The sequence below is a fragment of the Phragmites australis genome, chromosome 10 (genome assembly GCF_958298935.1).
Source record: "Phragmites australis chromosome 10, lpPhrAust1.1, whole genome shotgun sequence".
Classification (NCBI taxonomy): domain Eukaryota; kingdom Viridiplantae; phylum Streptophyta; class Magnoliopsida; order Poales; family Poaceae; genus Phragmites; species Phragmites australis.
In genome coordinates this window covers 30389004-30460467 of record NC_084930.1, presented here as the reverse complement: position 1 = coordinate 30460467, position 71464 = coordinate 30389004, and the positions used below count along the sequence as shown (strand labels likewise).

Genomic DNA, 71464 nt, shown 5'->3' with positions numbered 1-71464 from the left:
ACGCCAGCTCCTGCCGATCGATTAGCCATGTCACATGTTTGGGTTGTTATTCCAGGTACGCAATGCATGCATGAAGCTGCCTAATGATTGGTGACCAAAAGAAATCGGCGATTATTTAGCTCGTTAACTACGAAAAGGAGTGCATAATCACGAACTGATTAATGATGTGCTGAAAGCGCTGAGACCAATCATCCAAAGAAAGCTCCATGGAGTGACGGAGATCCCCAGCTTTGCCGTCTCCTAAAGCGGCATCCATGGCACTTGACACAAGCCTCCAAGATGCCAACCTTTTCCAAGCCATGTCCTGCGCCACTCCATTCCCTCCTCATCGCCGCTTGGTCGGTGCCACGCGTGGCGCGACCATTGGTGGCGCGTCAGCGTCGCTGTGAACGAATCCCCTCATCCCCAAGTAAAGCCATTGGCCCATCGCTAGCTTCCTTCTGCGAAGGCCTATATATATATATGTAGACACCTTTCATCTCCATGAACACAGAAGCAGGTCAGTTTGGATTCAGAAAAGAAGCTCCCTGCTGCTACTCCAGTCTCCAGTTCAGTTCTTGCATGAACATGGCGAGCAGCGGCTACTACTCTCCGTACTACCAGCCGGCGCCCTACTACTACAACTACTCGCAGCAGCAGCAGCAGCGAGCCCGAGGCGGCGGCGGGGGGCAGTCGTCGGTGTACGTCTTCATCTTCCTCGCGACGGTCTCCCTCCTCGCGGCCACCACGCTGTACGCGTGGTGCGAGTCGGCGGTGGAGAGCCTGGTCGACCAGCTCAGGCGCTTCCTCATCCTGTCCCCGCTGCTGCTCATCCTCGCCGTGCAGCTCTGGGTGGCCACCGGCGGCGAGCGCCGGGCGGGCGGCGGAGGGGGTGGCATCATGTGCCTCCTCGCGGAGCTAGTGATGGGGGACCAGAGAGGGCAGTACGGGTACCGCGCCGGTGGGTCGTCGCCGTGGGGCGTGGCGCTGGCGCTGGTGCTGGTGCTGTTCTTGATCTCGTACCAGTCGTCGCTCCAGGAGAGGTGGTTCCCGCGGCTTGGCCGGTGAAAGCTGCAGCCTTACTGTCTGATAAAGCTACGACCCAAAGGACGCGAAAGCTATTAGGTCCGGTTTGGAATGCTAGAGATTTTTCCAGATTCTTATGGAAATCAAATTGTTCACCGGGGAAGTCCGGTACAGGGATTAAAATTTCATCGAAATTTCGTGAATTTTAGAAATTTCAGAGCGGAATGAAATATCTAATTATGAAAATTTCTTTCGCTGATACGTGAGATTCACATAACAGAGGACGAAAAATGATCGAAATTTCAATAAAATGTTACGGATTTTGATCTTCTCACCGGTGAAAAAAATTGTAAAAAAAAAATTTAAAATCCTTGGTCTGGTAGATTTTTTTTTCTTTTCAAATTCCTATGTTCCAACAAATAGGGCCTAAGCCTTAACATTGGGATAAAGGAATGGCAAGCAAAGTACCGTATAAATGTGTTTTTAGTGGTGGAGTTATGAGTTCTAATGAGTGTTTAGCCTAGGTTCAAAGCTTCGCGTCAAGGCGCGTAAAAAACATTGTTAAGTTTAGTTAAAAAAACGCTGTTCAAAGACATGATCAAGTGGCTCTGTTTAAGGAGCTCAACGAGTCACAAGTTTGGAAATTTCTACGGTATTATCACTGCACGCACGCACAAACACACAAAAATCATAAATGGACTCTAAGATACGTGCATCATTATAAGGAAGCGGAAGTGATGGTTATTGAGTTTTTCATCAAGAATGGATGACGAATTAGTAGCATGCTATGTGTTAGATGATTTTTTTCTACATATGGTTTGTTGCTTATTTATTACAAATGATCAGCCCAGTGCTGATATAATGTAATAAGAACAAAAGGCTATATATGCATCAACAATTCAAAGGTTGGAATGACTTTCTTTTTAAAAGAAAAGCTACAGGCACCATTAATGTCCATTTAAACACTTGTTGCAATACCAGTTTTGTGCAAAAATCATCTTTCATCCGATTCAACATTAATTTGGAAAGTTGGATGTACATTCCTATGAACAGTATGATATATGAAAGCATCCATCGAACCTATTTGGATGGCAGACCTCCATGCTTCTGACCTCTACATGCAGCGGCCATATGAGGCTTCTCACATTTAACCCTACATTCAAATCTGCATCTCTCTGTAAATCCCATTCCGTCCCTCAAATTTTATCAAATACACTGCACATATTATCCTATATCGGCACATGGAACACCTTTTTTTGTTTCAAAACTGTTGGTTGAAACCTCACCAAAACATATTATTTCTTCGAACTTAAAATTTGCTTTGAATCTGTAAAATCGCGTGGAACTTTGTTACTTCTTTTGAACAACTTGCTTTAAACTTGATTGAACCATTAAGCTTTTTTAAAGTTGCTTTATATTTCAAGCTTGCAAATGTGAAGCTTGCTCAAAACATGCTTCAAACACAAATCGTTAATCTTGATCTGGATGAATGCTTGAAACGTGAGGACGAACATGTAAAACATGGTTTGGAATAGGGACAGGTAGATCCTCCATATGGCAATTCCTTGAATTTATAACGGCTTGTCAATTTGCTTATGTATGGTTGTCCTTTATTTGTCCTAGCATATCATATTTAGTATGATGCCGATCTGTGCCTATCTCTCTCCCCGTTCAATTTAGATATGACTTTTTTCTTTTAGATTGCAATTTAGTACGACTTGGGTAATAAACATGTCCACGCAAAATGTGATAAACGCATTCACGTACTTTTGTTACTCATGTTCCTGACTTGAGTACATACTCTGGCTGCCCATGCCTAACATTTGTTATTTGCGCTGGCGATTTGTGCCCGAGCCTGAACTTGTGTGAATGTAAAAGACGTACTCCATAACTGATAGTTGATGTAGTTGTTCACCACATATACAGGAAATTTAGGATCAATTCCTCATTTTACTTATTGAATAAATAGGAATAATAGAAGAGTTCTAAGGGGTGCTACAGAACAGCGATAGAATAAGGGACCAGAGAATGTTCTAGATCAAAATTCCTTTCTTTGCATGCATTATCAGGAATCTCTGCATCGCAAGAGATATACAGAATCTTCTCTATCTCTGCGTTTGGACCTCCCATGCACGTTATCCTTTCCTACTGCTCAAATCTAAAAGTAGAGTCTGCATATGCCGGTTGCATTTAGTCTATATCTGCAGGACCCAGAAAGAAGAGCAGAGAAGGCGAGTAGGAGCCTCACTAATTTTTTAATGGTCTATTCTCATTTTAAAATAAAACAGCAGAAACTAAAAATCAAGAGACATAACACACATCCAACATTTTGTCAAAAACCATTACTCCAATGGACAGATCTAAACTCTAGGTTCCATATAAGACCAATCAAGTGTCATGCTTATCAAGAACTCACAAAAAAGATGAGGAAACATTTAGATCCACTGATTTAGACACCGGTGAAAAAACTCTTCAAGTTGATGGATCTAGAGGTGATGGATGGTTGGGGATCAATTCATATAAGAATCTTATCCCTCTAGCAATAAGAAGAACAACTCTAACACGATGAAAAATTGCAGCTCTTCAACAAAAACAAAAAAAAAAAATCATAAAAACCGAAAAACTTGCAAACTACAAGGGAACCAGGAGAGAAAAATTAGAAGGAGATGAACATAAGTATAAAAGTAAACATAAATTTTATTGCTTATAGATGAATACCTAATTTTTACGGATTATAAAGTATTTTATATACAAAAGCTCTCACCTAACACATAGGCTAAGCATTCATCACTTTCACTTCTAAACCTGAGCACACAACTCTCAAATGGCTAGCTCAAGAGGCTAGCACAGTCTCTTCCCTCTATTTATAGGCCTTAGGAGCTTCCTTAGCTCATAAGTTTTCTTGTTCTTTTCTTGCCTCTCTTTTTCAATACACTTCTATCTACTACCGATGGTATTTTCGTCTAACTTTTTTCTTGTCCATTGAACGGTCATGGCGCCTTCATGTCTTAGCTTCGTCTCGGCATAAGCTTTGCGATGATGCCATGTCCACTCTCCCTTCCTACGATTTTGAGAGCAAATCACGAAACCGTCTTACACGCTTCTCAAAGTGTGACTCACCGTCACTTTCTTACACCTTAAGTAAGCAATCCGATGTTAACGCGTCTCAAAGTGTGACTCACCGTCACTTGCTTACACCTTAAGTAAGCAATCCGATGTTGACGCGTGTACTCCGTCTTGCGATTTTAACTGTCGGCAAGTCTCTCCCGCTCCCGATCCATCAGACCATCTTGTCACTTGCACCAATATCCCTTTCACTTAACTTTGTCAACACGTCATCTTCATCCGTCTTCTCACGCTTTACTTAATCTCCATGTGTACAGCTAGGATCACCCTTAACTCTACCTGACCTTCTTGATCGTCCAGCACCAAACACTCTGCTTAGCCCAAATCATCCCATCGTCGACCGCCAAATTGCATCCATTACCTGCACATTATAAGAAAAACACACACGTTTCTCCAATTTCATTTCCAATTAGTCAAACCCAAAAGTCTCTATAAAAAGCTTATCACACAAAAAACATGAACACCAGATGATCCGGTGTTGCCAACTCTTCATCACCGGATCATCCGGTATATAAATTATTTTCTCCTTTGAACTCTTTCTTAAAAAAAAGCTCTGGTGAAGCCTTCAGTGTTCACACCTTCAATTAACGGATCATCCGGTGTATATAATCACACCAGACAAGCCATTTTGCACCATCTCCTGAAAGATGCTCCTGTGAAGCATCCGGTGCGCACACTGCACATCACCAGACCATTCGATGTCTACTACCACCAGAAACACTATTTCAACTTCTCCTGAAAAATAGTCTGGTGTACTCCGCACTCAAACACTGGATCATCCAATGAACACTTCAAATTTTTCCTCTGAATTGAAATGCTCCGGCGTGAACTTCATCTGAACACCGACCATCCGGTATGGTCAAAATCTCAAGCATCAAATCATCCGGCGAGTGTATTTTTCTTAGCTCAAAGACAAACACTCTAACTCCAATATCTTCGGTTAGTCTCAAACATAGACAAGCACAGCTATACTTATGCAATAACGAAACTCATCAAACCAAATCAACAACTTTTTCAATCACTTATTGCATAAAAATCAAGACATATATCAACTTGGTTTCTCAACATCTTTGTTTTGCCCACGCTACTTGCAGAGAAAGAGGGATCAAGACTTATATATTGTTTGACAGAGCTTCAGCTCTCAGTTTCATATCAGATCTTATATTTTTAGGCTAAGAATATAATAGTTTAAGTCTCTAGTTTTAAACTAAAATAAAAATAAAATAACTCACTCAAATATTCTTAGTGTGTCTATAGCTCCAGCTCTACGAATTTCTAAGCTAGAAATACCTAGTTTAAAAAAATGTTAAAACTAGAGCTCCACCAAATAAACCTTTATTATCAAATACTAAATAGGATTGAGAACCACGTGTAAATTAGGTCACCGTCGAGCGTACCAGCATGCCCGTGTTCAAGCCCTGCTCGATGATAAAAGGTGCTCACCTCCCTCTCTTACATGACTGGGCAGTACTCCTACCATAAAATCAGTGGCGGAGGCTAGTGGGGGACTAAAGTGGGCCATGACCCTCCTTAATCTTGAAAAATTATTGAAGAATCACCTAATTTTATTACTAAGTGTCAACAAATTGCTAAACTACCTTCATAATCTGAGTTCATGCTAGATTGGCCTCCCTCCTTTTTTATTCAACTCCGCCACCGCATAAAACTAAAAAAAAAAAAGCACCCCTTGGCCTACAAAATCTCTTTAAGTACAAAGACTAAAAAGCTTTCTTTTTTAATTAGCTGGAGAAAAGTTCAGACCCGAATCAGCTTCAGAGCAATTGACTTTTGCCCATGTCCAGCGGAGCATTCCTCACGTTCTTTAGGATATGACCAATTGAGCCGAGTATAACCAAACATGGGAGAGAGTACATGCGAAGGGTAATGGCGAGATCGATGAAAGGAAAAATCTTGGTCACCTTTTGTCAGGTAAGGATCCGGTGCCGTCCCTCTTCTCTTTCGGCTCAGCCTCATGGATGGCTGAGGCCTGAGGATAAAGCAGCTTTCTGCGCTGATCATTCATGTGGGGCTCCGGCTCTCACCAACAAATCCACATGCCTCTGATCCGTATGAAAAAATCCGGAATATTCGATACACGTACGTACATCTACCACGAGAGATCATAATGATCGCATCATCATGGCTGGGCGCTTCTAGCTTTCTTGGCAGTCTTGGCGAGCCTTAGTATTCCTAGTAGCGTTGCACGATGCAGAGAGCAACGGCCATTTAGTGGCCGGCCGGCCGCGCGCGGCGGCATGACGAGACGGCCGCGGCTAGCTCTAGCGCAGTGCGTCCGGAATTTTTTTAAAAAATAATATTATTTTATTAGAAAGTTGTAAAAATAATAATTAAATTTGTAAAATTGTAAGAATAGTTATCTATTTGCACTCGGAGTACCGACGAGGGACTTGTCGGTACCCCGTATGCCGATAACTTACGTGATTTTAAAAACTAGATATAAAACTTTTAACCACTTTTTAGACACCTAAACAGATTTAAATGAAAAAGTATTCAACTAAAAAGGTATAAACCTTGTTGATAGCTATAATTTTCATATAAAGATCATCTTCATATACAATCATATGAAAAAGTTATAAATTTTTCTTTAAATATCCTTCACGAGACATAGTACATGTCGGCACACGGAATACCAACAGGTCCCCGTACACACTATCGGCGTGCCTACAGACCCCCTAACCCACCACGTAGGCTGTCGGTATACGGAGTACCGACAAATCCCTTATCTTTACTCCGAGTGCCGACAGTTACATATTATTGTAATTTTATGAATCTAGTTATTATTTTTATAATTTTCTAATAAGATAATATTATTTAAAAAAACTCGGCGAGTCCGCATGCGCTCAGCGGACAGGTGGGCATGGCTTGGGTGCGACCACAACCATCACAATGGTTGCATGCATCTAGCAACATCTTTTTCAGCGAGTCTAATATAATTATGTCGTCCTTCCAATTGACGACAGCAAAGACGTCACTTATTGGTTAGGCGACACGTTAACATGAACGTTATATCGGTCAACATATTTAATTTCTGACCTATTATGCTATAAGGCTCGTTAAATGAATGATACTCGTTATCACCCTTATAACAGACGATGATAGCCTATATATACAATATTTTAAAATAATTTTGTATTTTTACAAATATTAAAAACTAAAAATTTATATATAAATAAAATTCATTTCGCGGCGCGGGCTTGCGGTTGGTTTCCTTCTCGTTTCGGGCCGAGTGGATATGGGCGGGTGGGTGGACCGCGACCAGTTGCGTGTTATGCCCCGTGCGCGGCCTGCGCATTTGCATGTATTTGTGCTATATCTCTTTTTTATAGCATAAGAATCTTTATCTTAAAAGAAATAATATTGGGCTCTCTTATCGTAAAACAACTTCTATTAGCATTATTGGAAGTTTACATGATCCTGAAGGTGGGAGGGTATGTGATATCTTTTAGATCTAGCTTTACGTGGATAGGTTTCTAAGTCAAAATAAGTTCCCTAATAACATCTAGGGAATGGTTCTTTTTTAATCATAATTAAAGAACCGTACCCAGCACCATAGCCCGGATGAAATCCCTGTGCCCCTGCGTAGTACCCGGCATATCCATTGTTGAAGCCATATGCTCCGTTTCCGTGGCCGCACCACGATCCCCCGCTTGACCCCTGCCTTCATTGCCACGCCCAGTTCCCATCCCCTGACTCCCCTCCTGTTCCATCGCCCTCTTGGCCACCACAACGTACGACGGTCGCAGATGAACGGTGGGAGACGTCGCCGGGGCCGGGGTAGATGAGGACGGCGCCGAACCAGAGGGTAGAGATGAGAGTCCGCTAGGATTTGCTGATGGTATCCTGTCCTTGTGAATGTTTTTTTTTTTTTTTGGACGGAACATTTCGCTCTACTAGACATGGTGCTACCAGATGCAGAACGGAAGCTGGAAAGTAGTGCACCCACACACGGCCATCTTGATAGCTATGACACCGTACTTTGCGCACTCGTGTGCAACTTTGTTACATTCGCGATGACAAAAAGAAAAGTCGAAAGAAATGAACGACGATAGACATAGGCTATTCGCCTCTTTGATAATGACTCTCATCGTTGCCCCTGTCAAGTGAATCTCTCCTTAATGCGTAGATAAGGTTTGTACAATCTAATTTGAATATGACATGATCGATACCTAGGATAATTGCCTCACGAATGGACGCCTCCGCTTCTGCATGGAATGCATCCAACAAATTTGTGAGCTTTCCCGCACTACAGGCCAAACAATCTCCATGCACATCGTGAGCTATAAAGCCTCATGCACCAACACCTGTGTTCGGAATGTAAGATCCATCAAAATTGAACTTGATCACACCAGGATCCGGCCTCTTCCATTTATCTCCATTTGGCTATTTGTGTCTGTTAGGTGGTCTCTCCAGTTCATTGAAATCCAAGAGGTAACATGTAACTGATTGACAAATCTCCGTAGCGCTTTTCACCCTCTCTCTTGCATTGCTTTTATTCCTTGCTTGCCACAAACACCACAGCAAAGTCAAAGCTTTTAGCTGCACATTGGACTCCAGTTTCCATATATCCTCTAACATTTCCTTCGGTGAGTAGCATGACAGCAAGTTTCCTCGAACCTCTTCCAAGTCCAAAGCTCGCCAACACTCTATTGTCTTCTTACATTTTAGCAGGCAGTGTCCACCGTCTTGGTCAAGATGGCATCTTGTATCTAGCTGTACTCCTTGGCGCTCTATGCTCTTCCTCCATGGGAGACTATTGTGAGCTACCCGCCACAAAAATTGCTTCATCTTATTTGGGGCTCTTAGCTGCTATATCTTCTGCCAGTCGAAGCTAGCAAACCTATTCTCCTAAGCCGCAGAAGAGCTCCCATCTCTACCTGCCTCTCTGTCCCTTGTATCAATACTAGGGATGGCAATCCTACCCACGGGTTTGGGTACCCATGGGTACTGCGCCCGATGGGCATGAGTATGGGCATGCTTTTTCACCCACGGGTATAGCAAGTTGGGTACCCGCGAGAGAATGGGTTGGGCACTGGTCTGTATCTTCGCCCGCGGATGCCCACAGGCAAACCCGAAATGCCATCTACGGGTATCCCGACCTTATTTTCCCCTCTAGTCCTTTGTGTGTGTTGTCTCTCTATCTCCACCTTTTTTCTCACTCTTTTGTCATGCCGCTTAGGCCGATTTGCGGTGGCTGGCCACCATGTGCTCTTGCCACCCTCTTGATCTCCGTCGCGGTGGCCCTGACGGTAGCTCCGCGCTGAGGGCGTCTCGCGGGGCGTGTCTCCATCTGCGCGAAGGAGGGCGCATCTCTGTCCGACCTCGATGGGGATGCTCCCAGAACAGCGAATCTTCGTGTTGTGCCCTCCCTGTGACCCTGTCTGCTCAATCCGCTACCGCCAACGAGGGCCAAGGCCGCAAGACGGTGCCTCTGTCCACCCGTTCCCATGCACGTGATTCTACTCTCCTCCCCTCCGATGAGCTGCTACTTCTTTGACCTCTCCTCGACTTGCTTTCTCGCCGACATCCTCATGAGCACGACCTTTGTACTCATCTGGTGGCAGTGTGGATTCATGCACACCAACCACGACTGGATCTATGGACAGTGGATGTTGGGCCTGCTGCTCCCTACCGCTTGTCGTGACACCATCCAGGGCGCCACCCCCAGCCAGCTAGCGGGCCAGGCGACCACCCTCATCCGACTCCAGCCACCGCCTCCACCATGCCGCCATCTGCTCGTCCACAGCCGACCCCTGCCCCTGTCCTAATCTCCCTGGATGCCACCCCAGGCCCCAGTTGTCGCTCCACGAGGGCCTACAATGTTGTTGTTGCCAAAAACTCATGGGCGACCCGTGAGTTTTGGGTACCCGATAGGAACGGGCACGAGCAATGTTTTCTACCCGTTACTCTTCGCGGGCATGGGTCAGGTAACCCGATTCAGGTCGCGAGTCAGGTATGGATTTGGTTCGCCCGCACCCGACCCAACTTGTTGCCATCCCTAATCAATACCCACGCAATAGGTTGACTTCACCGAGAAGATCCCCTTATGATCATAGTGCCATGCAACAGTATCTTCCATATGCTCTCTCAATGGAATGGACAATATAGTGTCCGCGTCCTTGGTCCAGAACAGATCATGTACAAGTTCCTCATCCCAAGTGCCAGACATAGGATCGATAAGTTCATCCACAGTTGTAACAATAATATATCCTCTTGGTGTACAAGGTTTGCGAGTTACACCATTAGGTAACCAGGGATCATCCCAGATGCGGATGTTTCTACCATTTTCCACCCTCCAGACCACTCCTTTCCTCAACAGTTGCACACCCTTGAGGATACTTATCTAAGTATATGACATGCCCGCCTTTGAATTTGCTCGTAGAATGTTTTGGTTTGGGTAGTATTTAGCTTTCATCACCAGTGCACACAAAGTATTTGGGTACGTGAGCAAACACCAACCTTGCCTTACAAGCATAGCCAGGTTAAAAATATATAAATCCCGAAAACCTAAGCCTCCTTTTGCCTTGGATCTGGTGAGTTTTTCCCAGCTAATCCAGTGAATTTTATAATCATCATCCTAATGGTTCCATCAAAAGCGACCCACAATCGTTCCTAGTTGATCGCATAGAGTTTTTGTGATGTTGAAATAAGACATAGCATTGGTAGGAATTGCTTGTGCTACTGCCTTGATTAGGATTTCCTTACCCACCTTTTACAAGAGTTTTTCCTTCCATCCCTAGATCCTGTGCCATACCTTATCCTTTAGGTACTCAAATGCCTTGGTCTTAGATTTACCCAAATACACTGGAAGACCAAGATACTTATCATTCATAGCTTTTGTGTGTCCTTCCATCATATCCATTATTTCGGCTTTCATTGCTACATCTATACATTTGCTGAATTTTACCGAGGACTTATCCTTATTGACAACTTGGTCGGAGCAAGCCTCATAAAGCTAGAATCGATTGCAAACATTGGGCACCACTGTTGTTTTCTTTCATAAATATTAGCAAGTCATCCGCAAAAAACAAATGGTTGATTGCCGGTGCACCGTGGCATATCTTGATTCCCTTAATGCTACCTTCCTCATTTGCCCTTTGTAACAATGCTGAAAAAGCTTCAGCACATAGAATAAAGAGATAGGGTGATAGAGGGTCGCCTTGACGTAGCCCTCTTTCTGGTACAAAGACATCTGAGTATTGTCTATTCACTTTTACCCAGTAGGAGACCATCGATACACACTTCATAATCAATTGCACTAGCTACCGAGCGAAGCCCATTTTATCATCATGTTCTCTAGGAATCTCCACTCTATCTGGTCATAAGCTTTACTCATGTCAAGTTTAATTGCAGCCATGCCCGTACCACCTCTTCTTTTGTTTTGCATGTAGTGGGTCAGTTCATATGCAAGTAACACATTATCTGCTATCATTCTACCAGGAACAAAAGCACTCTGGCTTGGTGAGATCACATCCGGAAGCACTCCTCTCAGTCTATTTGCCACAACTTTAGATACCAGCTTATAAACAACATTACATAAACTAATAGGACAGGGATCTTTAAGCGTGTCTAGATTCTTTACCTTTGGGATCAGAACAATAACTGTTTCATTCTAGCCACACAGAATTGGCTCACCATTCAGAGCATAGAGCACTTTAGCTTGGACATGATCCCCAACTGTACCCCAAAATCACCTGTAGAAAGCCGCTGGCATACCATCCGGCCCTGGGCCTTAAGATCACCAATACTTTTGAGCGCTTCTATAACTTTGGCATCAATGTATGATCTTGTGAGTATCTCATTCATATCTTCCATTACCACTCAGAGGACAGCTTCCCAAATCTCATCATGGTTATGCCCTGCATGAGAAGTGAACAAACTTTTGTAGTAATTAGCTATAAACAGTTTCAGCCCTCCTCCCCCTCCACAACACCTCACTCTTTATTTGTTAACCTTCTAATAGAATTCACCCTTCTCTGTTCTAACGCATAAGCATGGAAAAAAACTAGTGTTATGGTCTCCCTTGTGCAACCAATCAGTATGAGCTCGCTGCTTCCAATATAGATTAAGTTGGTCTTGCAAGTGCCCTAGCTTATACCGAATAAGATGTTCCCGTGACACCCTAGCTTGTGATATTGGGCTCCTCCTACACCTATCCAACTCCTTCTTCAATTTTTTACTCTCCCATTTAGCTCTCCTAACACCTCCCTATCCCACTGCCAAAGTTCACCCTACTCTTTTCACCGCCAAACCTACTGACATGTTCCCCTCTAGAAAAGCATCAGCACACACCTTCTCCACAATATCAGCACAACCTTCCTCCTCTAACCACCGAGCTTCAAATTTCATACAAACCAATCCATTTCCTCCACTACTTCTTTTCATTGGTGCCTTGTCTCCCAGATCAACGATAATTGGACGATGATCGGAGTGCCTAGGATCACCGTTGATCACTTTATAAATAGGGAATCTTGTGCGCCATGTTACATTTGCCAATGCACGATCAAACCTCTCCTGTATGTATGTTGTCGCACAATGGCTATTGTTCCGTCAAGTAAAAGGGTCGCCTGTGAACCCTAAATCCTCCAAGTCACATTCTTCCAACATGCAATGGAAACTATCCATGCAAGATTGTGCTCGCGGCTGCCCTCCCCTCTTCTCTTCTGAAAAAAGCACTTTGTTGAAGTCCTATGAATGTATTTTGGTTGCCCAGCACACGCAAACAGAAGACCGGCAAGGCCTGCTAGAGGATTAAATTTTGCCTGTCGTCTCCCATTATAGATCAACACAAACTTGGCTTCCGTCTGCAATTTCAGCCCTTCTTTGTCTATGTGTGGCCCAAAGTTAGAAGGCCCAGTTTTAGAATAGTCCAGATCCGATAAAATCCGCCTGATTCGAAATTTAACCACAGGAGCTGATCGTCATCCCTTGGTGGTTGATCAAAGATCTTTAACAGCTATATCACCCAACATCCTTGGGGGCGAAACCCGAGGAGGCGGCAGCGGACCCTTCCATGGCCTCGCTGGTGGTTGGTGTCGTGCAACAGCGTAGATAATCTTTCTAGCTAGCGAGTCCGTCATCAAGAACCTGCATACAAACCAAATTCACATACCTCCGTGTTGGAACTCTTTCCAGCTATAGTGCCGAAGGGGTACTATCCAGGAGAGAGAGGAGTGGTGCACGTGGGAGGAGAGAGAGATCTCTCTCTGTAGCCTTACCCCTTGGGTCCTTTATATAGGTGAGGGGGAGAGGTGAAACTTCCTCTCCCACCCTCGATGGGCTACAAATATTACAAGGAGGCCCTTGGGCCCTATATGGGCTGCCGTATTACACAGGCTCCTAGGTGGGCCTGGGCTTTTCCCCCAACAGTAGCCCCTCAGCTGCGAGCTCTGATGGGACAGCAGGGTGAACAGCTACAACTAGGAAAGGTCCCAGGTTACCGTTGACATGTACGTCTCGCTAAAAACTCCATCCCAAAAACCCGATGGGAAAAAAGGGCATGGAGAAAAGAGCACGTACATGGCACCGGTTTTCTTTACATAACTGCTAGAGTTAGATACATTCTAAGAACTATGCTTCGTCGCGCTCGGTGAATAGGTCTTCGGCGAAGGCTGCTGCTAAGCCTTCGGCAGGCGTCCCTCCGTAGTCGAAGTCGAAGAGAAGGTCGAAGGCTGCTGCCGTGGCTCGCCGAAGTCAATGATGTTCATGCGCCTCTGCTCATGTGCACCGGCCAAACTCTTGGGACCCAGGACGGGATTTTAATCTGGGTACCCCCCATAGCCCCTCTTGATCGGTGTTCATGAGTGGAGGCCACATTGTCGACACAGTCGAAGTTGGTGTGGTGAAGTTGTCGTGACAAGCATAGTCATCGCGGCCGAAGTCTCTGTGGTCGACAGAGGCGAAGTCGTCGTGGCCGAAGTCCCTCTGGTCGACGGAGGCGAAGTCCACGGAGGCGAAGTCCTCACAGTCGGAGCGAAGTAGTCGCGGCCAAAGCCCCTCTGGTCTACATAGTTGGAGTCGACGGAGGCGAAGTCGTCACGGCCGAAGCGAAATAGTCGCGGCTGAAGTCCCTTTGGTCGACGGAGGTGAAGTCCTCACGGCCGAAGCAAAGTAGTCGTGGCCAAAGCGCCTCTGGTCGACGTAGTCGAAGTCGACGGAGGTGAAGTCATCACGGCCGAAGCGAAGTATTCGCAGCCAAAGCCCCTCTGGTAGACGGAGGTGAAGTCCTCACGGCCAAAGCGAAGTAGTTGTGGCCGAAGTCCCTCTGGTCGACATAGTTGGAGTCGACATAGGTGAAGTCATCACGGCCGAAGAGAAGTAATCGCGGCTAAAGCCCCTCTGGTCGACAGAGGCGAAGTCCTCACGGCCGAAGTGAAGTAGTCACGGCCAAAGCGCCTCTAGTCGACGTAGTCAGAGTCAACGGAGGTGAAGTCATCACGGCCGAAGCGAAGTAATCGTGGCCAAAGCGCCTCTGGTCGACGTAGTCGGAGTCGACGGAGGTGAAGTCATCACGGCCGAAGCGAAGTAATCGCGGCCAACACCCCTCTGGTCGATGTAGTCATAGTCGACGTAGTCAAATACGACTCTTTTGAGTCGATGTCGAATGTGCTAACGTAGTGTCTAAGGTCCGAGTGGAGCGTTGCTTTCACCTGAAGCTTAGCGGCACCTCAGTCCTCGTTGGCAGGCCTTCACCTACCCTTTAAGTCGATTGGTGCGCTGCATTTACCCAAGGACTAGAGACACTTCGACTTGCTGTCCTGCAAGACCATAGGCGCTTCGCACCCCTTTCTAGGGACGAGATACACAATATAATCGATGTATGCACATTAAAAATAAATATTTAGATGCAATGATGTAATCCGAAGATATGGTTTTGTCTTCACTGCAAGGCAAGCACTCTTAACCTCATTTTCATGCATGTGCTAAATAGATGCACAAAAAGTATAATCGAAATGTAAATGCGAGGATGACACCTTCGGTATATGATGGATAAGTCCCATCCTGCGAAGAGTAGAAATTCCTTTTCTGCGAAGGCGATGCCTCATTTAAGAGGTCTATCAATACTTCGTCTTTTTTGGCCGCGAAGGCGCGTTGCCTCGGTGAGGTCAACCGTCACTTTGTCTTACATTTTCTGCGAAGGCGATGCCTCATTTAAGAGGTCTATCGACACTTCATCTTTTTTTCTCCCGAATGTCTCTTTTGCCTTCGGTGCGGGGGCAGACACTCTTAGCCCCCATCTTTTGTTTTTAAGTCGAGAGGTGCGCTGCCTTTGTTCTAAGGTCAAACAACACTTCGGCTTTTTGTTCCCGAATGTCTCTTTTGCCTTCTGTGCGGGGACAGTTACTCTTAGCCCCTGTCTTTTTTGCATGTGTTAAATAAATACATGAAAAGTACAAGCGAAGAGTAAATACTTTGGCATAACGATAAATGTACCAGCGAAGGATAAAACCTTCAGTATATGAGGCATAAGCCCCATCTTATGAATTAACAATTCCTGTGTACGAGGAATAAAAACCTTCAGATACGAGGGTTAAAACCTATGTACGAGAAATAAACATTCCTTCTTCGAGCTAATGGTAAGAACCTGCCAAGTGGAAAAATAGCCGAAGGCCTACTGCTGACCTGCGGGCCCAAAAAGGGCCAGACCTTCGCAAGGGCCAGACCTTCGCATGGTGGGGCTGCAGGAACAGTGATTTCATGAGTCATGACCACCCTACAGGTACTAGGTTCGAATCGTGCTGAATGAAAAATTCTCTTTTTGCAAAAAATAAGGAACGTGGAGGGGTATATGGCCTGGGAATGGAGAGTGCAGTTATTGCCAAAGGCCCACGCATGCTGCTGCTCCCGAAGTCCCTAGCTGCTGCTGCTAAAGCCCGCGTGTGAAGGCCTCAACGATTCCTTGCGAAGCCTTGCCTGCGCTGGTTGCCATCCCTGAGGTCCCTGTTGCGAACTCGCTCCTCGCACCAAGTGGTGACAACGCGCGGCGAAGGTATGCCCGCGCTAAGGAAGACCTTCGGGCGCAGGCTTCCGCCGCTGGATAGGCGGTGACCCATGTGCGTTGATGCCCGACGAGAGCCTCCCTACGTTGACGACGTTGTGCAAAGGCTTCCTCGTGTTGACGCCCGGCCAAGCCGCACGCGCTATGGCGGCACGCGGCGAAGGGATACCTGTGCTGACTAAGCGCGACGAAGCCACACGTGCGGTGAGGTAGCTCGGCGAAGGCCTACGCGCGTTGAGGTAGCCATGGAGCCCCGGCGCGCGAAAAACTGCTGTCCTGCTCGACGCGGAAAGGTACGTCGAGCCGCCGACGACGTCGAGGCCGTCCTCACAGAAGTGGGCCACCTTGGTCCTTGGGGCGGCCGCCGACCACGACCAGCGTCGGCACGAAGTCGACGGCGTCCAGCGCCAGTTCGTGATGTTGGGGTTGGGGCGCTCCGGTTGGACCGCGTGCGCGCGACGGCGCTAAAGAATGGCAGCAGCCGGACGTAGCCGCGGACGGTGACGGGCGCGAGCTTGGCGCCACCTGCCACTGGAGTGCCGTGGCGCGGAGAGGACACAACAAAGGCCCACCGAGTGAAGGCTCAAAGGAGTGCTTTGCTAGTCTTGATCTTTGCACGCCCGGCAAGGCCTTCGCCATCCAAAGGCAGGCATATCTTGGCAGGCTTGCTGCGATGTTCCTCCGGCAAGCGTGCGAAGGTGCTCAGCTACAAATGTTAGCCAAAACAGCTTGCAGAATGTATGCTTCGAAGAAAAAGGCGTGAAACGAGCCGTACACATAATTAAAATCTCCCTCCGGCCGCATGAGAGCAGACTGACACTGAGCGTGGGGCTTTGCAAAATTTTCCACTAGAAGGAAGCGGCTAACTGTAACAAGCTCCAAAGTGAACGCGCAAAAACCTTGGAAATAACATACCATGCATGCACGAAATGCTAGTTACCGGTTTGAACATATTGAAGCTATTTTACTTCGCGAAGGAGATGTACCTGGGTTTGCGAAGCAGCGTCTCAGCGAAGCCCGAAGGCCCGCGAAGGCGTGGTGTACGACCCTGCTGCGAAGGTGGATCACTTCCAGTGGCGTGCGCGGATGAAATCCGCCTGCCCGAAGGCCCGCGCACAGGAGTGAAGATTGACGAAGGCCTGCAGTCCGAAGGCCCTTGTCTGTTGACGAAGCCCAACGAAGGCGTACATGGTGATGAAGTCCGACGAAGGGCAACTTGTAGGGATGAAGCCTGTTCAAACTCGGCATGCCAACGTGCTTGGCACGCTTCTCATAAGTGTCAAGCACGCCGCTGGCGGTGCTAACGATGCTGTTGTAGAAGGGTGCGCGATGGGTTGGCTTCGCGTGTGGGCTATGATCGCCTAGTTCGTGGAGTTTTGCGTTGTATGTGATTTGCATGATGAAGTAACTGGTGAGGATTCACTCGGCGAAGCTTTCCTGTCGGCAGTGGCGGAGCCACGTTCATGACTGTGGGTGCACATGCATCCCCTCCATCCAAAAGTATTAGTAAACAGTAAATTACTGTAGCTTCGATAAACAGTAAAAAGACATGCACCCTCTCTCTCCGACGCTGGCTTCGCCCCTGCCTGTCGGAGCTTCACGCTGCCAGGTCACCGGCGAAGCTTCGCTCGACGAAGCGTCCTTGAGGACGACGCGGAGGACCGCCGAAGGCCCTTGCTGTGCGGAGGCTCGCCCTGCATGATGACAAAACGAGCGAAGGGAGACTGGCCCACTCCACAGGTTGGGCGAATGTCGTAGACCAGCATTCATGAACAACACATAGCATATTAGTTCATAAGCTATTAAAACGGTCGGTGCGAGCATATATAGTCTGAATCAGAGGGAGGCTAGCTATGTTAACAGGCATTAAGAATGTATTCCCCGCCGGCGGGCTATGCTGGCTTATTGGCATACGAAACTTGAAGCATCGGTAGTATCGGTAGCTTATGTCCTCCGAGTGACAGCTGCCATGGCAGCGTGTTAATGTTGGCAGGCTAAGTGGTCCAAACCTGTCTAGTATATATCTTTATTTTGCGAATTCTAAAAAGGAGTACGCGGATGGTACGACCTGGAAGGCTCCGAGCCTCAAGCCGCGATGGCCTACGAGCTGCGCACCACACCTGGACTGCAACTCTTTTTTTTTTCGCCACACAGCCCCTCTGAATGAAAAAGGCATGCGGAGGAAAAGTTCCTTCAGCTGGTGCTCCAGCTGGCCGCACATCCGCGTGTGCGATGGCGCCAACATGCGAACCTCCGACAGTGGCGTGACCGCCTGTCCCTACGATGGCTGTTCAATCCGAAGGTCAAGGCTGACGAAGTCCTGCCTTCGCAAGTGAAAGTCCTGCCTTCGGCCCGCGCGCGTAGGTCGTCTGTCCGAGGGCCCCTTGCGAGGCGTGGAGGCTCATCTGTCCGAAGGCTCGCGTGCACGATGCGAGCCCGTCGGGGTCAGTTCGTCTTGTGCAAGAAAAAATGCCTAGAGCATGCAATAAATAGCTGCCGACGAATTAGCCGCTGTATGTGACCAAAAGTGAGGTAACATAAAAATATATTTACCAGCGAAGATAGTAGCGAAAAGCGATCAAGTTAATAAGTGGATCAAAATGTGCGATACTGCCAACTAAGTCCGGGGTTCGAAGCTGGTATGGCTTCGAACTTTTTGTGCCGCGATCCGTCGATGGGTGTTTCTTGTACAAATGTGTCTTTTGTACTAAGAGTATCACTTGTACGAAAGGGTTTTTATCACTTTTGTACGAAGGTCTAACGAAGGGTGTTTCTCGACGAAGACATGATGCAATCTTCTTTCCCTGACGATGGCTTGACGAAGGGTTTATTTTGTCTATACGAAGGCCCTGTATGTACGAAAGCCTCCTTGTGAACCATACGTGATCCGAAGACCTCCTCACACTTTCGAACCGGTTCTCCACGGACGGCGCTAGCTGTTGGAACTCTTTTCAGCTACAGTGCCAAAGGGGTACTATCCAAGAGAGAGAGGAGTGGTGCACGTGGGAGGAGAGAGAGATCTCTCTCTGTAGTCTTATCCTTTGGATATTTTATATAGGTAAGGGGAGAGGTGAAATTTCTTTTCTCATCCTGGATGGATTACAAATATTACAATGAGACTCTTAGACCCTATATAAGCTGCCGTATCCTAGATGGGTCTGAACCTTTCCCCCAACACTCCGCTTTCTAGATCAAGTGTGGCTTCTACCTCTATTACTTCCTCTATCGAGTAGCCAGCCCCTCCACTGCAGTTTGCATGAACTCTACACTCGTTGGTGACTCAATCTCTGCTTCTCCGTCGGAGTCAGATTCATCCGCTAACGGCCAGAACTTGGAGCCGGAACCTTCCCCTCTCAGTCCTAGCAAAGGATCAGATCGCCCTTTCAGCTAAGAAACCGGTGATTGATTATTGCGGCTGTGATGGACGAGCGTCCACTCCTCAAATGGAACCGGCGACCTGGCCACCGGAACCATCGTAAGACATCGCCCCTGGGCTGCGAGCCCTTAGTATTTCCGTGTTAGCAAAATCATTCAAGAAATTATCATAAATGAAAGAAAGGATTATAGGATCTCATTTAGGTGGTGGTACTATCCTTGGTCTTGCAAGGCTTTTGGCTGGTTGTTCGAGGTACTATCTAATTAGACTGTAAAGGTATAAAAAATTCTTTTGTTACATAATTATTTTTTCCTTTTAGTTATGAACAATTCTTGGAGTTGAGCCAGAGGGCCAACAATTTGTTTGTCGATTTGACTGTTGGGGACATATATGGGGAAGAGGGTTATCCAGAGGTATATAACCATCCTCTGAAAAAGAGACCTTTTGCGTGAATTTTTTGCCGATAGGATGAAACAATGCAATATGCAACAGCTACCTTACCAGTTCTAAGAAAATAAAATATTTATGAATGTCACGCTGCTTCTGTTGCATGATGGCCTGGGAAGTAATGCATCTATTCTGAAGAGTCAATTCAAAAAATAAGAAAAATAGGTAGCACATTGCAACAAGTGCACAAACCAGTCATCATGATCTTAATTAAACTACAACTCTTTTGATCCATTAGGCCACAGTAAATATCACATGCTTCCAGTTTGCAGTTCTATTCATATATTGATGTCGCTATTTGGAGATGGATGTTCAATCAATACCTACTTTTATAAGATTAGTTTTAGGTGTTTGGTGCACTTATCATGAATGTTATGAAACTCAAGCACATGATCCTAGATTCTTGAACCATCATGTGCAATGTTTGAGTTTAGCTATGTTTTCTGTTATCGGTATGAAGAATCGGTGCTGCAATGCTTTTGATTTTTGAACCTCTTGTTTGCATCTTGAGTTTGCTGCGGTTCTAGGAAGATTAGCACAAGTCGTAAATCTTTTGCAATGCACCGTTGTATTCTCATGTGACAAATTATAATAATTCATTATTAGTATGCCCATTAGTTATTATTTCTCTTTATATCAGATTGGTCTTCCAGCATCCACTACTGCGGCTAGCTTTGGAAAAGTGAACTCGAGCAAACTATCGGAGTACAAAGTAGAGGATCTTGTGCAGCTCTATTGAATTCTTTCACATACAACATTGGACAGGTATTCTCTTCTCCGGAATTTGTGGTTACTAGATTTCATTCATCAGTTAACCTAACCTTATTTTTGCTTCTCTTCTAGATGAGAATTTTTTTTATTTGTCATCAGAAGATAAGGAATTTCTTAATAGCCGTCCCACGAAATTAACTTCTTTATTTGTCACTGCTTCTAAGTTTCATTCATTCCTCACCACTACCGTCCATTTGACCTATATAAAGGTCACATTTACCCTTGTGGAGGAGGACGGCGGCATCGGCGCACACGTTAAACGCATTGTTCCAGACCATACACGTTAAATGACTTGTTGTCCACATGGTATAAAAATATAAAACTTGCAACCAGGAAGTATTAATAGGTGATAACTTATATACAGAAATCGTACTTAATATACCATGTTTTCTAGTTAAAATGTATTGTGAATGTTAAACTAAATCATATTACAAAAACAGACATGACACTAATACATCCACAAAAGTCTAGTCACATTGTTATTTTCATATCTATATACACCCACTGCAGTCCAGTCACCTTGTTATTTTTGTCTATTTTATACAACAGGAAACATAACAAATGAGCTCACTAAAATTATCTACACAAAATTGTCTACAACTTTGGTATTCACCACAAAAATTAATTCTAGTTTTGCTAGACCTAATCATAGTCATAATATAACCATGCAGCTCCCCTAATGGTCTGCAAACAACGTGACTTCAAAAATTCATATCTCCAGATCTATTCATCCAAATTCAACGTTTAAAAACTCTATAGAAGCATAAAGAAATTGTCTATAACTCAATAGTACATCATATTTTAAGATTCAGTTTTTAAAGAGCCCTAAACTTCGATTAGCTACTGGAGGCCGTGCCTGAGGCCGCCGTCCTCCTCCCAAGGGTAAATATATGATAGTGGTAAGGAAGAAATAAAAATTAAAAAAATTAAAAAATAAAAAAGTTTATTTTATGAGATAGTAAATATAGAATTACCTTATCTTTTGATGGTAAATAAAAGATTTTCTCTTGTTAGCCTACTTTGTGGCTAATCTTTCAGGCCGGAAGAGAATTTTCTTCCAAGGTGCTTATGTCTGTGGCCATGAAAAGACTATGGACAAGATTTCTCATTCCCTAAAATATTGGTAAGAAGTTGTATCCAGCTACAGTGACAATATATTATAGTAACATACAGCAATTTGCTTTCCAGCACCATGACAGCGCTTGCTCCACCTCCGCTTAATCAACAGTTTCTTACCTCCTTTTGTTCTTTGCTTCCAGGTCCAAAGGTGAAGTTCAGACGACGTTTCTATGTCATGAAGGGTTCTTGGGAACACTGGGTGCATTTTGGAGTTACGAGAGCATGGGTATTGACGGCTTGGCGGCACACGAAGTCATCAGGGAGGTTTTGCTTGGCGCTCCATACACTGGGCAGTTCCCATTTTAAGCTCTCACTCGACAACAGGAGAATGTAAGCGGCACATATTAGCAAGTACCAATCTTGTTAAATTACAAAAGAATTTGCCAATGGCCCAATGCCAGCCACAACAATTTCTCTGGTTGTGGCTTTCTTCATTTTGGCCCACTACTTAAAAAAAAAAAACCCCTTTCACTAATACGCGCGCGTGCGGTTTGTGACAGCAAACCCAGAATCTCTCAGTTCGCGCGATATGTTCTTATCATTATACCACAGAAGTACTAGTGATAGTATTAGCATATACAATCCTTTTGACATCTTTTGTTTGAAACTTCAAACGATTATTTGGATATTTAAATGATTTCAAACGAAAAGATTTTCAACTATAAAGTTGTAGATCTCGTCGAGAGCTATAATTTTGACATAAAGTTTGTCATCATCCGACTTCGTATAAAAAAATTATGAATTTTTTAAAATAAACTATCATCCACTATCACTGCCATTTCATAACACCAATCAACAGTGATAGTATCACTGCCAGTTCGTAGCTAAAGCTTGCAGTGATAATCAAGTTTCACTGCCGGTTCTTTTTGAATGGCCTTTTAGTGCCGATCCTTGATACGAACTGGTAGTGATATTCTATCACTGCCGGCTCATAAGGAACCGACAGTGATGGATCAGCATATAAGCCTATTTTTTAGTAGTGGCATGTGCTTATTTTAGGGAGAAAATAAGGGTGTATTTGGTTGGAGAGCGAGGTTAGATGAAATAGGGCCATCTATGCTTTTCTGGATAAGATGATCCAATTTTTTGTTTGGTTGGGATGAATTGGGTGAGCTAATTTTTTGAATTTTTTGTTTGGTCGGTGGAATTAAAGTGGATAGGATGAGTCAGTTTTCTGTTTGGTTGGTAGGATTAGAATGGATATGATGATCCATTCATATTTATATACATTCCATAAGCATTTGAATGAATTTATGCATATTTAATTTTTTAAATTCAAATTGAATTAAAAAGAAATTATCACATGAAATGATAAAAATGCATATAAATAGAGTATTACAAAGGAACTCATTTTTTCACCAAATAACCTAGGATTTAAAATATTTTTATAAATTAGTATTTTATATGAGAAGAATATTAGTGAATTTTATCAGATTTTTAGAATTTATTTGAGGCATTAAAAATTTCTAGAACTTATAAAAGTATGATTTTTTAAGAATTTTAATAAAATATTGTCTCGTGCTTTTTAGATCAAACAATTAAAATTTATTGCTAGTGAGATCTTATTTTCTTATAAAATGTTTAAATTTTTAAACTACTTTTATATTTTCAAATAAAATTGAGAGTTAAATAAAAGATGTACTCACAAATCTACTAGCTAGCTAGCTAGCTTCTGTCGAGAGAGAGAACGCCAACGCAGTAACTTTTTCTTAGAAGCGACTCGTCCGGAATCTTGCCGAATATTCTCCGATGTTGGATACCCTCATCTATTTCTATCCATGAACCAAACACCAGAAAAACCTCAAAGTCATGAACTGGGAAGTAGAAAGCTTACGGCATGACAATGCCATGTCAGGGTAGTATTGTCTTGGGCTGCAGAAAGGAGGGTTGGACTTGGCAGTGGCCCATCAGCGGAGATGTATATGAAGCTAGCAACAACAGCACGGGAGGGGGAGAGGAGGAAGAAACGCCAAATGGCATATCATCTTGCCCTGTGCTTCTCCCTCCTCTAGCCTCCTCTAGGTCTAGAGCTTCCTTCCTTGATCCCCTTGATATGCTTCCCTGAATTCGATCCTCTGCTTTCTAATTGAGATCTCCCTCTCTCTGAGGTCGTTGTAATCCGATTGTACCCAGTTGTCAACTTGTGCTACTTGTATCAATCAATGGAAGGGAAGGGTTCTAACACACACAACCTTGTGAATCAATAAAACGGCAGCTTCAGCTTGTTGTAACCTATAACAGTTTTGGAAATGGTTCAAAAGGTTGTTCATATAGGAAGAGTGCAGTCTGGCAAAAATGCCAATTAGCATTGCTCATCTAGTGAGTTTAAGTTGTATATCTGTTTATATTCTTTACACAAAAGCCTCTGTATTTGCTCCCGTCATGTAACATTTTTCCTGTGTGTAAATGTTGTAATAGTAGTTATTAAAACTGGTAAGTACCCGGTCTTGTAAATTTATTAAATATTTTTTCTATAATATAGTATGTGGTAAATTACCCTTCCAATTGGCTTGTCGAAATAGCTCACAGCAAAAACATGTGGTCTATCGAATGGTTCTTTGGATACAACACTATGGTATAAAGTCTACAATTCATATAAATTTATGTGATAATTCAATTTTTTCCGTTCATGTGGTTTGCGGACTCGATTGCTGAAGACGATAATGATGAAGAGAAGCTGTTCACTAGTACCAGTGCACCACCCATCCTCCAGCAATCTCACGTTCGTGATTTATATCAGAAAATGGTTTCATTATTTTCTCAATCTAGTATAAAAGGGATATTTGGGATACTTTCTGGTATTAATAATCGATGTCACCAAGTTCCCACGCAGAATTTGGTAAAAGAAAGGGAACTGCAGGATCGGGGAAAAAAAAGAGCGCTTTTACGGTGGTCCATACTACCTGTAGATAGAAAGTAGTATAAATATAATCTGACCGTCCAGATGATTGGATATTTTAGTAATTACGATAATAATTTTAATATTTACCCACCATGCCATCAAAGGGTATTATAGTCTTTTTTGTTTTACCTTTTACCTGATGATGGAATAATGGGTTCGGTGAACTGATAATCGGATCACGCAGATCTCGCGAGAGAAGGCATCGGCTACGGCTTCTGCGCCGGCACTCGCGAGAGAAGGTGGCGGCGCGGGAGAGGGCGGCTACGGCTTCTGCGGCGGCGCTCGCAAGAGAAGGTGGCGGCGCGGGAGAGGGCGGCTACGGCTTCTGCGGCGGCGCTCGCGAGAGAAGGTGGCGGCGCGGGAGAGGGTGGCTACGGCTTCTGCGGCAGCGCTCGCGAGAGGAGGTGGCGGCACGGGAGAGGGCGGCGGCGCGCGCTTGCACGTCGTTGGCGAGGGCTGCTACAACATCTGCGCAGCGGGCGCGATAGAAGGTGGCGCCACGCGAAAGGGGCGGCGGCATCGTCTACCGCGGCGTCTTCACCGACGGCTACCAAGTTGGGCTCACTTGCAGGTTTTTTTTTTCCTTCCTTCCGTGCGGGTTTTTTGGTATGGTCCTTTGATGAGGGATTTTGGAGGAGACCGATCCAACAATTGAGTTCGCGTGTGGAGAGATGATTTTTGTCGGCAGACGGCGGCCGGAGATTGAGCCGGTGGATCGCCCCGTAGTGGAGCCGTGGTGCGATTCCCCAGCGTTTCTTGCCCTAAAAATGAATGTTTTTCTTGCAATCTGTTGGGCTACGACTACCAATCCTACGGTGTTGCCCGATCTCCAGCTTATTTGACATCAGGCTCCATTTGTTTCCCAGCGCTTGTTGCCATGAAAATGCAAGGCTTTTGCAATCTGTTGGTTTGTTTGTGGCGGAACAAAACTGAAAAGTGCAGTTCAGGTGGAGTGAGAAGTGGTAGATAGCAAAGCTTGTTTCATTCTCTTTGGTGGGCACTGCCGGTGGCATTAGCCTTTGCTTGCTCGATCGTAACGGGACATGATGTGGCAATGATTTAGGGAAGCAAGCAGCTCCAACGTAGCATGTCACTGGGGTCTGGATGTCCCTAGGTTAAAATCTTTGGATGTTGAGATAAAGAGCCGTTAGATAGTTTACGAACACATTCGTACCATTTATATATGAGCAAATGTAGAGAACATGGCACTAATTTTCAGTGACGGTTAACTGTCAAATTTGTCGTTTACTTGGCATTAAGATGTGGTGTTAACTTGGTTCAAAAAAAGAAAAGATGTGTTGAAACAGTTAGTGTCCTATGATTGTACCTAGCAGTTCACAATGAGTTTCAAATATACCAAAGGTTTCCTTATTAAAGTGTTAGGAGTAGATTGTTCCTGAGATCAGTAGTACTTTCTAACATTGATAATAGTGATTTGCATCGAGCTGGGATCTGTTTACTTTTTATAATCTTGTGTTGAGCGACTAATAATCTGCTTGCATTTTTTATTGAATAACAGTGCGGTGTAATGGGTGGCAAAGAGCATGTTAGCCTGGAGGAAGTGGAAGAATATAGCATGGTGGTAAACAAAACTTTTAGCAGCGAGGAGGATGGCTATGAGTTTTATAATTCATATGCAAAAGTGAAAGGGTTTGGTGTTAGAAGGGGCAAGACGAGGAAGAAAGGAGGCAAGGTGATTTGGAGGAGATTATTGTGCTCGTGTGAAGGATACAGGTCCACTGAACACTTTGAAAAGTCTGTTCAAGTAAGGGAGCCACGGGCGCTCACCCGTTGTGGATGCGAGGCTAGGCTTGACATTAAGCTAAATGAAGAGAGTGGCATGTGGTTTGTTACGGATTTTAAGGATTCACATTCTCATGCACTTGCTAAGCCTGGTGAGGCTTTTGTGTTGCGGTCTCACCGGTGCCTAAGTGAAGCACAGAAAGCAGAGGCCATTGAGCTGGGAATCGGCGGCCTTCGTACTTGTCAGATAATGGATGTCATGGAGAAGAACCACGGCGGTTTTGAGAAGACTGGGTTTCTGGCTCGGGACCTGTACAATTTCTTTGCAAGGAAGAAGAAGAAAAAGGTTGAAGGTAGCGACGCTGACTTTGTTTTGAATTATATGAGGGAGAAGCAAGCAGAAGACTCGGAGTATTTCTTCAAATACACCCAGGATGCTCAAGGGCGGATGAAAAATATATTTTGGGCGGATTCGCAATCTCAGATTGATTATGATGTCTTTGGCGATGTTATGGTCTTTGACAGCACGTACCGCGTGAACCGGTACAACCTTCCTTTTGTTCCCTTCATTGGAGTTAACCATCACCGAAGTACGGTTGTATTTGGATGCGGTATCATTTCGAATGAGAGTGTGTCATCGTATGTGTGGCTGCTTGATACTTTTTTGGAGGCGATGAACCAGAAGCATCCAAAGTCACTGATCACTGATGGGGACGCCTCAATGGCAAGGGCGATTGAGATGGTTATGCCCGGGGCAGATCACCGTCTGTGCAGTTGGCATATAGAGCAGAATATGGTGAAGTACCTCAAGGGTGAAAAGCTTTCGGAGTTCAGAAAATTCATTTACCATTCAATGGAGGTTGCTGAGTTCGAGAGGCGATGGGTAGATTTCAAGGAGACCCACAAAATAACTGAAAATGACGTATGGATATGGAAGATGTATGAACTCAAGAACAAGTGGTCTGCCGCACACACGAATGGGAGACACTTCCTAGGCATGCGTAGTAACCAGCGGAGCGAGAGCTTGAACTCTAGGCTTCACAAGCATCTAGACCGGACTATGTCGCTTGTTGACCTGGTCGAGCATTATGAGTTCTGTTTGTCACGCATCCGCAGGAATGAGGCTGAGCTTGATGCGAAAGCTTCGTTGTCCATCCCATTCACTAGGATAACTGCGGACATATATGAGAAAAGGGCTGCTCGTATCTACACGCCGACAATGTTCAGGAAGGTTAGGGTGCAAATTAGGAAGCTACCTGAATGGGAGGTTAAAAAGGTGACGATAGTAGACGGAGTTGTGAGTTATCAAGTTGCATCCATAGGTAACAGTGAGAACCACTTTGATGTTAGTTGTACTTTTGATGGCTCAATGATGATGACAGCTAGGTGCCCTTGCCGGATGATAGAGTGCGAAGCCATTCCATGCCCACACATATTTGCTGTTATGCGTTCTGTGGGTTTGGACACCATTCCTACTTGTTGTGTTCAAAAAAGGTGGACAATTCTAGCGAAGCTCGCATTCGCCTCGAATAGGTATAGCAATACCCATGTGTGGTCAGAACAGATGGACCGTTTCCATGACCTCCGCATGAAGGCTACTATTGTTTTGTTCAAAGCTTCGAGGACCGAGGAGCAATCGGATAAGGTTATGAGAATCCTAGATGCTATTGGGGATGAAGACGTAGAGAACAATGGGGGCATGGAGGCGACTTACTCTGGGCCTTTGCCATCACACTTTTCTGGGGCCGCCCGATCTTCTACAACAAGAGTACTCGATCCCGAGAGGATTATTTCGAAAGGTGCTCCATCGAAGAGATTGAAGCGATTTCATGAAGCCTTGGGCAAAAAAAAAAATTACAGAATCCTAAGTCTTCAGGTAACTGGTAAACCAAAGTCACTTGCACCCATTCTATCCAAGTATGCTAATATGCCGTATTAGCTAACGTGGTAATGGTTCTGTGCTATAAATAAACTTGTGTATGTGTGCCATTTACCACATGGAAGCTTTAGAGTTGTGATTTTCTGAGGAGTTTTGTTGATTCTATTCAGATATTGCTAATTGTTGGCTTGTTAAATTTGTAACTGTGATGTAGAAGAAACACTGCTTGTGAAGCTTGATATTATCGAATGGTAGAGCAATAGATCCTTTTTTGTCATGAAATGTGAAGCAGCTATGAATTTGTTCAAGATTGAGATTTTCATGAGTGGTGAGATAGCTAGAATTGGGTAGTGCTCATTCTTTAGTTGCAAAATGGGCATGGGATCATGAGACTCATAAAGATCATAATATTATTTGTTTCAAATGCATATATGAGCTACAATTCTAGTCAATGTTAACCATTTTGGTACTGGAACCATTGCTGCATTATTTAAATCCATAGGGCTACGGTGTGAATTAAATCCATAGGGCTACGGTGTGAATTCATTCACATTTTGTTAACTCAAGACAGAATACTAACAAACTGAAGATTGGACCTGTGTGAATTCATTCACATGTTTGCTGTCTGACATACCACCTCTTCATTTTCATTGAATTGTTTATCGGTACTTGTTTGCTGTCTGACCTACCACCTCTTCATTTTCATTGAATTGTTTATCGGTACTTGTTTGCTGTCTGACGTACCACCTCTTCATTCTTCAGAAACATCCTTATTCATTAAAAACCCCTCAAGCATTGTTTTAACATTTTTTAAATGTATTTTTTTTAGGTTTGCTTTCAAAATACAAATGCCATCTGATGTTCGTGTAAAGCTGATTAATGATTTGGCTGATATCGAGTATTTCCTGTATAAATTTTTTAAGTTGAATTGTGAAGTTATGTACGGCAACTAGCTTACCATTAACACAATAGATGCTTCTGTAGACATCTAATCTCTGTATTCGTTATGCAGGTACAGGCTAGCTTTGCGTGTTATGACAAACTGCAGCTAGGCGCGCTGATCTCAACTTTCAGTGATGCTCGCACGGCTATGGTGGATGCTGCCAGCTAATATCAGTAATGCGATGACCTTTTTGTTGCCCTTTGAGGAATCTGGAAATGATGCGGCAGCTTCCATTGTGGGTCAATATATCTTGTCTGTATTTAGCATGCTAGGTACAAACATAGTGAGGATGGTCTTAGATCTGCTGCCTGGAACTTGTGAGTAATTGATGACTGAATGCTGCCAGACGTAGGTGAGGCGTCATGCATGAAAGTTTTTATCCAGTAGTGAAGCAATCATAACCGAACTACTTTCTTTGATGAAGTTGCACGCATTTAGTAACTCTACACCATAACGCTACATGCGTATGCGAAATCTCAGAGCCAAACGCCCATCTGTGCTCTAAAAATACAAAATCCCGCTCGACATCAAGTCCGCACCAATAAAGAAAAAAATGGTGCATATCAACGATATTGTCATAACAAAAGAAACTATGGAAATTCTTATTGAACCTGGAAGATGGCTCACAGACCCAGTAAGTTATCCTATATGCATTGTTACAATGCATACATTAACATATCATATATAGTGAATTGTTATTTGCTTGCAGATTATGAATGCGTACATTTACTGCCTAAACGATGACAAGCGTCTAAATATTAGGGCCGGTGGGAGGGCGTTCCTAGCTGATACATTTGCTGGCCCTTTCCTGAGTTATAAAGGCTCCAACTCAGAATGGATTGTCACAAGGGCAAAACAGTATCACAAGCATGACATGGTAACTGCAACCACCCTTCCTACTGAGTCCATACTGTTTCTACCAACAACTACTTACATCCTGCATACTACAGCTCTTTTTCCCAATCAATATCCCCCATACCCATTGGTACTTGTGCGTTATCAACGCCAGGCTACGTACCATTCAAATATTGGACTCATTGGGGCCTAGCAACAATGATCGACTGGAACTGAAACAAACGGTGAGTTACTACAACTTCTTCACCCATCCTTCGCCCTTGATGGAATTACGCCACTCCCCTCATAATTCGTATTTGCAACTGACCAGATCCGCGGTCTGGAGCATTATTTAGACATGGCAGCACATGATATGGGCCCGCAAGAAACTAAGTGGAAAGACTATAGGGTCACAACTTGGCCATGGTCGGAAGAAGTCAAGTCGGCAATCCAGAAAGACACGTACATTAGACAACCTTGCTTCATAAATTATAACATCCCCTTACTTACTAAAAGCCCCGCTAACTGTTTCGCAATGATATAGAGGCTCATGCGGACTATTCACGCTCAAATTTATGGAATGCTGGACAGGATTTGCGCTACGCCCCAAATTTGCACAGGTATTCCTCTATGTTTAGTTTATTACCCATAATTTTCTAGCATGCCAAATGATTTCTCCTGAAAATTTATTCTTATCTAACCTTCGCAGCAAGACATAGACCATTTCAGACTTAAGCTAGCGGTCATTTTGGTCAACTCTCACCTCAACAAGATCAAGGAAAGTCCTGGTTCTAGATCTAAGGAAGACGACGCTAAGCCTGACAACCTAGGAGAGGACCAACATGTTGACATTGATTCTGATGGAATTACACCTACTCTATAGCTTCATGTTGACATTGACTTTTACGTGCTTCTACAGATTTTATTCAATCAGGTATTGAGATTAGCACTCAACCAAGCAGAATCACGAATTTCAACTAAGAAAAGACACGATGTTCAGCAAAAATAATTAATTGCAGATCAGTTTCAGATGAACTAGATGGACACAACTTGATTAATAGCATAAAAACCAAATAAAAAGATGAACAACGGAAATTACATCGATTATTTCAAGCTTAGCACAAGGAGTGAATATAGTAATGTATTTGTTTCTTCCAGTAAGTTCAGGATTTAGAATAGCCACCATGTAAGGAAGGATGTCAACCTAGTACAACTTGACGCAGACATTAACTCTACGTGCAATCATGTCATTAATAATTCATAGAAACAATGCTAAAACTGAAAGCTAATATTGCCATTCGTCTTATGTACAAATCAAGATAGAAGATAACATACCACAAAACATTCCCATTTTGAACCATGCCACATGGGGTCTGCCTCTCTGCTTCCAATTATTATCCCAGTGCACCTGACAAAATGATTTCGAACGCACTATTATGAGACAAATCACAATGACCTTATTGCACGGCAAACCCATTCAAAAAAGATAAATATAACTATTGCACCATAGTAACCTTCTTTTATAAGCATCTTCACTTTCATATCTCATTCTGCATCCCATTCCAACTGAAAATGGTTGGTTCAAGCTTCTCATGAACTTCCAATAGGGTATAACGAGTTCATTTGACTTAGCCTGTCAGTACAAGTCATTTATTAAATTCAGGAACTGGGATCACGACATGCTCCAACAAGAAGAGAGATGCGTAGGAAAAAGTATATCTAAAATTATGTTCACACTTCTAACTATCAACACATTTAAATCCTCGCACACAAAATAACTAAGAAGTAGAACAAAAGGAATCCATATTATTTGACATTAATAACATCATTACTTATCAACATTTTGAAACATAAAAACCAAAAACTCCTTGAACTCTAAATGGCAACCTCAAATGAACACTGTGTTATCATTTCTGATGATCACGTGCCATAGTCAAACTTGCCTGTATGGAGACAAGATAATGTGCAGCTCATATACTAATGAAGAAACTCTCTTGTCGGAACTTCCACTCCGTGCTGTGCAAATCTTCGGCAACGAGCTCCTGACACAGCCTCTGCAGGCTGTAGTTCTGAACGCGCCAAACCAATCAGAGTCAGTAACCAAGCAACCTACTAAATCCTAATCACCATGAGATGGGACCTCGTCAACGTTAATGGCTGTACCAGCGGTGGGAAGCAGTCCTCGACGGCGCGACGCGGCACGGAGAAGCCGCCGTGCGTGCTGGTGTCGGAGCCCGTCAGCGTCTTGCAAACATGTGCGGTGTCCGCGAGTCGAGCACCTACTGTCGCGAATAGAGTTGCCGCCGCCGTGAATCGACCTGCCGCCGCCGCCGCGAATCGACCTGCCGCCGCGAATCGACCTGCTGCCGCCGCCGGTAATCCAGCAGCCTCGAATCAAGCCGCCGCCATCGCGACGCCGCCGCCGTGAATCGACCTGCCGCCGCCGCCGCGAATCGACCTGCCGCCGCCGCCGGTAATCGAGCAGCCTCGAGCCGCCGCGCCGTCGCCGCCGCGGGTCGAGCCGCCACAGCCGTGAATCAAGCCGCCGCCATCGCGAATCGAGGAACCTCACCGCGAATCGAGGAACCTCACCGCCTCCGCCTCTCCTGCCACCGGCTTCACCCGCTCCTGACGCCAGGCGGCTACTGGCGCCGCGCCTTCCCCCGCAAATCGAGATGCCATCGCCAGTCGCCGTCGCCGTAACTCACCGTGGATGGGCCGACCTCAAGCAACCCTAGTCGCCGTCGAATGGATGGGCCGGACTGGTACCATATAACATTCGGCCAGACTAAACATTGAACATATACATTAACACCATATAACTACCATGCCATTTCTTTTTTTTCCAGAAATACCCTTATACTACGTATACTCTTCTAATATACTACTTATACTACCTTTAGATAATAAACAGTATTCTAATTAATTTGAACCATCCGATCTAAAAAATAGATGACCCACGTCTCTCTGAGACCACCGTAAAATTGCTCAAAAAAAAATGGACGTCGCCTGAGAGATTCGAACTCTCGTGGGTTCGAACCCTTTTCCTCTGTATTTGCTCCCGTGATGTAACCTTGTTCCTCTGGTACGTAGCAGGCACAACCACTCGGCCAAAACAACTTCTGTAACGGAATATGCCTCTTGACTCATGCTAATAGTATGATTAGCCTTGTTGTAATATCTTATTATAATAAATTTTGATTAAAAATTGATCTCTTTAGCTTTTTTTTAACCAGGTTAGTGTCATTTAGTTACAAAACATATAACATTAGAAGAACAGATAAAAATTATATTAGAGGAAGAGAAAATTATTTATGCTCTAAACTTATATTGAATCGTATAAATATATTGGTTGGATTCATATATATTTTGATCGACTGTCAAAATCGTACGTTATATATAGGCAGCTCAACTAAAATCAGAATAGTCTTGTCTTTGTGTTGTGCCTTGCATGTTGTCTGCTTAATGCGATGACTTTGAGCTACATGATGCTTCTTAATCTATTACTCCATCCTTTCAAAAATAGTAGGCGTAATTTTTTGAAAATATCAAACTTGGTGTACTTTGATTAACATTTAATTAAATGGTAAGAATGTTTAGTATATAAAAATTATACAATTAAATTCATAATTTAATATGATTTTATAATATATAAGTTTTGTAGCTATAAATGATATATTTTATTAGAAAACTTTAGTCAAAATCTAACTTCGAAGACCGAGCTAAAAAATATACTTACTATTTCTAAACAGAGGGAGTATCTTAGTAATATTTTTTATTTTTTATTTTTTATTTTTATTTTATGAACTTTATCTATTTATTAATTATATTTTACACGAACTCTTTATTTTGTTATTTGATTTTTTTCTAAGACTATATTTGATATTGATTCTTCTTTTTCTATTCTAACATCAATTTCAATTATTATTTATTTTATTTTATTTGGACTCTTTATTTATTTGGCTTCGCAAACCTTAGCCCAAGTCCAACAGCTACCTTAAAATTTGGTACTCTATAATACTATTGTAGTATCCACTATCACTATTACAGCAATATTTTTTCTAATTATCTCCAACAAATACTCTATAAATTAACTCTATCTTCTCTCCTATATTTTTTTTCCTTTAACCGTTCATTCTCGCCCCTGCTCCTCCCTTCCTCATCCCTGCTCCTCCCTCATCCCTTCCCCAAGGCCATTCTCGTCAGTTGTAGCCGAGGAGGGAGGGGAGGACGCGGAACGCGGTGAGCGCGGCGTCAGGCATGATGGGCCTGGCTCTCCGCTCTCCGCCCATCGGCTCAAAGGCATCCTCGCCGTCCTGGCGCGGCTCGCTTCGTCTGCGGGCTCGCTTTGTACCTGCTGCACTGTTGGCAGAAGCGCATTTAGCGGCCGGCGCCGACGACGACGGGCGACTTGGAGTGCACCTCGCAAACCTTGTGCCTCCGGTGGTAGTCGTGGCACTTGCTCAGGTCGGCCTTGCAGCCGTCCACCGCGCACGACAGGCACTGCGCCACTCCCGCGCCGCCAGGCCCCTAGCGCGGGTGCTTCATCGGGCTCTCCGACGGCACCGCCGCCGCAGCCGACATCGGGCCTCATCGTTGCGGGCGACCCGCTCGGGACGGCCGCATGCGTCACCCTCAAGGCCCCCGGCGTGTGGCGCGTCAACCCCGTCCTCGCAGGCGTCCTGACGGTGCTGGCCCATCAGCTCACAGGCGACGCACCCGAGCCTCCTGCTCTCCGGCCTGGCGCGGCCGGAGGACGGGGCCTGGCTCTCCGCTCTCCGCCCATCTCCAACCGGAGCCTCCTGCTCTCCACCCTGGCGCGGCTGGAGGACGACTTCCGCGTACAGTGTTGCGGCTCCGGTCTTTCGTTCGCAAAAAAGACGCCCATCTCTCCTCCCTTTGCCGTCACCGTATTGCTGTAGCACTTGATTCCGGCTCCGTTGGAGATGGATGCTGGTGCTACAGTAGATCAAAAATACTGTAGCACTGAAATTTGCCGATTCCGTTGGAGTTGGCCTTATGGAATCGAACGGCTAATTTTTCATAATTTTTTATTTTAAATTTAGCTATTTATTAATTATATTTGATATGAACTATTTTATTTAATCTAGACCGTTAGATGTTCATAACATACTATTGAGTGGTGTAGATATTTTTTCAATTAACGTGGTAATTTCGTGAACTTGATAGCGAACATGGTGTTTTTTTAACAGTAAAATGATAATATAATAGATACATTTTAAGTGCCAAAGCAGAGCAGGCCGAGAGGGACCAGAGGGAACAAAGCTAATTAAGCATGTTGTCTGTCGTCCTAGGCAAACTAATGCCAATCATTTTTGCCTTCAATAGCTCATTCCTGCACATGTCAGCTTGCATTGCTAAAGCAAAGCCAGATGGCTTCTTCTGAGGAGATCGATCAAACCGGCTACTTTGCATAAAGCGACGACACGATTGACATCACATCTCCTCAGGTATGTATCTCCAGCTGGTGACTCACTAGGACAAGTGAAGAGAATGCAACGCTGGCTGGTGTCGTGCATGCACAAGCTACTGAGCCAGCAAAGGACTTGAGAAGCAAGCATGGGTTGGGACTGACGCTACAAACCACTGAGAGCACTTGCTTGTCTTGCAAGGGCCAGCTTAACTTTTCGTCAAAAAAAAGGCGGCAGCTTAACTGCCTGGAACCGCGTCCAGAAAACGTGAGCTCACGTTGTCTTGTCGCTGTTCTCCTGTTAATTTCAGGCTCAATAACCTAAATAATTTCAGGCTCAATAACCTATGATCTAGTCTCAGTTATCAGCAAACGTGAACCTCCAAGACGTACACTGTTCAGCTCTGATACAGAGATGAGTAGCCTAGCTATGACACGAAGAGGATGCATGCTAATAAAGGTTCAGTGGTAGTGGAAACAAAACGTGCAGGCTTGCAGCTCCTTCCTTCGCCCGCAAGCACAGCCCAGACCGGAGCCGAACAACACGCATCTCAAACCCCAGAGCACACTATCGCTTGCGTACAAGGCTTTCACAGGCGTCTGCCTGCCGAGCTGATGTGTGATGTCTATATAAACGAATGCATCCGAGAACTCGACTAATCAATCATTCGCACGCAAACCATACTCCAGCTCTTCGATCACAAACCGCACTCGATTCCATCGCAAGCTAGGAGGTGCACGAGAGCATCCTCAGTACTCGCGTGGCGGCGTGGGTGATCGATCACAGCGAGCAAGTTGGTTAGGAATGGGCAACGTGGAGGCGACGTCGCTCATCGTCCCGCCGGAGCTGGGTGACGCGCTGGCCAAGGTGGCCGTGTTCGCGGTCGTCCAGGCGCTGATCTACCTGATCCTGCGGAAGTCGTCGGACGTCTTCTCCCCGGCGGGGAGGACAGCGAGCAGGTCGCGCAGCTTCCGGCCGATGCGGAGCATGAGCGTCCGGCGCGTGCTGGCCGCGTTCTCCGACGTCCCCATCGGCGTCCTGGAGGCGGACGGCGGCGCGCCGTCACCGTCAACGGTGGATCCCGGGGCTGACCGTGCCAACTGGCTGAAGTGATTTGAATTTTCTTAGATATGATGCTTTGATTGACTACAGTAAACAGTAAGAACTCTCAAAATTCAAAAAGAAATATTAGTAATGTAGATGGTATTTGAGGTGTGGCGTCATGTATGTGTATATATATAGATAGATAGATGTGTTTGTGTGTTGAGCTGAAATGCTGAATACTTTATTCTTTCTTAACGAAGTACGCTCTTGTTTCTCCTTGCCGAGATGTCTTGGTTCACTTGAACTTCGTTTGTAAAGCTGCCTGGCAAAGCTCCAGTTCTAATGAAGTAGCCAACGAAAGTGTCAATCTTTGGTCTTTGGGTTTATTGCCCAAGACATGTGAAGTTTTTGCCAGATAACTTTACAAATGGGTTCAGAAGCCCAACTATAGACATTCTGTCTCATACTACAACGGTTGAGCTGGCCCATCTCGGCCTAGCTTCATCTAAAAAACAAATCACGGCCTGGTTGTAAAATAACTCTGCAAAGGAGGGCACAGCAATGAAGCTATGCATGAGTACATGCTTCTTTCTATCTGTGTCTCCAAATCTCTAATCGTGCAGTACTACACTTCCACTACGTTGCTGCAATCCTCCCTAACAAAAAGAAGAAATGCTGGTACAAAGCCCAAATTGCTCATTGTGCGCTTCGTTTCCCCGTTCTCCCCGTCTGGTTATCTCAGGGCTTACGGAGGAACAACTACACCTGAACCTGCAACGGCGCAAACCCATCACATGCCGGCTACTACCCCTCCTTTCCTCGGTTCCTCCCATGAGCAAAAGGTCACATCGCACTAACCGATCATCACCTGTATCGCATCTCCGGACCCGTATCCTTTGCCTTTTCATAGTTGCTACAGACCATCGTGTTCTTTGCCATTTTACTGTAGTAGGTATTGTTTATAAAACTATTGTATCTAGCTACTCGTAGGAATAAAATTGATGACTAGAAGAGGGTGAATAGACACATCAACAAATTTTTTATAAAATTGATAGCTTTCTTCTATTTGGATCATCCAATGCACCTTAAAACTCAAAAAAACAAAAATAAAGAAAAATTTTAACAAGAAAAAAATCAAGAAAACACGACGGATGTTGTATGAACTATAGGTTCTATTTAAAATTAATTCATATGTCTTAGCACTCGAAAGATCACAACTTGCAAAGAAACAGGAAAAGATGAACACCGAGCAATGAAACTCTCCAAGTTAATTGTCTAGAGATAAGTAAATTTAAGAACTAATTACATAAGTATGTGTATACAAATTTTATGCCTCTAATAACAAAAAAAAAATGACTTCACAAGGTGCTGATATTTCATCCCAAAAATTAAAACGAAAATCAAATCTGAAAACCGAAAAACTTGCAAGGCAACCAATAAAGGAAAACTAGATGGAGGTGAGCATAATAACATAAAAAAACTTTATTGCATCAGAGATCAATCCTATTTTAGGTAGATTATAATTTTTTCTCTCATAAATCTCTCACCTAATACACAGGCTAAGGACTTATCTTACTCTTCACTAAAACCCTAGCACAAGCTCTCATATGGATGCCACAAGGAATTTAAATAGCTGGTTTATTTCCTCTCATAGCCCTACCTCTCTATTTATAAACCTAGGAAACTTGACACATAAGTTTTCTAACTTTTTCTCAAAATACTTCTCTTTTATAGTATACTGCTACCTACCACTAATGGTATTTTGGTCTATTTTCTTCTCGATTCATCGGACGATCGTAATGCCTTCACGACTTAGCTTCTCCTTGACTCAAGCTTCGCGATGGTGCCACATACTACTCCAGTTCTTCAATAGTTTTGAGGCCAAACCGTGAACCCTAGCACACTTCTCAAAGAGTGACTCCCCACTTGCTTACATTTTAAGCAAGGGCTCCGATGTAGACACGTGTACTCCGTCTTACGATCTTGACCGCTGGCAAGTCTCTCCCTCTTTCGATCCCTCAGGCCGCCTTGTCACTTGACTCAAGCTTCACTTGACTTTGTTAACATGTTGTCTCCATCCGTCTTCCATGCTTTGCTTGACCTCCACGTGTTCAGCTAGGATTACCCTTGACTCCGTCCGGCCTCCTTGATCATCCGATATAAGCACTCCGCTTAGTACCGATCATCCCGTCGTTGATCACCAAGTTGCATATATCACATGCACATCATGAAACAAACAAACGCATATCTCCAACTCCAATTCCAGTTAGTCCATAATCAATATGCTTAAATGAACCAAATCAATTCAAATCATATCAAAGCTCATACAAAACCAAAGATCATCAAACCAAATAAATAACAATATCAATTACTCATCACAAGTAAAGCAAGGTACATTTTAACTTGGTTTCTCAATCTCCCCCTTGTTAAGTGCATTGAGAAGCTAGTGTTATGTCAAGTTTAAACTAGGCAACTAAGTTCAATCCGATGGGCTATGTAAACACTCACATATGAATCCAAGCCTTAGTTTGATAATATGAAGAAAAAAAAATACATTCTTAACAGATTAAAAAGCACAAGTTAACTTTCTCATTTGATCATTTAACTATCCTCAAGTAAGCTTTAAGCAATCATAAGTTAACTTCTTTGGTAAACCACATGAAGCATTAAACAACCATATTGGATTGAGTTTTAGCTCAACACTTGATCAGTTATATTATTAACTCAACATACGATTCAAGATATGCAATTTTTTCACAAAACTAAAATAAGTTGTGCCTTTGCGACACAAAAGAACACTTGCTCTCTCAAGAGTGGGCTAAACATTTATATAGACAAATATCAAAGACCCACAATCCGCTAAACTGAACAAAGTGGACTAGCATAAGCTTTTCACAGAACTAGCCTTAATTAAGCACTAATCAAGCTAAAGCAAATACTAAAGGGTGACAAGAGATTATGTTCACATTTCAATTTTATTCTTAGAAAAGACAAGTTTGCTCAATAGATTTTATATCATATTTCAATAAGAGCCTAAGCTTGCACAAATTATTATGCATCCGCTACACTTAGCATAAATTCACAACTAGTATAAGAAAGTACAAAGAACATATAAGTGAAGCATGATAACATGATTATCTTACAAAATGCTATGTAATCAAATGCAATAAAAGTAAGATAGAGTATGTACAAAGGTAACTCCCCTCACACAATGCTATAGGAATGATACACACCAAACTCTCCCCTTAGAAAGGCAAATCTTGTTACATCTAGAGGCTTGGTAAAGATGTTGGCTAGCTGATGTTAGCTATCTATATAGCTCAACTCAATATCTCTCTTCTCATTATGGTCTCTCAGAAAGTGAAATCTCACATCTATGTGTTTGGTTCTGGAGCATTGAACTGGGTTAGCTAAGCTTATAGCACTAGTGTTATCACACAAAAGCTGCACACTCATGAAATCTAACCCAAAATCCCTCAAAGTAGCAATCATCCACAAAATCTGTGAGCAACAGCTAGTAGCAGCTACATATTCAGCTTCAGCAGTAGATTGTGTAACGCTAAACTGCTTGCGAAAAGACCAACATACAAGAGAAGTACACAAGAAATGACAAGTACCAGAGGTGCTCTTCCTGTCAATTTTACAACCAGCAAAATCTGCATCCGAAAAGCCACGAAGAGAAAGCAAAGAGGATGCAGAAAACCAAAGGTCATACTTAAGAGTGCGCTTGAGATACCTCAGAATGCGTTTCACCGCTTGGCCGTGGGTTGTCCTTGGTGAAGCCTAGAAGCGACCACACAAGCATACATTGAAGTGGATATTGGGTCTTGTCACCATCAGATATAGGAGGGAGTCAATCATGCTTATGTACTTCCGCTGGTCCACCTTCTTGCTATATTCATTCGGATCAAGTAAGATCGAGGTAGCCATCGGTGTCACCAATAGCTTTGCATCGCTCATGTTGAACTTCTTCAGCATAGTCTTGGTGTACTTGGCCTGGTCGACGAAGGTGCCTTGCTTGCACTACTTGATTTGAAATCCAAGGAAGAAGTTGAGCTCGCCCATCATCGGCATCTCGAACTCTCTGTTCATAGTTTATGCAAACTTGGCCACAAGTGCATGAGAAGAGCCACCAAAATGATATCATCCATATAAATCTGAACAAGTAAGATATCATTGACATGCCTGAGAGTGAATAAAATTTTATCAACTGACTCCATCACATACCCATACTCTAGCAAGAAAGACCTAAGCCTATCATACCAAGCCCTAGGTGCCTGCTTAAACCGATTCAAATTTTCTGAAGCTTGTATACTCTATGAGGGTATTTGTGATGCTCAAAACCAGGGGGTTGCTTGATATAGACATCTTCCTCTATAAAAATCATTTAGGAAAGTACTATTGACATCCATTGATACAAATTAAAACCTTATGATGCTACAAATGTAAGGAGGATCCTGATAGCTTTTAGCTTAGCTACTGGTGCAAATGTCTCTCCAAAGTCTATCCCCCTCTACCTGAGCGAAACCCTGAGCTACCAGTCTAGCCTTATTTCTTACTACAGACTCATCCTCCCCCTGTTTGTTTTTGAAAACCCATTTGGTGCATATGGTGTGAACATTTATGGGTGGTTCTACAAGGACTCAAACTTGATTTCTCTCAAAAAAAAATTAGCTCTTCATGCATAGCATTGACTCAACTTGAATCAGATAAAACATGTCCAACATCATGGGGCTCAAAGAAAGCAACAAATGTAGAATCAGTGAAATGTGCATAATAAGTAGATTTGAACCTCGTTACCCTTTCATTGATGTCGCCGATCATCATCAGTGGAGGGTGTCACCGCTGAATATGTTGAGGAGCTTCACGCTGCGAAATGATATCCCCCTCAAACACTCCTGATGTAGGCTCGAAAGCAGCTGAAGTGGAAGTAGAGGCAGCAGGACCCTTTGCCGATGTAGAAGAGGTAGGAACTAGCTCGGGAGCAAGTATGGTAGTAGGAAGTAGTGGATCATCCTCTTCATCCCCGAAAGCTAGATGGTCACCATCTATAAAGATATTTTCTCTCATCTCCTGGTCACCTGTACACTTAAAGACAGGGCTAGCATAAGGAGTTGATTCATCAAAGGTTACATCATAGGACTTCATGACAGTGTTAGTGTCAAGATTAAAGACCCTGTAAAAATGATCATGAAGAGAATATCCCAAAAAATGCCATCAGAAGAATGCGACTCGAACTTGTCAAGATTGCCACGCTTTAGGATGAAGCACCAGCACCAAAAAACTCTAAAATGTGAAACATTCGGCTTCCTCCCAAAATGCAACTCATAAGAAGTTAAATTCAAGATCAAACACAAGAAAATTCAATTGGAGATGTAGCATGCTGTGCTAATGACCTCAGCCTAAAACTTCCTAGGAATCTTATACTCATCAAGCATTGTCCTAGCCATCTCCATCAAAGTGCGATTCTTCCTCTCAACCATGTTATTCTACTGAGAAATGTGTGGTGTAGAAAATTGATACTGAACACAGAATGCATAAAAGATATAGTTCTTGAACTCGGTGCTATGATCACTGTGAATTGCTTTCAATGCACTAGAGAGGTCTTTGAACAATCTCAAAGCTAAGCTCCGAAAGTGTGAAAACACTTCATCCTTGCTCACAAAAAAAAAGACCCAAGAGTAACGAGAGAAGTCATCAATAATGACAAGAACATACCACTTCTCGCCCGCCGAACGAACCCAGGAAGGACCAATAATATCCATATAAAGAAATTCTTCCGGTCGTTTAGTCATCATCAGATTGACTGGTGGGTGATGAGCGGAAACCATCTTGACATACTAAAAAGAAGCACAAACAAGGTTCTTCTCAAACTTGAGCTTGGATAATCATCGGATCAAACCTAGGGTACTCAAACAAGTAAGCAAATCAAAGCTCATGTGCCCTAGTCTCCTACACCATATCTAAAGTTCATAAGAAGGCTGAGCAAGTAAACACCGAGAAGAACTGGAAATCTCAAAAAAATCGACTCCAAAAACTCTATCAACTCAGGAAATCTTGCAAATCAAAGCACTAGAATAATCAAGAACTCGAGAAGTATCGCGCTTGAAGCGCACTTCCATGTTCTAATCTAGCAACTGCGATACGAAAGCAGGTCGTATCCCAGATGCTCAACCAAAGCCGCATCTTTAAGAGTAAAACTCACATTTACCTTTACCGTTCCTTTGGCATTCACTCTATCTTTCCGATTATCCTCGAAAGTGATGTACTCGTTATGCTTTGTCAGGCTGAGGCTAGAGAACCGTGATGAATCGCCAGTCATATAACGTGAACAACTGGAGTCAATGAGCCACTTATTCTCTAGACCTTCATCTACCACCTACATAGAAGAAGAATAGAAGGTGGATGGCTCAGTACTGGGGTTAATCAAAAACCTTCTAGGAATCTAATACTGGGTCATCTACCTTGAAGCTGAAACAGTAGGGGCATGCAACTTAACACCAATACGCTAGGGATGAGTACTATGATAAGGAACACGTGATCCATCAAAGCGCTGGGACTTAAAGCCTCTTACATGTGGACCAAAACCATGTGAGTCTACGTAAATCCACACCAGGCAAAGCCTTAGAAGAAAACTAACGAGCGTAAGACTCATGGGTGAAAGTGAGGAAAAATCTCATGTACACCAATAGAGGAGCAGTATATGTCTTGGGTACTCCACTCCTACTCACGCCGCTCATCTCTCCTACGACAAAAGCAAAACCCAACGAGGTGACCCTCTCTCTAGTAGTAGGTGCAGTGGTAGCGTCTCTCAGGAACCCAACTGCCGGTCACTCTATGCTCTCTCACTGAGGCTCTCACATTAGGTTGTGAAGTTTTTTTGGGTTATGGTGCTGGATTTTTCTTGGTAGATTGTGGTGTGGATTTCTTTTTGATGGGTTGTGGTGTGATATTGATTTTGGACTTCTCAGCTTCTAGGGTAGTATGTGTGATAAAAATAGTCTTACTATCTCCATTGTAAGAAACCCTCTCGAATCTTAATCCAAGAGCCAAACCCACCTTGTCAGCACATATCTTGATCTTGGCTAAGATCAAATTTATTTTTCTCTTGCCCTCTAAGTACTTCTCCACTAAAGAAAGGAGATACTTATTCTCATCCAAGAGTTTCTGAACTTGCCCTTTTAACCTAGATGAGCTTATCCTGAAAAACTATGCAAGTGAAACAGTTTGGCTGCACATTCTTCGAACATCTAACACTCGTCAATCTAGATTCTAGCTCTTTAAGACGCTTGTCTTTCAGTTCAACATCCTTTGCAAGCACCTAAAAGAGTAGATCTAGACTCCTCCTCAATGAGCTTCTTCTCGGCATTCTCAAGCCGATTGGCGATTTGATCATGCACATTCTAAAGCTCGACAAGTTTAGTAATAACCAACAAACAACTCTCACACTTCTCATCATCAGATCTAGACCTAAGCAATGCAAGCTCAGAAGAAACAATCTCATACTTAGGCCTAAGCTCTTTCAACTCACGCATAGCTTTCTTAAGTAATCTATCCTGCCTAATAAGAGCATCATTCAAGGTATCAACTTGGATAAAAAGCTGATCGTAGGAAGGTAATATCTTAGAGGGATCAAGCTCGGGGTTGCTATCGTTGTTGTCATCCGCCATGAAGCAGAGGCTGGTGAAATCCTTGTTATTCTTCTTCTTGTCCTTCACCGGTAGTTCCTCCTCCTCTGAGCTCTCCTCCTCGCTAGAAGAGGTGTCAATATCGCTAAGAGCAGCCACGAACGCCCTAAAAGTCACCTTGGCCACCTTCTTGTTCATCTTGTCATGGTTCTTCTTGAAGAAGGACTTCTTGTTCCTCATCTTGTGCTTGTTGTGGTGGTGGTCGTGGTCGTCCCTCTTCTTGAGCTTGGGGCAGTTTGCCTTGAAGTGGGTGGTATCACCACACTCAAAGTAGGCACGGGAACCGCCCCTCCTCTAGTCTCGATGATTGTTGTAGAAGCGGGGGAACTTCTTCACAATGAGAGCAAGGTCCTTATCATCCAAAGTGTATACCTGCTCCTCTATGATAGAAACCAAAGAAAACCAAGCAAAATCACTCAATGAAGTGTTAGTACAAGAGAAGCTAGCTTCAGCCTGATTGCCACTATTTGATCCGGAAACCAACGCCATGTTCTGAGACGGAGGATTTCCAAGATCTATCTCAGCCACCTTGGTTATCTCAGTGGACTTGAGCTTGCTGAAGAGTTCATCACAAATTAGTGTGTCATAACTTGGTGACTCTTCAATGCTTGCTCTCTCGTGGTTAGAATAGGGCAGAACACCAGTGGATCGAAGATTGCTAACCATCCCATCAAAATGAGCAAACATCGCATCCAAAGACTTCCTAGGGCCTTGCACAAATATTTGATATTCTTGGTTGTATGTGCTTTGGTATCTAGCTCTAATCTGATTAGTGACTTTATGAAAGACACTCATAGTAGAAGGGATATTCCGGGCAGTACAAAGATGCTGGACCCTGTCAAACTTATTCCGACTCAAACTTGTAAACAAAATATTTCTGGTTTTGTTGTTGCCCTCATACTATTTGATTTGAATCTGAGTCATACGAGCAGCAGGAATCACATAGATGGAATCAACTATTTCCCAAATTGCACTTCCTTAGCTTAGAATATAAGCCTCCATGTGCATCTTCCAGTAAAAAAATCTCGACCATCAAACAGAGCAATCTTTCCATTTCTCTCCATTATCACATACGAATCACAAAGCCAGTAAAGGTCAACAAGTGATCAAATCAGCTCTGATACTAATTGTAGGAACGAGATTGGTGACTAGAGAGGGTGAATAGACGCCTCAACAAACTTCTTTCGAAATCAATGGCCTTCTCCTATTTGGATCACCCAACGCACCTCAAAATTCAAGAGGAAGCAAAAATAGACAAAAAATTTAACAAGAGAAAATTGAGGCAACATGACTCCACGATGATATATAAACTATAGGTTCTATTTAAGATCAATCCATATGTCTTAGCACTCGGAAGATCACAACTTGCAAAGAAACAAGGAAAGATAAACACCGAACAATGAAACTCTCCAAGTTGATTGTCTAGAGGCAAGAGAATTCAAGACTCCATCATATAAGCGCGCGTATATAAATTTTATACCTCTAGCAACAAGAAAAATAACCTCATAAGGTGCTAAAATTTTAGCCCAAAAATCAAAGCAAAAATGAAATCCAGAAACCGAAAAACTTGCAAACTTGCAAGGGAACCAATAGAGAAAAACTAGAATGTGGTGAGCACAATAACATTTAGAAAAATAAACTTCATTGCAACAGAGATTAGCCCTATTTTAGATAGATTAAAAAAATCCTCACAAAGCTCTCATCTAATACATAGGATAAGCACTCATCTTCCTATTCACTAAAACCCTAGCACAAGACTTTGATATGGATGGCACAAGGGGCTTTAAATGGCTAGTTTATTTTCTCCTATAGTCATACCTCTCTATTTATAAGCCTAGAAAATTTGACCCCTAAGTTTCTTAGTTTTTTTTTCCAAAATACCCCTCTCTTGTAGTACATTCATACCTACCACCGAGAGTATTTGGTCTATTTTCTTCTCGATTCATCGGACGGCCACGACGCTTTCACTACTTAGCTTTGCCTCAACGCAAGCTTCTCGATAGTGACATACTCCTCCAGTTCTCTCACGATTTTAAGGTCAAACCGTAAACACTAGCACGCTTCTCAAAGAGTGATTCCCCACTTGCTTACACCTTAAGCAAGCGCTCCAATGTCAACGCCTGTACTCCATCTTGCGATCCTGACCGCTGGCAAGTTTCTCCCGCTCCTAATCTCTCAGGCCGTCTTGTCACTTGCACTGATACCCCTTCGCTTGATTTTATCAATACGTCATCTTCATCACCTTCCATGCTTTGCTTGACCTCCATATGTTCAGCTAGGATCACCCTCGACTCCGTCCGGCCTCCTTGATCGTATGGCAGCAAGCGCTTCTCTTGGCGCCGATCATCCCGTTGTCGATCTTCAAGTTGTATTCATCACCTGCACACCATAAAACAAGCAAACACATATCTCCAACTCTAATTCCAGTTAATCCATAATCAATATGCTCAAAAATCCTAAATCTATTCAAATTACATCAAAGCTCATGCAAAATCGAAGATTATCAAACCAAATAAATATCAATTTCAATTACTCATCACAAGTAAACTAAGACACATTTTAGCTTAGTTTCTTATTATTATTCATCAATTGTCTGTAGCAGAAGATCTAAAGCATCCATCCTCAATCCAACGGTTACTAAAGAGGTAAAGGCAGAGGATACGGATCCCGCATCTCAATCCACATGACAATCCGAGCCTTTAGCATTTGCTTCCCCATTTCGTCGTGGTGGGCAACTGTCTCGAAAGTCTGAACCTGACGCTCCCAACTGATTAAAACCTGAAAGGTGCCTGTTCAGCTAGGCGCTTGGCTATATGCATATCTATATGTCAAACTGATGCACAGTCTACCGACGACGGATGAGATGGAAGCATATTTCATAACATTATGTCTAGAAAGATACTTATGAAATTATTCATGCCATTCATACTATGATCTAATAAAAAAAAGAGAAAAAATATAAACACTCATAAAATTTACTTCCGGACGAGACAAGAGTGCGTGCGTGCTCGTGGGTCGGCGTGGCCCCTGCCTCACCGGGCCGAACCGGCAAGTGCCCGTCAAATCCCGCGTTTTGCTGGGGCTGGGGCCCGTGCTTTTCTCAATCTGGAAGGGTTGCAGCCCTGGAAAGCTGTACGCTGGCTGCTTTCGCTGGCTCGTGACGTAGCCATCGGTTCGGCCAGTCAGTGCCGTAGAAGAACAAAGGGACTCGCAGAATTCATGAGCTTTCGGCTATGGAAACTTCCTTGCCCATGCATATTCTTCTCCAACTGTGGTTGATTTGGATGGTGATGGAAATTTGGACATCCTTGTCGGAACTTCCTATGGCTTGTTTTATGTTATCCATCGTCGCGGTAAATTCTTAGCCTCATAATACTAATTATTGAATCCAAAAACAGCTTTAAGCTGGCTCGTGACGCAGCCATCGGTTCGGTCAGTCGCTGATGCAGTACTGCTAGCTTTATCTAACACTTGTACTGTAGAAAGAAATTATAAATCGCAGGTCGAGTTTGTCTTGAGTGAATCGATATCCTAGAATCAACAGATTGTATCATACATAGTACATGGTATCTTGAAAACATACAACGATACGGTGTATATGCTCCTTGAGGTGGCAAAAAACTTAGTATTCTACCTGCCGTTCCATATTGGCCATAAAATTGGTCCATAATCCTCCAATACGGACGAAGGCATTGACAAACCTTCGCGTTAGGTCCTAGTTTCACTTGTTCGTTCGAAATGCCACGCGCGTAGTCAAATACTGATTCACCACTATAGTAGCACTAACACTGGTTAGGACTTTGAGCCTGCACTCCAAAACCCCAAGATCTCCTTTTCCATCTTTTTGCTGAGAGAGAGAGAGAGAGAGAGAGAGAGAGAGAGAGAGAGAGAGAGAGAGAGAGAGCCATCGATGGATCCCCGCTTGATGCAACCCGGCTCCATGATCACATGAGCCAGTAGCCCCGTAGGTCACCTTTGTTTAACGCTGCGTGCTTATGCCGTCTCGTCGTCGTCGGACGCTGCGGCGTGCATGGCATTAGCGAGTCGCTTTGCTTTCCCTCCCTTTACCTATACGTACCATACCCGCAAAGCCACAATCAAAGTGCCACGCCATTGCCTTGTTGCCTTGCTTTAAACGTACTTCATGGATCTACCATCTAGAGTACAGAACACTTTCTTCTCGGAGTGCTCAATTAATTATGGCCGGTCTTCTAGTAAAATAAGGGGCCAAACTATGCTCAGGAACGGTCAAATTGCTTCACCAGTGGACCCGAACCAATCAACGAAAGGAGACGGCACAAACTGGTCATAAAAAAAAGCTTCACCACGGGAAGAAACGTTCTCTGAATTTGTTCTACGAGAAAGGAGTATTGAACCCTTTAGAAGTTACTCACACGATCTGGAACTGCCTATATTTGAATCCGGTGGATGTCTTTTTAACTGAGGCTCTATAACTGAGCTATTAGAATGAAAACACTATCGAATCTTTGGAAAACAATCTCGCACTAAAAAAGCATCAGATTTTATATGGTGTGATTGTTTGCTCGTATAAATTTAGCCCGTATGAACCGTATACGTAGGCTGAGGAGAAATAGTTTGAGTGGAGTCATATTTATTGAGAAGAAGAGTGTTTGACTGGTTGTATCTGTCTGGACAGGATGAGCTGATATTCTATTTGGTTGATCGAATTTGAGACTGTATGAGCGGATGCAAGAGTTGAGACTGTGATTAGTTGTCCGTATGCAAATGATTTTGTGACACTGATAAGTGGACTGCTCATGTATGCTCTGTATCTGCGGGCCAAGCTGCGGAGGGAAAATCAAATCGAGCTTCCGCTCAGCCAGCCTACGAGCGTACATTTACATCCGCTCGATTAGACTGAAACAGTATATACGAACAACCAAACACATTTCTCTTTGAGATTATATACATCCATAGAACCAAATTGTCCTAAGTACCAAGAACCAATCACACTTATAATATCCGAAACAAAGCTTGTGACAACATATGCATGGGTCCAGCACACTGTCCAGCCAAAAGAAGAGGATCGATGACTGCATATGTTTGGGGCGCATGTGCGACTCACAAAAGAATGTTAGGCTCTGCGTTTACTTATTATATTATTATTTGAGTGTTAAAAAAATCATAATGTTCATTTTCAATATCACATAATTATCATGTTAATTTAAAAAAGAAAAATAATCTACAGATCACCTATTGTTTTGAACATCTAACTGTCCAGATTAAATAAAAAAATTCATATCAAATACGATTAATAAATAGATAAAATTAAAATTAAAAATTATGAAAAATTAGTAGTTCGATTATACGGTATGGGAAGTAAAATATCTAAATAAAGAATTCAAATAAAATAAAATAAATAATAACTAAAATTGGAGTTAAAATAGAAAAAACAATGATCAATATCAAATATAGTCTTAGAAAAAATTAAATTATTGTAAAAATCAAATACATAAATTAAAAGTTCAAATAAAATACAATTAATCAAATGTTATCATGACAAAACATTGCAGCGAGACAAGCCATCTATTATCATGGATCACCTTACTAATTATAAGCAACACCAATGTGTGGCAGCACTTGATTAATCGATCTTGTTCCATTAGATCCTCATCTCTATGCTCCAGAGCAATTGATTAGTAATAAATAGTTCAACACGACTTCCGTTTTGACCCGGCCTTAGCTTGCTCGTAGTAGAGACCTGCCAAACTGCTCCACCAGCATGTGAGTGGAGCAGTGCAGATGGAACAGTGGCGTCTGGCGTCTACCTCCCATGCGTGCGCCGATCAAGTGAGTGAGCTTGGACCTAACGCGCCGCCTTGCAGTTTTCTTCCTAGCGATATACTACTGAGCTTTCAGTCCGTGCTTTCCATATACCGATGTTCTTACCATTATCTGCTGATGCGTACGTGTTCTTGGGCTGGTCAAACCGTCGACAACTCCGGGCATGTTTGTATTGGGGAGTTTTTTTAAGTAAAATTTTCAGAGTGAACAATTCAATTTCATCGAAAAAATGAAAAATTCTCAAGTGCTCAGCTGGGTATACACCAGCGCCGGAAAGGGCTAAGCACGGGACTAGCTACTAGGGTTTAAAATTTTACCAGAATTTTAAGGGAATTTTATGAATTTTGGATAAAAACAAAATATCTAATTTCGAAAAGAAATCACCGAGATATGAGATCTACATAACAAATGATGAAAAATAATTAAAATTTTAGTAAATGTTGTGAATTTCAATCTTTTCGTTAATACGAAAAATTGCAAAACAAAATTGAAACCTGTCTGCTTTCGGATAACATAATTTTTCCGCTTTCCAGTACGCTTTTGGAGTGGGCAGCCCAAAGTCCAGACGCGACGGCACCGACGCAAATTTTCCGAGGCCAGGAGACCAGCTGTACGGACACGGCAAAGCAGAGACGCACTTGCTAGTGCATGAGCCATGAGTCTTGTTTGTCAAATGTGCAGTTATACCAAGGCAGCGCAAGATCTACCCTCCACCGTACCACAATAGTCGTCGTACCTCCATCATCCAGTGTTCTGTTTATTCACGAGTAGCTCACCAGAATACTGGCTAACACGGAAAAATTACAAGTATGCAACTATATGCAGTAATGTTAAGTAGGACCTGGAGGCCGAATGTAAGGAATGACATGTTTTTTCTTTCTTATTTCCTACTGCTCAAGTGATTGAAATTGAGGCTACTCTCAGTCGACGTCGAAGTTCACCGCCATGAGTTAGGGTTTTAGGATTTAGGAAGGTTCTGTGGATGCTGCCCCTCAGAGGAAGGGTCTTGAGAGATAAGCCGGTCTGACGGTGGTAGCAGACGTAGAGTTAGGGTGGAGTGGCGATAGAGGATAGTCGGATGATCCAGTGACGGATTAGGGGAGTGAAAAAAAATCAGTGGTTAGCGTGGTTACGGATCCGGCGGTGAAAACGGATACAGGAGGGCAGGACTGCAGGGGAGCATGCGCTGACATCATTGAGAAGAGAGAGATTGTTCACGTGCGAGAGGTTGAGAAAAGAGTGACACATATCTGATCCAAATAGGAAGACTCTCATCCGTCAACGAGAAGAGGCTAATTTTTAGCCATGATACAATGAATATCTTTTTTTTATGAGTACATGTGCTAGTCAAAATTAATTGAAATATTATGTTTGTCCTATCTTTTAGGACTCTATAAAGTAAAACATGATTTCCGTATTTAGAAGGTCCATAATAAATTATGATAAATTTTTAAATAGTGACAGCCTACTAAACTATTCTCGACGATATAGATAAATACATTATCTTCGTACCACTAACTTAGAACATCTCTCTCCCTAATGACAAGGCTTCGTGACTAACATCAGAGTCGGCTTCAAAAACTTTACTTTTGAATTTGAAGAAGCACAACTTTCAATTTGAAGGTTTCACTAATAATTCATAATATGTGGATTTAAACCTTTTAAACCAAAAGTAAATAACACTCTGATGTCCCCTTAGCCAACAACCATATTCAATTGAGAGATCTATTCAATTCAGTTAGGTTATAGGGAAAGCTGCCATCGCCATAATAGGAACGTCGCCAAGCGTCTCGTGGTCCCACCATCGCAGATCAGGCGGTAAAGCTCATCACGTGGCACGATTCCGTGCCGTCAATTCCGTCCTACAGCTATGCGGCGCCATCTGTGGGTGCCTCCCTGAATTCTATGCGGCGCAAACACGGGGGCACGCCGCGAGCCGCACCCGAGGACCGGCAAAGATTGCATGGGTACGGGCCCGCTTTCTCAGGCGCCGGTTTAATATTTGCCTGTTTGAGGTCTCACGACGTATAAGCAGGGTTTTGTTTGGCAGGACTTTTAGAATAGTTTCTTGTTAAAATTAGTGAAACTTTATTAAATAGTAGTTTTTAGTTTTTAATTTTATGAGTGAAATTTGTAATAGTGATTATTCGGAATAAACTAAAAGTTGGTGAGCTGAAAAAAACAGCTTCCGTTGATTCACTTTTCGCACAAAATCACTTCCTCCATACATGTTATTCTAGATAATAATTTTCAACCATAGAAATACTTTCCCTACAGAATCAATCTCAGCAGAGAATTTGAATAAGGAGAGCTCTACCAAACAGACCTTAAGAGTAGTAGGCTGCTCTCTTCTTCCGTTTATTTTTACAAGCCAAACTATCGGTATCTTTAACAAAAATATAAATATTTAATATGGTAATATTAAATATAAAATTAAAATATAGAGATGTAGATATGTCGTCGATTGAATACGTTAGGGAGTGATACTGTAGTTTGATTTTAAATTTGATATGAAAAAAAGGTGAATAAGATTACTGCTAGTTTTTTTTTTAATTTTTATTAATAAAATAGGTTTATATCTGTAGCTGGTAACAAGACGAAGTGGCTGGCGGAGGATGTATAAAAAAATATGTAAATTATATAAATATTAGATATTTTTATTAGATAAGAGGAGAGTTAGGCAGAGTTTGATACGAAAACAGTCGTGTTTCATATCGCAGACGAGAGAGATGAGTTTGAGAACCTTTCGGTTAGGTGAGCTCGCGTTCCTTAGTTGTGTCCTTCGTATTGGTGCCGACAACTTCTCCACTAACGCCGCTGTTGATACCGTGCCAATGCCCCCAAAGCCACCGGCGACGGGGTGGCAGTCGCGCCCGCCTCGACCTCACTACCTCGCCAAGCCGCCCGTCACTGCCGATGCCTTCACCCTGCCCACCTCGAACCTCTATAGATCACATTGTTTGCACTCCTTCGCTTAGCACTCATTTTCATCCGTCATCTATAACCGGTGAACATACAAACAATTTTTGCAATTTTTAGCTCGATAGTCCACCTTCCATCTTGCCATGCTCCTTCCATTGCTTATCCTCTAGACATGCAAACAACGGCAGACATTGTTTCCAGCACCATACGACTAGAAATGTGAAGTGGGTCGTCCCATATGTACCTGTTGAGCCACTCTACATAATTTTGGTGAGTATCTCTACGCACAAAATGAACAATCAATTGATAAAAAAAATGTATTTCAACTCTGCAACGTACGTACAACCATAGCGTCAACAAGGACACCCTCTTGTCGACTGGCACAAGATGGAATGGCATGTAACAAATCATCGATTTATCCTCTATTTCTACACGCCGGCCCCCATGTTTCTTTTCCTCCTGGAGTTTCTATGTTTCATCTCCTCTATTTCTTGCAAGTTCCACAGCAACGCGTGGGGTGAATAGAGTAGTCAAAACCATAGTATCCGGAAAGTAATCACGACGAAGTCATCAATTTGTATTTTGCAGAAAGCAGTAAGCACGGATGGTAAGTAAATAGTCAACATGGAAAGTGAACAAGGATTTGGTAGAGCAATTCGGGGAGACGTTTCTTGGTGAAGGTATACCACTTTTCCCTTCTTCATTTTGATCAACGCAATCCAAGCAAGTTTCAGATTTGACTTTGCCTTACCCTCTCAACCAAATCTAAACCGATTATTACTGAACACCTCCTAAATCTCGTATGCATGAAATCGAGATCAACGTCTCAAGCAATAAAGCAATAGATGTGAACGTCCATCTTCTTGGTTGGTGGATTTTATTCTTCATCTCCGGGCTCTGAGAGAGGTTGGCGGGCGGCAGACTGGCCTGGTGGAGGAGGCGGACGCAGGGGTAGGGTGACAGGTGCCGATGGTAGAGGATTGCTGGATGAGTCGATGTTAGGATGAGGAATCTCTAAAATGGAGAGATTAATCTGATGATAGATTATGACCGTGAATTCAGCCACAAGGCATCACCAAAAACGATGAAAGAAGTTACAGGTGGAAGAGCGCGAGGTTTGTCGAGAGAGATGGGGCGGGGCACAACTTATTTCTATTCATTGGGAGGTTGAAGATGCGACAACCAAAGGCTCACCATCATCGTTAAAAAAAAAAAGAAAAATATATTGTTGAAATATAGCATCTCCTTGTTTGTTAGTTCTGTTTGGCGTGGCCTCCCCAAAATTCCTATAGGCACCCCTGCTCCCTCCCCAAAGCAGAGCTTCCTCAAGCCACTCGCCGTCTCCTCCTCCTCCTCCTCCCCTTCCACCACCGCCACTGCCACTCTCGCTCGCCCCGCCGTCTCCACTTCCCCGGCTCCGCGTCGTTCGGGGCGTGGAAACCCAAGACTTGTGCGGCCGCGGCATGAAGAGCCTGTGGAAGCAGAGCGGCCTGGTGTGCGCCGACGCCGGCACCCTCAGTCCGCTCGGCGGCCGCTCGCGGCGCAGGGCGAGGCTGACGGTGTACGGGTTCGCGGTCGCCTTCGCCGCATTCACCGCGTACGTCGCCTTCACCGCGTCCCCGGCCGGCGCCGGCGCCGTCGGGGCAGGGGGAGGAGCCTCGTGGTTCGGCAGCGTGTACGCGTCCACGGCGCCCTACCGGTCGCAGATTTCCGGCTTCTTCTCGTCCATTTTCCCCGCCAACTCCTCCGCCCCCTCGCCGGAGCCGACGCGCGTCCCGGCAGGCGGATCGAGCGGCGGCGGTGGCGAGGTGAGCCGTGATGGGACTATCGGGCAGGTTGGGGGCGCGGCGGGAAGCAATAGCTCCGCTGCGGCTGGGTCTAATAAGCAGTTGGGAAGTGGAGGTGGTGATCCGATTAGCAATGCTGGCGGTGGGAGTGTGCCTCCGCCCAGCGATTTGGCCGGAACTGGCATTAGCGCCAAGGGCGGAGGCGGAGCTCCGACGAATAATTCTATCACAAGCGGCGCTGCGCCTAGCGGTGTGGCGGATCGGAATAAAGGAAGCGACAGAGGCGTTTCCAGCAGTCAGGCGGGAGGTGGCAGTGGATCCCCGGCCAGTAGTTCTGCCGGCAACGGAACTGCGGTGAATGTCGGCGAACAGAGTGTAGATAGGTCCAATAAGCAGTCGGGAAGTGGAAGTGGAGCCCCGAGGAATGGTTCTGCCGGACATGGCAGCACGGCGAAGACCGAGGCCGAAGACACAGCCGGAGTTCCCACCAACAATTCTGCTGAGAGTGGCAGCTCGGCGAAGGCTGATTTGAGCATTGGATCTTCTAGTAACCAGGCAGGCAGTGGAAGTCGAAGTGCTGTTCCAAGTAGTGGCTCCTCTGCTGGAAATAGCACCACGGTGAAGGCCGATGCAAAAGGTGCTGTTGGTGCCGCGAGCAGTGGTTCTGCCGGAAGTGGAACAGATACGAAGGCTGATTTGAATAAAGGTTCAGATGCTCAGCCAGGGAGTGGAAGTGGATATACAAGTAAACCAGCAGGAAGTTCTAGTCCGGCGAAGAGCGCAGACACGAAGGCTGATTCGAATAATGGTTCAGATGCTCAGCGAGGAAGTGGAGATGCAAGCTATAAATCGGCTGGAAGTTCTAGTCCGGCAAAAAGCAATGCCGGAGATGGAGGGCTTGAGCACAATGAAGGCACTGCGAGTGTTGTTCCAACTAGTAATCAAACTGATAGTCTGGCATTGGCAGGGGAGAAAGAGGGTGGATCTTCAAGAAAGAACCACACCATTGTAGCATCTCCTGCAGTGCAGAATCAGGAACAGAGTAGTAGTGGAGTTGCTTCTGGTGGAAGCAGTGGTACAGTGGATAAGCAGAAGGGAGATGCTTCCCAGGGTAGTGCTGGATCATCAAAGGACCATTCGGCCCAAACAATTGCCTCAGATTCTGGAAACAACAGTGAGGGGAACGAGCCATCAACGAAACTGGTTGGTAGTTCTAGTGCAAATAAAAAGGTAGATTGGTTCAAGGAGATGGCCAGCTGCGATATGTTCCATGGGAGCTGGGTTCGGGATGATTCGTACCCTCTCTACCCAGAGGGATCGTGTCCTCACATCGATGAGCCATTTGACTGCTATCTCAACGGCCGGCGAGATCTAGCTTACCAGAAGCTCCGTTGGCAACCCAGTGGATGCAGCATCCCAAGGTGAGGAAAAGTTCATTACAGCAGTGCAATCAATTTTGGTTATTTCAAATAATGCTTGGTGTGTAATGTGCCGAATTGTGTTCTTGCTATCTCAGATTGAACCCCACCGACATGTTGGAGAAGCTAAGAGGAAAAAGACTTGTTTTTGTTGGTGATTCACTCAATAGGAACATGTGGGAATCCCTTGTGTGTATCTTGAGGAATTCTGTCAAGGACAAGAGGAAAGTTTTTGAGGCATCTGGTCGGCACGAGTTTAAGACCGAAGGGTCATACTCTTTCGTATTCACGGTATATATGCTTGCGATTTCAAATTCTACATTATGTACTTATGCATCCCTTTCACTAATTAGAGAAACGATACCAACTTACTTTTTCCATTCATGTCATGTAGGACTATAACTGCAGCGTGGAGTTCTTCCGATCCCCTTTCCTAGTCCAGGAATGGGAGGTGCAAGTAAGCAATGAAAAGAAAAGGGAAACTCTTAGGCTTGACTTGGTCGAGCAATCATCACCGAAGTACAAGGATGCAGACTTCCTTATTTTCAATACTGGGCATTGGTGGACACATGAGAAAACTGCTCTTGGGTAACTCACCTTAACTGTTCTTTGGTTCAGCATGCATCTCCATTTCATGCTTTCTTGAACACTGACGACAGGTTGAATGTGCTTCAGGAAAGACTACTATCAGGAAGGTAATCATGTATATAGCGAGCTAAATGTCGTGGATGCCTTTCATAAAGCTCTTGTCACCTGGTCCAAGTGGATTGATACCAATGTTAACCCTAGAAAAACCACTGTGTTATTCCGAGGCTACTCAGCATCTCATTTTAGGTGTGCATCGTCTTTTCTATTGCAAATTTCTGCATGCTGTATTTGATTTGCGTTAACTGAACAAATATTTTGCTGTGCATCTCTACTATGCAGTGGTGGCCAATGGAATTCAGGCGGGAGCTGCGACAAGGAGAGCGAACCAATAACAAATGAACAGTACCTTTCAACCTATCCACCAAAGATGAGCATTTTAGAGGATGTGATCCACAAGATGAAAACTCCAGTTGTATACTTGAACATAACGAGAATGACTGACTACAGAAAGGATGCACACCCTTCCATCTTTCGGAAGCAGAACCTGACTGACGAGGAGAGGAGATCGCCTGAGAGATATCAAGACTGCAGCCACTGGTGCCTTCCTGGAGTACCAGATTCCTGGAATGAGCTGCTTTATGCTCAACTTTTGATCAAACGGCATCAAATGCTCCAACAATAAAGGCAAGTAATGTTTTGCTGGGTGGTTGTAGATGACCTGTTGTTGTCTAGGATAATAGTCAACACGGTGATCAAGGTCCATAGGCACCTAGAATTTTCTAAATCCATATAGAGAGTAAAGCTGTCCAGTTAATAGAATCTCTCAATACCCACACACATTCTTCAGTAGAGGCTTCTGGAACATCATATTGTAAAGTTCATATCTAGTGCTAATCATAAATAAAAAAATAGTATAGATGTGATGATATAGATCCTGTGTCTTTTGTGATTCCCTGGCTGTTTTTTTTTTTTTGGTGTCTAAGGGTGCTTTATTATAGACTTCCATTACGCATAAGTAGAGAAGAAAAAAAAGTATTTCTATCGTCAAGCCCTCTTAACCACCGATGTGCCACTTGAGTACTGTATGGATGGGGTGTTTGGTTCGGTGAATTGCATAATTTGTACCAAATCCATATGATTTATTTGTAGGGGTGGATGTGGGAGTGGGATGTACTAGTGCTGCCATCTTATGCTGGTATTTTTTGTCCAAAGTTTTAAAAAATGTACAGACCTCCCATGCTGGCTTTTTTTGTTCAAGTGATCAATGTACTAAGAAGTATCTACATGAGCAGATATACATCTCTTGCATTTTTTTGAATAAAGGAATAAGATTATCCCATCCTTTGCATCTCATGATGCACACATCCGTTCATTATTGCAAAGTTTCTCATAAAACCCGACACACCGGGTGGGAATGAAATGAAAAATAAACGCCGGATCATGGCTAACATCTGTTAAAAACAAATTACTGAACCTCCACCCATGTTTGACAAAGATTTTCATCATTGTAGTCTCTGGACGATGGCTTGCCTCCTTTATATGGGGCGCTCTTCTTACTTCTATAGCAATGATAAAAAACGAATCTAATGTGTGCCTCTGAATAGAACCTGCATAGAAGAATAAACTTATGCCTTGTCAAAAACCATATCATTGCGACTTAACCAAATAGTCCAACAAATAGCACTTGCTCCAACCAAAATTTGGTACGTAAGTTTTTGTCCGATCCCATTAAGCCCGTTTCCGAACATATTTGAAACACTCGTTAGAGGATTAATGCCAAAAGAAACTTGTATCACTATCCAAATAAATTTAGCATTTTGCCTGTCAAAGAATAAGCGTTTTATTGTTTCATCCATATGCAATTCATGATGTATATTAAAAGCTAGAAAGATATCTGCCTGAGAAGGTTAGGCGCTTAGCAGATGATGTTAATGTGCCCAACTCTTTGACCTTACGAGGTCAACTTCTGGTCTGCATTTGCTGCTGAGTTTGTCGAGATTTTCCACTAATGCAATTCATGTGGGAAGTCAAGGAAATTGGCCACCGTTCAGCCTTTGTGGCTTGATATATGTTCTTACAATTATTTGTCAATTCTCAGTCGTTGTATGGTTCGGAAAAGAAAAACTCTCAGTCGTTGTGGCCTGTTTGCCATAGTCAGAAACAAAAAATATCATGAAAGGTGATTTTTCTGCTTTCCTCAGATGGCACTCTTGTATTTGTGTGCCAGCAGGAGACAGTTTCATGGTGGGTTTATGCTTAAGCCTGATTCTTGTGTGCCAGTTAATGGCTTAGCAATCTATATATTGTTGGGAATCAATCAATCGAGTCGCTCTCCGCTCACTGAAAGTCTGAAGATTTCCCGGCACGACAAGCTACAGTACCCTTTTCGCCAAGAGTTCACAGTTTTGTGCTGCAATTGTTGCATCGGTTTTCTCCAATCTTTATTGCTTAAATAGCGAAAGTAAAATATGACCACGATTACATAATGGACCACGTAGCGCTCCACGATCATGTTTTTCCAGTTGCGCCATCCCACAACGTGAAATTGTGAAGCGTCGGACTTAGACTCTATCTGACGAAACCGATGGACCTTTTTTACAGAACTTGAATAAAACAACTAAAAGCTCTAACTGACTCTCTAACCTACAAAGTTGAGAATTCGGTAAACACAAACGTGCAGGAATTAAACCATAACACTCTCCCTTAATTCTTGCACAACTTGACAATTCCAATCTTTGTGCGCTGATCTTCAAATCTGACATGTCCGAGAGGTTACATGAGCAAGTCTGCAAGCTGATCTTCTGATATGACAAAATCCACCTTGATCTTCCCTTCATTCAAGCACTTTCTGATGAAATGAAACTTTATATCAATGTGTTTGCTTCGATCATGAAACACATGGTTCTTAATCAGCTATAACAGACATGTTGTCCATCTTTAGCTCCGGTGGATTGATCTCGACTCCAAGGATGCCACTAAGCAGTCGAGCCAGCCAAATCCCCTAGCAGGCAGCTGTAGCTGCAGCGATATACTCTGCCTCACAGGAAGATAAGGTTACTACATGCTGCTTAGAAAACCAAAAGGTTGGCTTGTTGTCCAAGAAGAAAATAACCCTGGTTGTGCTCTTCTTATCATTCACATCTCCAGCTAAGTCACTGCCATTGTAGCTCGTCAGGTGCTCCTTGTTGTGATCAATTCTTGGATATGTGATGCCATGATAAACAATACTAGCGATATACCTGATCAAATACTTTACTGCATCTAAATGCTTTGAGTGTGGCTCCTTCATGTATCTACTCACATAGCTTACTGAAAAAGTAATGCCTGGCCGAGTGTGTAGTAAATACCTGAGATTCCCTGTAATACTTTGATAATTTATTGCAACAACAAGAGGACTTGAATTGGTCTTGAGCAACTTCAACTAGGCTTCCATTGGGAACTTGCTGGGATTGCAATGTGCCAAACTAGCCTTTTCAATTAACTTCAAAGCGTACCTTGTTCGTTGTAGGGTTGTTCCATCTGATCCCTGATGCACTTCTATGCCGAGGTAATACATCAGCAGACCCAGATCAATCATACAGAACACGTGCTTCATCTTAGCCTTGAATGCGATGAACTCATCCACTGTCGTTTGGGATCACTAGGTCATCTACATAAACACCCATGATCAACCGTGATATTTCCTTCTCACGCATGTAGACATCATGCTTGGTGCTGCTCCTGCTGAACACGAGCATGCTCATACTTGAATCGAGCTTGGCATTCCAGGCCCATTGGCTTGTTTAAGCCTGTACAGAGCCTTATGCAGCCAGTACACTTTGTGTGGATATTTGTTGTCGATGAATCCCAGCGGCTGCACGACATAGATCTCTTTATCGAGCTCTCCATTGAGAAACGCCATCATCACGTCCATATGGTGTACCTGCCAACCACGGTGAGCTACCACTGCAATCAACAGTAGGACTGAGTCCATCTTGGCTACTGAAGCAAAAGTCTCTTCGAAGTTGATTCCTTGGCGCTAAACGTAGCCTTTGGCAACAAGCTTGTCTTTGTGCCAGACAATGCGCCCTTGCTCGTCGTGTTTTAGCTTGAAACCCACTTGAGCCCGATGGTGCCCCATCCTAGGGGTAGATTGACCAGCTCCTAGGTCTAGTTCTCTTTGATTGAGGCCAAGTCTGGTTCTCTTTAATTGAGGCCATCTCGTCGAGCATGGCCTGCCACCAGGAATGCCTCAAGTGCATTGAGATCACGCAACACCATGCTAGGGTGCAGATGCCCTGATGATGTTGTCAACGAGACAAAATCGAGGCGGTGCATTGTCATGGCCATCATTGAGGTCCGACATGCGTGTCGATGCAGACGCGAACTCAACCTGGCTCGATAAGCCTGGTGCAATCTCTGTAGGTCTTGCTGGTGTACTTATGTCATCCAGCGCATGTCGATCTCTTGGTGTTGGAGTATCACTTCTATCAACAGCAACCGAAGTCACCTCAACACGATTCATCAAAGATCACATCTAGTGTTATGTGAACATGATCTTTTGCTAGATTGTACACCTGGTAAGCCTTCGATCCGGGATCGTAGCCGACGAACACCATGGGGTTGCTCCGATCTTCCAATTTCTTCATATTTGGATGCACGCCCTTCACATGCACCACACATCCGAAGACACGAAGGAAGTGAACAGAGTGTTTCTTTCTGTACCAGGCTTCAAATGGGGTCTTGTCCAAGACACTTTTCGTCGGCACATGGTTTAGAAGGAAGAAAACCATGGATATGGCTTCTCCCCAGAATTTACCCGATAGCCCTTTTGATTTCATCATGCTCCTACCCATTCCCAACTTCGTTTAGTTGTGGCGCTCCACCACACCAATATGCTGCGGAGAGTATAGCAAGGTGAGCTGATGGTGTACACCAGTTTCTGCCCAGTGCTCTGCGACCTCCCTTGCCGTGAACTCACCGTTGTAGTCTGCGTGAAGAATTCCAAATTTCTTGTTGGCATCCACTTCCTCTATAGCTTGAAAATGCTTGATCGTCGTCGGTGCTTGATCCTTTGTGGTGAACAATGTGAGCCACTAATAGTGACTCAAATCATCCATGTGAAGAAGGAAGTAGCGTTTGCCGCTCGGAGTCACTGGCATGATGGGATCGCAGATGTCGCCATGCATGAGCTCGAGTTTGCGCTCAGCTCAAAACTTTGCCTGGCTTGGGAAAGAGGCTTGACGTTGCTTTCCAGCCAAATAGTCGTTGCACAGCTCCTCGATGTGATCAGTTGATGGTAGTCCTCACACCATGTTCGACCATGAAAGTTGCCGGAGTCCACCGAAGCTGAGATGCCCGAATCAGGCATGCCATCACCAGGCGTCATCACCACTCGATGCAGAAAGACAAATTACTTCATGATATTGAGGTTCAGGACATAGAGGCATGAGACAGAATGTCTCACCTTGGCAAGGAGTTCGCGCCACGGGAGCATCGAATTCGTAGCACGCCATTATCGATTACGATCTGATAGCCAGCCTCATCAAGCTGGCCAAGGCTCACAATATTGGAAGGGAGATGAGGGATGTAGTATACCCTCGTCACCACACGATGTTTACCGTTCTTGCACGCGAACAGGATCACTCCACACCCTCGTATGTCCATGACTGAGTTGTCCCCAAATCGTACAGTGTCGTGGATGCCGATGTAAAGCTCGGAGAAGGTATCATGGGACCCTGTCATATGGTTCGTGACTCTTATGTCCAGCACCCACCTGGTGTGGTCGTGATCACCTTCTGGTCGAGCGAACACCTTTGCCTCATCTATTTATAGATGTTCATGGCCTGGAGCAGAGTGTTGGACCATCGCCGTCGCCATCAACAATGATTGCTCATCATCATCATCAGTTTGAGCCACATGTGCCTGCTCACGTTTCTTTGTCTTGTTGCGACATTCTTTAGCCCAGTGGTCGTATTTGCCACAACTCCAACACTTGTCAGTGGGAGCTTCCCGGGTGGATTCCGCGTCAGCATCTCGAGCTCCATTGGAATGCCCCCATTCCTTGGTCTGCCTCTTTCCACGTTCGCCACCACTGAAACTGCCTTGATCTCCATTCTGCTAGTGCCTCTTCATGAACGCGAGGCATTCTTCTTCGATGAGGAGAAGTCACTCCCCCCTTTCCCCACCACTTCCAAATTGGTACTACTGATCAACAACTCTCAGATGATCAGTGACTTCCTCCACCTAGAGCATGTTAAGATCCAACAATGTCTCAATGGAGATAGCCACTTACGACAGCTGTTCTAGGACCACTTGTAGGAGTTTCCTCACTATCTTGCCATCAATGATGTCATCGCCGAGAACATGAGGGTTGTTGGTGAGGCCAATGATTCGTATACAAAAATCATCAATAGACTCACCCTCCTTGAAGGCGATCTCACTGAAACCACGACGGAGCTTCTGTGCATTGGCCTCCCGCACATGCTGCATGTTGACATGCTTGGTCTTCACCGCCTCCCAAGTTGCCTTTGTTGTATCTCTCACTGCCAAAGTCAGCAACATCTCTGGCAGCACCACCCGAAGAATTGCAGTCAATGCTAGTCAATCTTCACACAAATCACCATCGTCAGGCTCAATCACCTCCCACAGCCCTTGGGCCTAGAGATTCACATGCCTCACCAGTGACCATTCTTGATAGTTGGTGCTGGTGAGCATTGGGTACATAATAGTGCCAGACGCCTCCCTCACGACTCGTTGCGCCACCAAATCACGCCCTCCTTCATTGTGGTGTCATAGACTTTGTTCAAAAAATCGTTGATCGGTAGCTACTCGGTTGGCCGGGAGTAGAAATTAATTGGTTAATTAGAGATTCACTGAATTAATCGGTTGACCATTAATCAGTTGGTATAAAGTACTTATGTAAAGATGTATAAGATGCTAAGAACTAACTAGGACAACAAGGTGTTACCTTAATGGCTTGATATTATAGTTTTGATGACGAATGCTTGATTGTAAGGCGATAAATCTGCAAAATAAATAACAATATATGAGTATGTGCTTCAAATATGAACTATTAATTCCAAAAAAAATGGTATCAATCGTTCTCATTCAACCATAAAAATAAGACTCAAAAGTCTCAAATACAAATACCTGGAGCTAAGTTGTGACTTGGAGTTGGGCGAGTCATTTTGTGACCGACTCTGGAGATTAATCAGCCAGTCAACCCAATTAATCGGTGGTCAACCCAATTAATCATGTGGTCAAACTGATTAATCGGGCGGCTGATTTTAGAGCCAATAACAGGCAAATCTACTCGCTGCTGATCACCGATTAATCAGTTGATCGACCGATTTTTACATCAATGGTCGCGAACGACATGGAGGAGGCGATGACGATCGACGATGGCCACAGCGTAGGGATGTTCGGGATTGTGCACCCGTCGGAGCCCATGATGACATAGTAATGTCCTTGTGATTGACAACGTGGCTCTGATACCAATTGTTGGGAATCAATTAATTAGGTCGCCCAATCGATCGCTCTCCACTCGCTGAAGAACGCTCCTTGAATGTCTGAACATTTCCTAGCAAGACGAGTTACCGTACCCGTTTCATCGTTAGAGTTCAGAATTTTGTGTTGCAATTATTGCAGTGTTTTTCTCCAATCTTTATTGCTTAAATAGAGAAAGTAAAACATGACCACAATTACATAATGGACCATGTAGCACTCCACGACCCCATTTTTTCAACTGCGTCATTCCACAACCCGAAATCGTGAAGCGTCGGACTAGTACTCTATCTGAAAAAAACTGATAGACCTTTTTTACAAACTCTGAATACTACAGCTAAAAGCTCTAACTGACTCTCTATCCTACAAATCTGAGTGTTAGATTGCATAGATATTCCATGAGCTCTCGAGTCAGCAACTACTCAAGACCGGTTCTTCCTCAACCTCCAAGACCCAACCTACTTAGTAGTGCCCGTAGATGTAGGCTCTTGACCAACTGATGGTTGTTGTATCTAGTGCTGATGTGCTCATGTAATCCATCTAAAAATAGATGTACTCCATCAATGAATACACAACAATTTAATCATTCATTGTTTCATGGTATCAGTAGCCTCCATTATGGAGTTGATTTCCTATCCTCATGAGTACCGACGAAGCCACCTTTGCCTCTTCTAGCACGACCACTGAGCCTACCATAGATTCCACCACACCTCCTACACCTTCTCTTGCGCCTAGCACCATCGTGCCATCTTCTTCCTCCTCCCACACCCAATCTCTCTCTCAGTCCATCCACACCATCAACATCAAGTCGCTCCTACCATTTACCCTTGATATCCAGGCCAAAAACTACTACCGCTGGCTCACTCTTTCTCATTGTCCTTGGTCGATATGCTCTCTAATCCCATGTCGATCCTCAGCATGATGATCCTGATTGGGTCTGTGGGAATCTCACTATTCTGATGTGGATTTACGCCACCACCTCCGAGGAACTCTTGGATTTGGTCATGCCTCAATCCGTGATGGACTTCAACATTTTGTCTCATCTCAAATCCATTTTCGTTGGGAATAAGTCCAGCCGTGTCATTCTATCTTGAGGCTGAGCTTTATGGTCTTCGCCAAGGTGATCTTTCCATCGCTGTGTACCACCACAAGTTATAGTCGCTTGCCACTGCTCTTGCCGACTGTGATCAATAGGTGTCCGATCGCGCGCTGGTGCACCGGCTCATTCATGGTCTTAACCCAAAGTTCCAAGTCCTCAAACAGCTCTTGCCTGCCCTGTCTACCTTTCCCACTTTCCAAAAAGCACGTGATCATCTCACCATTGAGGAACTTTCTCAGGCCAACTCCTCTTCCATGGTGTATGATACAGCTCTGGTTTCTATCGGTGCAAACTAGAGCACGCCTGACACACAGCCACCCCGATTTGACCACTCTGGTTTTGCTTCTGATCGCGGCCATGGGCGACGTGGACATGAATGTGGCCATGGTGGCCGTAATGTCTCCAACAATTCCAACAGTGGTGGCTGTGGTCCGCAACAATCCTCATCGCCCTATTTCAATTCTAGCTACAACTTTTGGGGACCTCCTCTTGGCCTCTTCTGGCGCGTGCCAAGGACAAGCTCCACTGGCCCATGCATCCTCGGCAATCGTGCACCTGCATCTGGACCACCTCAGGCCTACTTCACTTTCCACCACTCAGCGCCAATGCCCCCCTCTGATGCTACACAGGGACATCAATGGGCTGGTCCAGGCGCTGCAGGACACCTCACTTGGCCAACCATCCCCTCCGACGCCTGGTACATGGATACTGGAGCTACGTCACACATGACCGGAGACTCTGGTAATCTCGCCTCTTATAGCCATACTTTTCCTTCTCGATCCTCTCACATTTTTGTTGGAAATGGTGCCTCATTTCCCACCCTTGACACCAGTCACTCCACCTTTTTAACTCCGGCTACAACAATCTCTCTTCGGCAATGTTCTTCACACTCCTCATATTATTACTAATCTTACATCCATACGCAAATTCACCTCTGATAACATGTGCTCGATGGAGTTTGACCCTCCTGATTTCTCTGTGAAGGACCTCACAACCAAGCAGATCATTCTGAGGTGCAATAGCTCTGGAGGCCTCTACCCTTTGCATCAACTTGCTAGGCGCTCCACCCTAATGGCACTTGATTCCCTCTCCACATCGGCTGAGCTTTGGCATCATCGCCTAGGGCATCCAAGACACCAATCTATGTCACAGTTGCCTTTACTTCTTGCTACTTTCCATGCAAATAATGGTGATCACAATCGCCTTTGTAATGAATGTCAGCTGGGTCGACATGTACGCTTTCCCTTTTCTACTTCCACTACTCCAACATTTTTCCCATTTCAAATAATACACTGTGACTTATGGACCTCACCAATTCCTAATGTTTCTGGGTTCAAGGATTATCTCTTTATCATGGATGATTTTACTCGTTAAGTGTGGATTTTTCCCTTGCGTGCCAAGTTTGATACATGCATCACCTTGAAAAATTTCTATGCTTTCGTGTTTACTCAATTTCTTACTCCCTACCAAGATCTTTTCCTTGTACAATCCTCTTATGATCATCTCAGAACATTCGGGTGCTTATGCTACCCTAACGTTGCACCTACATCTCCACACAAATTAGCCCCTAAGTTCGTAGCCTGCATCTTTCTTGGCTACCCCGACGAACACAAGGGATACAGATATCTCAACCTCTCCACCAATAAAATTGTCATCTACAGGCACGTTGTATTTGTCGAGTTTGTTTTTCCATTTGCTGCTTAGCATGACCAAATATCCATTCCCCAATAGTTGATCTGGTATAGGATCTAGGATACCGACTAGAAGGGGGTGAATAGGCGATTTTAAAACTAATTGCTAAGTGATCAACCAAACTTGCAGAAACAAACTAAAGATCACTAGAGTAATATGAAAACAACTAAGAGCTATGTCAAGGTTTGCAATCCTAGGGTAACATGCAACAATTTATATTCTAGGAAGATAAATTTTATAAAGTAAATTGCATGAAAGTAAATAGCTCAAAGGATGACATACAAAATTTATCCTGTGGTATCGGTGATTTGCAGATCACCCCTAATCCACGTTGAGGTGAGTTCAAGCTTCTAACCGCTTCTCTATCAAATATCCAATTCTCACACGAGAAAGGGCTCACACCGAGCAACTTGATCTTAAGCCGGAATAGAACAAGAACTACTCAATACCTCAATTTAATTAGAGTAGCACTTTGCCTCTCCGGCAAGGTGTGCTCAAAGCCTCTTACAATCACCACTGTGGCTTCTTCACAATCTTCTTTGATGGGCTTAATAGTGCAACAATCTCCAAGCTGTCTAGGAGGTAGCAACATCCAAGAGTAACAAGTCTATGATGTTTGCTTGAAGGATCACTAGTGCCCCAATGCTCAAACTCTTCAAAGTTATGCACTAGATGATCTCACACTCTAAAAAATACAGCCACTAAGCCAAGAGAGTGAGAGGTGGAAGGAAAAGAACTCAAATGAGTTGTAGTGAAGTGTTAGCTCCCTCCCTTGAACCAGCCAAGTAACTACATATAGGCCACACTCCAAAATATGACTGTTTCTGTTGATTTGACACTTCTGCAACACTGGCAGTCAGACCGCAGGTCTACTGGCGGTCAGACTGCCAGCTGTTCAATGGCTATAAAGTCATGATGATTACTTCTAACACAAGTTGGTGGTCAAACTGTTAACCCTTTTGGTCAGATCGTGAGTAGGGAACAGAGTGCCAAAACTCTCTATTCCCGGGCGGTCAGACCGGCCATGCTCGGTGGTCAGACTACCAGCCAGAGCAGAGGGTTTGAACCCCTCTGTTCCTTGGTGGTCAGACCAGGCTGCGCCACGATCAGACCTGGACTGAGGCTCGAACACATCCCAAATATGGTTATACAGTGGTCAGACTAGTAAGGCCCTTCAGTCAGACCGCGACACTTGAAACTTGAACAGAACAACCTTTTCTATACAACAGTCAAACACTAAAAGGCCGTCTTTCTTTGGTTTCTCTCAACCTAAATTTCCCACGGTCAGACCGTCACAACTCAGAAACACTAAAATGCCGTCTTTCTTTGGTTTCTCTCAACCTAAATTTCCAACTCTATATAAAATGCAAGTTTGAGAATTGTGGCACTTTAGATATCTCAAGTAAACGCACATCAACCCCTCTTAATAGTACGACACTTATCCTATCAATCTGATCAATTTTCTTCTCTAATCTCCTTTGACCGGTAAAAGAAAATGCTCTATAATTATGCCCTTGTCTTGAACTAGCCATTTTCATATTTCCACACATGCTTCTTCTAGCTTCGTAATATCTTTGTGACTAACCTTTTCATAACTCAAATAAATATGTTAGTCCACAAATTTCTTATTGTCATTAATTACTAAAACACGAAATAGGGGCCTATATGCTTCAATCTCCATCTTTTTGGTAATTGATGACAATAATACTAAGAAGTGATGTGAATTAAGTTTTGAGCCCAGTTTTAGCACATTTCATAAGAAGACTCGGTGGTGAGTTTCCATAGCAAGAATTTAAAGAATATAAAATTAAAGGATATAAATGCTATAAAAACTCTCGTACATATGTGCCCAAGATTAAAGAGAAGATACATGACACACGTTATAGATTTTAATAAAGAAAATTGACGGAGTTTACCTTGATTTCTTGGATCCAAGGAAAAGGATATAATCAATAAGATTTCCAATACAAATATATCATTCAAAATATTTTCCTCAAGACATCCAATAAAGTTAGAACATATAGAAAGAGAATAATATGGAGATAAGCAAATAAATATAATTCATTATATTAAAATACTTAACATAGTTCATCACATAGTTCTCATGCAACCAAAAAATAAATATAGATGCAACATAGTTCATCACATTACATGTAGGATAGAGTCTTATGCATAGAAAAGAAGAAAAAGATAATTATCTCTCGCTCTCCCTCTTTCTCACTTCTTCCAACTTCTCCCCCTTTGACATCAAGTACCAAAAAGATCTAATCATCCTAAGAAGGAGGTGGAGGAGGCCTCAGATAAATATTGTAGAAGTGATCAGAGAAGGTGTTGAATTATTGCTGAAGACTTTGTTGTCCAAGAGACAAAGTATTAAACATTTCATGCTAGGCTGACTTCTCACATACGTCCAATCAATCCACTTTTGTTCATAGATTTTCTTATTTAGAAGATGGCCATAGAAAACATCTTGTTGAACTATAGTGTAAGAATGTGGTTGAGTAGCTTCATTATCTAGAGCATACTGATAAGTGTTTTTAGCTCTAGTATATTCAGTTGAAGTCCAAGATTTTCTATACCCAACATAAGCTTGATGATTAATTTCAAGATCCTCATCACTAGCATCTTCCATGTCATGATCAACATTACCAACAAAATTAATTAGAATTAAGTTGACCCTTAGGGTGTTGTGCGTTGAAAATCTTTTTAGGACATTTATATGACTTTTTTCCATAAGCGCGGCTGAGTTTACATTGATAGACTTGTGCATGCTTTGCCGCTTGTAACCTTTTTTTTTCTCCCTTCGAATCGAGGAGGTCAAGTTTCGAGAGCAGAGCCTCTCACTTCTGATTATCAGTCATATCGTCGTCGAGCAGAACACGCAGGGAAGGAATCGTCGAGTTCACTGGGAAGAATGACGTCCATGCCAACGATTAAGGAGAAGGGTGTTTGACCAGTGGCTATACAGATTGATCCGATAAGCCCAGAGAGCCTCAAGAAGGCGATCTGGCCAGTCTCCTCCGACTCGAAAGTGTTTGTAGCTATGGTATGGGTCTGGTCTGAAGACCAATGGGTCAAAAAAGGGGATATCCTCATAGTAGATTGTGTTCCTGGAGGACACTTTCTCCATATCGTCGGTACTGGTAACAACATATCTTGACCTCATTCTTTTTCTTGTTATTTGACTTCTTGGAATGGAATTGTTCTCATGATAGTCACACAAGCGAAGGCTAAGAGGATGGGTCCCAAGGGAACTCCTTTTCTTCTATTCAAAGTTTTGATTGCACGAGCAGCATAACAACATAACAATTTTGCGTAAGGAAGTAAGGAAAAACTCATTTCTTAAATTTAAGGACTTAATTAGCCCATTGTATATAATAGATAATTAGTTTCAAAGAGAGTTTCCAATGGGTTACATCAAGTTTTCTCACCAAATATCCTGAGAAGGCATCCAATCGGAGTCCCTACGATCATCCTCAGAATACGATTCTGCCAATCTTTTCTTAGCCTTATCCCGACCAGCCACAATCTTTTTCAACCTCCTCCCAAGGACACTTACACTTCCACAAATCATAAGAGATGTCACAAGGAATTAGATCAAAAAAATGAACGATGCATGATGAAACAATGAGAGAAACAGATTTTGTCGCTGCTAGCAGTCGGACAGGCACATGCCGCGGTCAGACCGTGAGTGCGTAGACAGATACAAACGGTGGATTTTGATGAAAAGTGAAGTTCCAACCGATCAAAATTTGAGAATAACTTAATATAGATACTAGCAACTTATTCCAACAAGTTTCATCTCAAATCCATGCCTCATGTGATAGATCATACCCTTCAAACCTTAAGCTTCAAAAGCTTTAAAATCCATAGTAAAAAAGGAAGGAATCGAGGAAATACCGAGAAGACATATCAGAGGAGTCCACGGTTGGACCAGGAATGGTCTCAGATTGACCGGGGACTAAGGATTTGAGTTTTTCTTGAGTTGGCACTAAGAGCGCGTGTTCATGAGAGAGAGAATACAAAAACTCGGTTTAGTGAGATGGGGACCAGAGGAGAAGATAAAGAGAGAAAATGAGTCGGCCATATCAGGCGCTGGCGGTTAGACCGGGACTAGGGCAGTCAGACCGCTGGAGTCCAGAGGCTGGAAAACTCTCTATATAGATCTAACGGTCAGACCGGACTTCTGACGGTCGGACCGCTAGAACCAGAAAACTTAGAACTTCTTGGAACTGAGCTAGGAAGCGAGATATTGAGATAACCTATGATCTTTAGAGATGATATATGAGATAGAACCATATGCAACATAATTCAAACATAAACTTAGATGAAAAAACTTGAAT

General features: G+C 43.7%; 5 protein-coding genes and 1 long non-coding RNA gene across 6 annotated transcripts; 5 read left to right on the top strand and 1 right to left on the bottom strand.

The window, feature by feature from the left end:
- Positions 1 to 505: 505 nt before the first annotated feature.
- LOC133883425 (uncharacterized) lies at positions 506 to 1274 on the top strand. The gene has a single exon (XM_062322753.1). The coding sequence runs from the start codon at positions 562 to 564 to the stop codon at positions 1045 to 1047; it is 486 nt and encodes a 161-aa protein (XP_062178737.1). The 5' UTR covers positions 506 to 561; the 3' UTR covers positions 1048 to 1274.
- Positions 1275 to 26097: 24823 nt separating this feature from the next.
- On the top strand, positions 26098 to 27908 carry LOC133930229 (protein FAR1-RELATED SEQUENCE 5-like). The gene is made up of 2 exons (XM_062376889.1): positions 26098 to 27781; positions 27888 to 27908. The coding sequence occupies exons 1-2, from the start codon at positions 26291 to 26293 to the stop codon at positions 27906 to 27908; spliced, it is 1512 nt and encodes a 503-aa protein (XP_062232873.1). The 5' UTR covers positions 26098 to 26290.
- A 2032-nt stretch (positions 27909 to 29940) lies between these two features.
- Positions 29941 to 31044, top strand: LOC133930228 (uncharacterized). Its single transcript, XM_062376888.1, has 5 exons — positions 29941 to 30204; positions 30278 to 30406; positions 30493 to 30623; positions 30706 to 30781; positions 30871 to 31044. Exons 1-5 carry the CDS (start codon positions 30040 to 30042, stop codon positions 31042 to 31044), a joined length of 675 nt encoding a protein of 224 aa, XP_062232872.1. The 5' UTR covers positions 29941 to 30039.
- Positions 31045 to 31235: 191 nt separating this feature from the next.
- On the bottom strand, positions 31236 to 33063 carry LOC133930667 (uncharacterized). Its single transcript, XR_009911792.1, has 4 exons — positions 32325 to 33063; positions 32049 to 32230; positions 31676 to 31794; positions 31236 to 31569 (listed from the first exon to the last, which is right to left on the bottom strand). It is a non-coding gene; the product is annotated as an uncharacterized LOC133930667 (long non-coding RNA).
- Positions 33064 to 36147: 3084 nt separating this feature from the next.
- Positions 36148 to 36865, top strand: LOC133883414 (uncharacterized). The gene has a single exon (XM_062322737.1). It carries the CDS (start codon positions 36398 to 36400, stop codon positions 36704 to 36706), a length of 309 nt encoding a protein of 102 aa, XP_062178721.1. The 5' UTR covers positions 36148 to 36397; the 3' UTR covers positions 36707 to 36865.
- A 17389-nt stretch (positions 36866 to 54254) lies between these two features.
- LOC133930666 (protein trichome birefringence-like) lies at positions 54255 to 57775 on the top strand. The gene is made up of 5 exons (XM_062377360.1): positions 54255 to 56260; positions 56356 to 56548; positions 56652 to 56845; positions 56933 to 57091; positions 57185 to 57775. The coding sequence occupies exons 1-5, from the start codon at positions 54516 to 54518 to the stop codon at positions 57525 to 57527; spliced, it is 2634 nt and encodes an 877-aa protein (XP_062233344.1). The 5' UTR covers positions 54255 to 54515; the 3' UTR covers positions 57528 to 57775.
- The last annotated feature ends 13689 nt before the right edge of the window (positions 57776 to 71464 follow it).

What these genes read in the sequence shown, in the direction of transcription:
- LOC133883425 (XM_062322753.1), top strand. Translation starts at nt 562, where the DNA reads ATGAACATGGCGAGCAGCGGCTACTACTCTCCGTACTACCAGCCGGCG.
- LOC133930229 (XM_062376889.1), top strand. Translation starts at nt 26,291, where the DNA reads ATGGGTGGCAAAGAGCATGTTAGCCTGGAGGAAGTGGAAGAATATAGC. An exon ending in CTGAATGGGAGGTTAAAAAG is followed by an intron (nt 27,782 to 27,887) that starts GTGACGATAGTA and finishes TGATGATGACAG; the next exon opens with CTAGGTGCCCTTGCCGGATG.
- LOC133930228 (XM_062376888.1), top strand. Translation starts at nt 30,040, where the DNA reads ATGAATGCGTACATTTACTGCCTAAACGATGACAAGCGTCTAAATATT. An exon ending in GACTGGAACTGAAACAAACG is followed by an intron (nt 30,407 to 30,492) that starts GTGAGTTACTAC and finishes GCAACTGACCAG; the next exon opens with ATCCGCGGTCTGGAGCATTA. An exon ending in TACGCCCCAAATTTGCACAG is followed by an intron (nt 30,782 to 30,870) that starts GTATTCCTCTAT and finishes TAACCTTCGCAG; the next exon opens with CAAGACATAGACCATTTCAG.
- LOC133883414 (XM_062322737.1), top strand. Translation starts at nt 36,398, where the DNA reads ATGGGCAACGTGGAGGCGACGTCGCTCATCGTCCCGCCGGAGCTGGGT.
- LOC133930666 (XM_062377360.1), top strand. Translation starts at nt 54,516, where the DNA reads ATGAAGAGCCTGTGGAAGCAGAGCGGCCTGGTGTGCGCCGACGCCGGC. An exon ending in CATACTCTTTCGTATTCACG is followed by an intron (nt 56,549 to 56,651) that starts GTATATATGCTT and finishes CATGTCATGTAG; the next exon opens with GACTATAACTGCAGCGTGGA. An exon ending in CATGAGAAAACTGCTCTTGG is followed by an intron (nt 56,846 to 56,932) that starts GTAACTCACCTT and finishes AATGTGCTTCAG; the next exon opens with GAAAGACTACTATCAGGAAG.